The following is a 71,645-nucleotide window of genomic DNA, read 5'->3' as shown; positions in this document are numbered from 1 at the left end:
TAGGGGTACCAACCTGTGGTTGCCTATCCTTAGAGATTGGCAGCTGGCCAAAAGAACAAATATCACACTGAGATTCAGAAGATCTTCAATAAAGGAAAGATTAATATTCCACCCTTATATCATACAACAAGTTTATACATATGCAAAAAAATTTAAAGACTTGTGCACAGTGAAGAAGAAGTTGAATGTAAAAAAGAAAGTTTTCCCAACAGGGGAAGTTAGTGCATTGATATTAAGCGAGAATCCTCAGAAGTTCAGAGATCCCAGCTCTCTCAACATTTTCCATTATGATCGGTAAGTCACGCATTGGGAGAGTTTTACTTGATTTGGAAAGTAATGTGAACTTGCTACTGTTCTCAGTATATAAGCAGTTGTGATTAGGTGTGCTGAAAAAGACCTCCATAATGCTACAGTTGACTGACAGATCAGTTAAGATGCCGAGGGGTATTGTTGAGGATTTGCTGGTCTAGATGGACAAATTTTACTACCCAGTGAATTTTGTAGTTCTTGGTATGCAGCAACCAGGCTTGACTAGTTCTTGAAGACAATGCTAGACCGATTCGTGATGCTCAATGTAGGCTCAAACCTACCATGAAGGAAGTTGTCAAAGAGGAAGTGCTCAAGCTGCTCACAGTGGGTATCATTTACTCCATCTGAGACAGTAAGTGAGTAAGTCCAATTCATGTGGTACAAAAAAAACTAGTTCAACTGTTGTAAAAAATGAGAAAAATGAATAGGTTTCAACTAGGATGGCCACTGGCTGGAGGATGTGTATTGATTATAGAAAATTTAATTCAACAAGTAGGAATGATCATTTTCCTTTACCATTTTTTTATCAAATTTTAGAACGTGTGGCTGATAATGCATTTTACTGTTTCATGGATGGATTCTCTAGTTATTACAAAATTGTTGTAGCACCTGAAGACCAGGAGAAGACAACATTCACCTGTACTTTCGGCACTTTTGCTTTTACTAAAATGTCTTTTGGTTTGTGTAATGCTCCAGTTACTTTTCATAAATGCATGATGAATATTTTTTCTGACATGATTGATGATATTTGTGAAGTATTCATAGATGATTTCTCTATTTTTGAAAAATCTTTTGAAAGCTGTTTACATAATCTTACTTGTATTCTTCAAAGATGGGAAGAAAAAAAAATCTTTTGCTTCATTGGGAAAAGTGTCAATTTATGGTTACTCATGGCATTGTTTTAGGCCATATTGTTTCTTCTGAAAGTATAAAGGTCGATAAGGCAAAAATTGAATTAATATCTAAACTCCCTATCCCTAAGACAGTTAAAGATATTCATTCATTTCTTAACCATGATGTCTTTTATAGGCGATTTATTCAGGGATTTTGTTTTATTGCAAAACCTTTGTGCACTCTTTTATAAAATGATGTTGAATTTGTTTGGTCTAATGAGTGTCAAAAAGCTTTTGATACCCTAAAAGAATCACTTACCTCTGCCCCATTATGAAACCCCCACAATGGGACCTTCCATTTGAAATCATGACTGATGCAAATGATTATGCTTTAGGAGTTGTTTTGGGTCAACACGTGAATAACATACCTTTTGTGATTTACTATACTAGTAGGACTTTGAATAATGCCCAGAAAAATTATACAATTATTGAAAAAGAATTGATTGCAATGGTTTTTGCACTTGATAAATTATGGGCTTACATTCTTGTTCCCCTGTTATTATTTTCACTGACCACTCTGCTCTTAAGTATTTGTTGGCTAAGAAAGATGCAAAATCACACCTGATTTGCTAGATTTTACTACGTCAAGAGTTTAACATCATCATTAAGGACAAGAAATGAGTCGAAAATGAGGTGGCTGACCATCTTTACAGATTACCACCATCCTCCCCTTCAAATGTGATCCTTTCACTTGATGATAGTTTTCCGGATGAGCAGTATTTTTGGTTCATTAAGCTCCCTAGTTTGTTGATATAGTCAACTATTTGGTGACTGAGCAAATGCCTTCTGAATGGTCCATACAAGATAAGCGCCGATTTCTCTCTGAGGTATGACATTCTTTCATGACTTGGACTTTTTCAAATATTGTTCGGACCATTTGATTTGAAGATGCATTCCTGATGATGAGTTTTCTTCTGTGTTGAGATTTTGTCATATATGTGCATGTAGTGATCATTTTTCAGTAAAAAAAATAGTCACTAAAATTTTGCAAAGTAGTTTTTTTTGGCATTCCATGTTTAAATATGCTTAAAATTTTTGTAAGAGTTGTGAATCTTGTAAAAAATTAGGATCTATTAGCGAAAGAAACATGATGCCTCTTTTTTCTATTCTTACTTTAGAAATTTTTTATTGTTGGGGAATAGATTTCATAAGACCTTTTCTAACCTCCTTTGGAAACGCATATATTTTATTAGCTGTGAATTATGTTTCAAAATGGGTGGAGGTCGTCGCTTGCAAAACAAATGACCATCGTGTTATCATAAAATTTTTGCAATCTCTATTTGCTCACTTTGGCATGCCCAAAGTTATAATTAGTGATGATGGTTCTCATTATTGTAACAAACCATTTTCTACACTCATAAAGAAATATGGTATCACAACCGAGTTTCTATCCCTATCACCCTCAAACAAATGGGCAAGCAGAATTAGCAAACATAGATATTAAAATCATTTTGGAAAAAACTATCAATCTTAATAGGAAAGACTGGGCAGTGAAGCTTCTTGATGCTTTGTGGGCTTATAAGATAGCTTTTAAAACTAATCTAGGAATGTCCCCTTATCGATTAGTTTATGGTAAAACTTGTCATTTACGTATTGATATTCAACATTAAGTCATTTTGGGTATAAAACATGTTAACATGTCACTTGATGAAGCTTTAGGGTTGAGAAAGTTGCAGATAAATGAATTGGATGAAACTCGTCGAGATGCCTATGACAACGCTCAGCTGGCGAATGATCGCATAAAAATTCTACATGATCAAAAAATTCATCCCAAGCATTTCACACTTGGCCAGGAAGTTTTTTTCTTTGCAACTCTCGCTTACATATTTTTCTTGGTAAATTGAAATATCGATGGAGTGGACAGTACATTGCAAAGAAGATTCATACTCATAGGGCAGTAGACATTGTTAATCCGAAAAATGACAATAGCTTCACTGTCAATAGACAATGTTTAAAGCCCTTTATGACTACATTTGATCCAAACGAAGAGATCTTGCTTGCGCAAGACCCAAGGGAAGTATCTTGATTTTGATTTTGATTCTTTTTTCCTCTTCCCTTTACGGCTTTCTTTAATTGTTTTGCTTTGATTTTATATCACATGCTAGGTTTTCTATTTTGCTTACTTATTTCTATATATTTTGGTTTCTTTTGTTCGATCCATTTAGAACCATGTCTCTCACTAGTTGAGGGTAGTGTGTGTATACCGGATAACATTAATGTGATGTGCATTGATACACAAATGATTGACATACACTCTCTTTTGAGCATTTTGTAAAAATTGAGCACCTTGGTGGAGTGGTTGAGCATAATTTTTTTTGTGAAGATTTATTTTAAACTTTGAGCATAGAGCATGATTTTTGACACATCATATTTTGTTCATATGCAGCTTGAAACACCGAGATGTTATACTCATTGAGATGAGACTTTGTGAGATTTTTGTAAATCGAATGGTAAGTTTTGAAGGACATTTTATACATACTTATATTTGTAGTGTTCCTCAATCTAATGTTCTTTGATTTAACACAAGATAAGTAAATTGCAGGACTACCGAGCATTTTTTCAAAAAAAAAAACAAAGAAGAAGAAGAAAAAAGAAAGAAATATGAAAGCGATTTATGAAGCTTTCCTAAATTAATGGCTAGAAACAGTTACCTAAAACTCTGGGAGTTAAGTGTTCAACCTTTAAAACAGAGCTGACGTGAAAACTGCTAATCCCTTGAGCTTTGAGGTAGTTAGAATCAGCAATGATTAATCTTAAGGTTGAAAAATCCAATGACAAATCATGGCTAGTAATGAGGAACACAAAGCCAGTTTAGCTTCATACACACATTTGAGTTTTGAGACATTTGCCCCAATTCTATGTGCAAGACTGTTGAGATAGTTTTGGTGGGTATAGCCCCCGGGGGTTGAGTAGTAACGTGTCACTTTTGTAAGAATCAAAATTGTATTTGATTGCTTCTATTTGGATTTCGATCTTTATGCATTATTCATCTCAATTAATTTTTATTATTTTGCCCAAGAATTAGCATAAAGCTAGTTGGAATGTGTGATTGAGTTGTATTATTGCATATTTTATACATTTAGAACCCATATATTTAAATTATTTCATTACATTATTATTGATTTTAGATGAAAAAAGGGTTAAAATGCATAAATCGAAATTGTGATTTAAATTGATTTATAGCATAGCTTATGCTTTATTTTATAACTTGTGATTTAATTTGACAATATTTTATTCACATGCACAACGCATTTTTTATACTCTAATCTTCCTTTTTATTTTATTTTATTTTTTCTGATTTCTATTTTATTTTATTTATTTTTCTTTCCAACCCAAGAAATGCAAAGAAAAGTAAAAAAGGCACCAACAATCTCTTGGTGTTTGGATATTTGACGGAAGCAACAAAAAAAGCTCTTTTAGTTCTCTCTGAAAAAACGCTCGTTGGGCAACACAAACGAAAAAGAAAGAAGAAAGAAACTCATGCACGCCGCACGAAAAAAAAAAAGGCTTTACACTTTGGTAAAAAGGCGCAAAAAGACACGGGGGACCCGGCATAATTTTCTTCCTTATATTTTTTGGACGCCGCACGTAGAATAGCACCACACATTAAAAAACTTTAAGAAGTCCAACAACTAACACTGTCCAGCCGTCCTCCACTGCCTACCACCTCCATCTTCATCCATTTGGCTTGCTCTTTCTACTCCCTACTTTTTATTTAATTTGAATTTGAAGTTTATGGTATATTTTTGAGATTTTTGGATTAGAAGTTTGGGCATTTTATTTTAAGTATATTTTTCTTGATGTTAGTCATTTTTCTTGCTTCTTGAAGCTTCCATTAAATATACATTACAATTATTATGGATTGATTTTAAGAATTTATGATTTAAATGCAAGGATGAACCCTAGAATTTTAATTTTGGGGCTTTTCAATTTTCAGATTAGTTATTAGCTAATATAGCTTAGTTCTTAGTTTAATTTTGTTAATCTTTTAGTTCCATTACATATTAGGTTAATTAGGATGTAATTAATTTCGGTTTTATTAATTAATTTTATGATTAATTGAGATTGTTTAGCTTAATTAATTCCTTGATTGTTAATTTCAATTTGTTAGTTTCTTACATTTCATTTCAGCACTAAAAAAAATCTAAAAAAATATAAATATAGTCTATGACTAGTGCCATTTTCATTCCTGTTGCATTCTTCCACTCATTGCATATACTACCATTTTTTATTTTTTTTTTGTGAATATTTTCACCATTTTATACGAGTTTGATTTTAACTTTCTCTGAGAAGATGATTTAGGAATTTATTCCTAATTATTACACGACATCCTCCTGCATTTAGGATAGTCTTTGTGCTGCTCATTTTTTAGTGAGTCAGTGGTTGCCAAGAGAATTGTTTTAAAAGCAAACTCTTGTAATAGTTGACAATGTGACATGTGATCTTGATTTGGTTGGAAGAAACCGCTCCATCGACCATTGATTACCCTCAAAGAACAATGCGATAGTTGTAGCACAGTTTTGAGGTATCGATTCTACAGAGAGACAAATTAAAATAATTGTAGAAAGAACAAAGAAACTAAAGAAAAAAATTAGATTATTAATGGAAAAACAAAGATTAGTTTTAAATGTAAATTAAAGTGAAACAAAGTGACTAACGGAAAAAATACTTAAGTTTGACAAACAGTAAAGCGTCGGGAATCTCTTGCACAAATATGATATTTTAATTATTCTTAATTTATTGAATAACTCAATTGGGAACTCAATTCATAATATTCTCAATCGAAATGTATATATTTATAAACCAAGATCAAACCAAATGTAACCATTTGAAAAATCATTCACCACTTTTAAAATACGTAAATTATTATCACTATTGAGAAAATCCAACGACAACAATATACACATGAAACGATATTGCAGCAAAGAATTAAATCAATATAGAAAAATAATTGATTCAAACATAATCAAAGAGTCAATCCATTCAACAGAAAAAGCATAACTGAATCCATAAACAGAATAAATTCTATGATTATTTGGAGAAGAAAACATTAACGATGAATTGAGAATGATAAAACACAAGAGTTTTAGTAATTGAAAATCAAATAGATAAATCAAAAATAAATTAAAAATACCATATAATGTGCAAGTTCATCCCTAACCCTACTTGAGAATTTAGTTATCCATAAATATAATGGACAACAAAAATCTCAAGAGAAAAATAAAGCAAACAGTGGCCATGTAAATTAATTTTAGATTTTCCTCCTTCCAACTGAGCCGTCTCCCCTCTTCTGAACTTGGCAAATTTGTGTTAATGATGTGCTTAAATATGGTAGGAAAGAAACCCTAATGTCTTCATATTTCCTCACACAAAATTGCCTAAATTTTAGGACTCAACTTGGCAACCACGTACGCATTTGAGGAGTTCGAATTTGGAAATTCTTATTACAGACAACTTTGTAATCCTTTAAGATAACTTTCCAACACATCAAGAATAGCATCAATCTGATATCTGAACAAAAAGTTATGATTAAAATAATAAAATGTGTCAATTATGTCTCCTAACGCATTTTGGACTCTGATTCGAATTACTTTCAAACCCCATCATTATCCTTATTTGAAGAATCCTACACTTGTTGAAAGTTCATAGATATTCCAACGTCTTGCCCACTTGAAAGTCCTTTGAATTTGAATGGATTTGGACTTGCTCTTTAGTAGACTTTGAAATTAAATATAAAAATCTGCTTAGGAGTATGCCAAAGTAAATAGAAACTCAATTCAATAATACACATTAATTCCAATGATTTCTATTAACATTTTAGCATTTTAGTCCAGTAATAGGGTATTTAGAGTGCACTTTCATACACTAATCAACCATCGACATATCTATGGTGTTGTTCCTCCTATGTGAGTTAGTCACTTTATGAAAAAACTTAGTATATGTATCTCCTCCATTCAATCGAAGTGTTCTCTGTTGCCAAGATGACTAACCTAAGAGGGGTGAATTAAGTTGTTTTAAAAATTAACAATTGTGAATCAACTACATAATGTAAAATGTGAATAAAGTAATAAGTAGCAGCAAATAAAAAGAGTAAGGGTAAGAGAAAAGCAAATTCAGTATTTTAATGAGGTTCAGCCTCATTGCCTATGTCCTTGCCTTAAGCAACTATTTGAAGATTCTCAAATTCACTATTTAACCTCCTTCAAGAGGAGATAGAAATTATTACACCTTTTAGCAATGCCGCTTCAAAGAGACCATTTAAAACACCTTGTATACTTACAATCACCTTACTAGTGATTATTCAACTATTCTCCATGTAAAACTTTTACTACACTCACAAGGGTTACACACATCCTCTTATTATTTATATAAGAGCTGATAGTTGATAGGTTATCGGACTGCACTTCTTAATGAGTGAAATGAAAATAGTAGATCGTAAACTATATCTCTATTAAAATGAACAAGTGTTAAGGCTCAATACTTATAGAAGAGATTGAAAGCTTTTGATGAATGAATATTGTAAAACTTGTAGTTGATGTGTTGTATTGTGATTTTGAAAATTTAAAGTAAACTATTTATAGATATATGAGACTTCATTTTTAAATTTTAAAATATTCAAATGTTAAAAAGAATCATCACTCATTTTTCAAAGATTTCAAATAAAAGTTTTTGCAACTATCAAAGACAACATCATTCACTTTTCAAATTTTTCAAACCAAATCTTCTACTTTTTGCATATGTCAAAAAGAGCATCAATCAGTTTTCAAAATTTTTAAACAAAAACAACTACTTTTTGCATATGTCAAAAAAATCATCAATCACTTTTCAAAATTTTTGAATTTATCATGCACTTGTGAGAGTTGACAATCAATCATCTTTCAAGTTTTCAAAATTTAAATTTTCAATCATGTCATGTACATGTGAAAAATGAAACTTGATGCTTTATGAGAAATGATTCTTTATGTGGAAAATGATACTTGATGCTTTATGACAATCAATCATAATTTATGTGAAAAATGAAATATGAAGCTCTCCACATTATCTATAGCCTACCGAATATCAATGGTTGTTATCGGATGTTTTAACCAATTTTGAGTACAAATAAGTGCCTCAACAGTTCTTGGAGCCAACAAACTCCCAAAAGGATCAAGCACACAACCTCCCTTACTAAATGCTGACTCGAACGTAACCGTGGAAACAGACATGACCAATAAGTCTCGTGCAATCATTGCGAGTATAGGATAGCTAGGCTCATTAATTTTCCACCAAGTCAACAAGTCAAACGATGGGTTGAGTGCCTCACAACCATCTGATAAATATCGATCCACTTCTGTTTTGGAAATAGTGACAAAAGATGATGTATACCAATCGTAGAACCATTTGGTCTCTTGTTTGTCATCACCATCATTTATGGTTCTAGATGTAGGAGGGAGTTCATGTTCTTGGGTACTCGTGGTGGAACTGAATATAACATTATACTCTGCATAAAAATATACTAATACTTGTCTCACACTCAACACTAACTCCTCAGTACGAAACTTATCATGAACTTTCTTCATGTGGAAAGTAAGAAGCCCTAACTTGTTTCATGGATCAAGCACAACTGCAATTAACATGAACAAATTCATCCTATCTAATGACTCACAATAGTTATCATATTTTGTTCCCATGTTTATGGTCAGACAACTCAAATAACTATTAGTACTCTCGCTCAATATAATCAACTCATTTTGGACATCATAAATTTTTAGAAAATTGGTGTTGACTGTCACATATAACGACCCAAAAATCCTATTTGTGCCATCATAAAACATTCTAAAAACCTTAACAAACATCGGCACTGTCTCCCACTCCCTAACTTTAGGAGGCCCCATGTGTCCAGGCCCAGGTCCATCATCAAAGTAAGAGAGAAAATTATAATCCTTACTCTCCATCCGCCTGAAAGCCTTCTCAAACTTCTCAGCCGCTTCCAACATCATATAGGTTGAGTTCCATTATGTCTGTACATCAAGTACAACATTTTCTTACAATCAATTTTTTCTTTTTCTACACATCTCTTGAACTTGTCTAATCTTGTAAGGGATGAACGCACATTCCTAATTGCATTTCTAACCATTGTGATAACGTCATTACACTCATTCAAACCCTCATTCACAATAAGATTCAATATATGAGCACAATATCTTATATGCATATACTTACCCCAACAGATTCGTAGCTAAAAATTGTTTCAAATATGAAATTGCAGTATTATTTGAACTTGCTTTATCAATAGTTACAATAAATATTCTATAAATGCCACAATCAAGCAAGCACGACTCGACATATCTCCTAATAATATCCTCTCGATGATTAGGGATTAAACAAAAATTAATGATTTTTTTTTCAGCAAATTCTAATTCTTATCAATAAAGTGTGTAGTTAGACACATATAATTCAAATTCTGTACCAATGTCCATGTATCGGTCGTCAACAAAATTCTCATGCCACCATCTTTAAACACTTTTTAAAGTTTCCTCATTTCTAATTCATACAATTTCATACAATCTCTTGCGACTGTGATACGACATGTCACTTTAAACCGAGATTCAAGAGACCAATATACTTTTCTAAATCCATGTCATTCAACAACTCTAAATGACATATCATCAATAATTATCATCTCTGCAATCACCAACCTCACAACCTATTCACTATATTTGTAGGTTACAAGACTTCTTAATGTACTATCATCAGTCTCTACAGCCCTCCCCTCAAGTGTTGTCTCACTTGTCAATATTTTTTTGTACATATCCAAAGACCCACGTTTATGATGATTTTTAGGATATGAAGGCAAATGGTTTTGCATTGTTGAAGTTTCGTTCCTCTTTGAGTGGCAATCGTACGTCTTGCCACAATAATTATATTTAGCTTTCGAATCATTTACAAGACAACCCTTCACCTTTATAAAATGGTCTCATACAATGGATGGATCATTTTATTTCCGTTCCTTAGGTAATGGACAAGTACTACTAGTAGGGTCACTAGAGGGTTTTAATGTTTGAGTCTCCCCCAAATTATCTCCCAAATTAATGGTTGGTTCATTTGAATCAACATCAATTGGAGTCGACGAATAATCCATCTAATTTATAAAACAAAACATAAATGTTACATGTACACTTACATAGAACATAACACAAATTATAATTACACAGCAGCTAGTTTGCAACATGGCAAACATCACAAGTCTAAGACTCTAATCTAAGTTTAGTTCACTCATATTTTCTCAATTTATATCAAACTATTTTTACAACACAATTAGAATATCATAAATTAACAATAATAATTTTTTTCATGCAAAATGCCAAAATAAATATTAAATCGAACATATTAAGAACACACACAATGGGGATTCAGAATAGCTCTCAGATTATTATTCACAATCTCAAGAATTTGCTCCAAAAACTTTATAATGTATGTACATACACAAATAAATAATTTAAACAATATGATAAATTGTAAATTACAATGTCTGTACATATCAAAATATGATAAATTGTAAATTAGAATGAAAAAAAATTAACAAATAACAAAAATGCATGATAAAATACAGGGAAGAGGCCGTAAAAAATTAACAAATAACAAAAATATAGTGGTAAAATACAAAGAACACTCGCAATGAGGATTCGGGAACCAACGTTGCATGGCATCAGAAGCGAGGGAGAGGGAAAGAGATGAGAGTGAGAGACAGAGACGGAGACAGGAGAATTGGGAGTCTGAGAGAGGAGACAGGAGAGAGGGTCAAGAGGAGTTGGCCGTGACACGGCCGTCGTGGGGCATGGGGATTTGTCGGCGATGGATTTCTGGGAGGCTAAGAGAGGAGAGAGTCTGAGAGGAGAGGGAGATCGAACGTGAAAGTGTGAAACGATAGAAGTCTGGAGAAGAAGAAGAAGAAGAAGAAGAAGGAAAGGGGGGAGGATGTGATCCTTAATCCTAACCCAGAAACGACATTAAACGACGTCATTTCCTTTAATTTTTTTTTTCATACAGGCTAAATTAAAACGACATAATTTCAAATGAAACAGAATCGTTTTATATCATAAATATATAATAAATATATTATATCGGTGGATTTGGCGGTTCAAACCGGCCGACGTCAGTTCTAGTCATTTTCTATCGCCGACCGACTGGTTCTTCATTGGTTTTGACCGATTTCTAAATCTGGCAGCCAACCTCCGTCGACGACGGTTGGTCCAACCGTTTCCTGTTCACCCCTAATAGAAGGGAGCCACTAGATATACTACGGAACAAAAGGGAGCAAACGTGGAGCACGGAATCATTTACAAAACGAAGCAAACCTTAACCCATATGAATTATATGAGAAGTTACCCCTAAGAAGTACACCAAGTTGTCTTCCAAAAAAAAAGTACCAAGATGAATCTAATTATAAGGCTACGAGTTTGTACTTGTGAAATTGTAGGTGTGCAAGAATCCAACACCTTTGGATGCCCAGAAACGTGATTGGTCCTTGCCGTCTCTAAACTAGGGCCTAGGGGACCAAGCATGTTTTCAAGGCCCATATCATACCTACCTTTAATAATGAGGAGTTTGAACTAACAATGAAATGAAAAAGGAAATTAAAGTCAAAGCAGGTAATGATTGGACTTGAAGAATAACATGTCGGGGTTTCTGTGTAGGAAAATTGATAAGCTTTTAATTATTTAATAATTACTTATAAAAAAGTAAAATTAATATAATTATATGAATTAATTGTAAGAAAAAAGGTAAAACGTTATAAAAAAAAATTGTAAATATATAATTACCCATAAAATTATTTTAGAAATTTATGCTGTATTTTAGTTCAATTTAAACAAGTTGATTTTACTGTATTGGTAACGTATAAGAGTTAAATATGTGTTTGAATATTAAAGTGAGTTAAGTTAAAATGATAAAATATTGTTAGAATATTATTTTTTAATATTATTATTATTTTAAAATTAAAAAAAATTAAATTATTTATTATATTTTATATTAAAATTTAAAAAAATTATAACGAGTTAAGACGAATTTGAAATCCAATACCCTTTAAAAAGAAAAGGATGTGCGAGCCTCCGAGCCCATTTTGTGTTCTGGTCAGTCCTTCTACGAAGTACGACAACTTGACATTTGGCGGGAATAATATCGATTAAGAGCAAAAAATCATTCCTTTGCATATGCCGTATCCGTGCATATCTAATAATTTTACTTAAAAATCTTTACCCAACATATCTATAATTTAATTAGAAAAATAAATTTTAAATTTTAAATATTATAAATTAAATTATACCGTAAATAATATGTAATTTAAACAATTCAAAATAAAACTATCCTAGCTTAATTATCGTCACGACTCACAATACCGAATGGAAAATATCTCCCATGGCTAAAGATACGAGATTAATAATAATAATAATATAGACAAGTTTAAATGTAAAGTCTAGTGCCGATTTTTTGTAAAACAAATTGATCATGACAAGTACAAAAAAATTATTTTTTATTTTTTATGAAGTCTCCGTTCTTAACAAAAACAAATTATACAAAACTTGAGCATGTTTAAGATCTCGTTTTATTATACAGATAAGATAAGATGATAGTTAAAAGTTAAATAAAATATTATTAAAATATTATTATTATTTTAAAATTTAAAAAAATTAAATTATTTTTTATATTTTCTATAAGAATTTAAAAAATCTATAATGATGATATAAGATTAGATAAAATACTACTTATATTCAAACAGGACAATCTTTTAACACCTTGTTGATTGCTAATTATTTAAAGAAAATTGTAAATTTGAAAGAAAATAATGAAATAATTATAAAATAAACATAATATGTACTTTTTAGAAAAAATTAAATTGGTGCTTGAGAATAGAAAAATGAATTAGGTCTGTTTGCAACCCTCTCTTGTATCATTTTATCTTCTAAATACTATAAATATAATTTTTTAATTTTTTAACTTTTTCGTCTGATTATTATTTAATTATTATAATTTTTATATATTTTAAAATAAAACATAAAAATAATTTAATTTTTTAAAATTTTAAAATAAAAATAATATTAAAAAAATTATTTTAATAGTATTTTAAATTTGTAATATTTTTATTTGATTTTTTTTTTTAATTTTATAAAATATTTTATTATTATTTATGATCTCATTTGTCTCACTTTTCATACGAGTGCTAGGTGGTAGGTGCCATTGCAAGGAGAAGCATTGTGCCACACGTCTTCCGACTCCTACACCACGCAGTCAGTACAACTGTGACCCAAAAAATGAAAGGTACAAATTAGGGAACATCCAATTACTCCGTATTTTTGACTCTTGAGGCCACCGCCGCGAGACTTCGGAAGCGGTGGTGGAGCCATTGTGAGTCATGACACCTTGCTTCAATTTAATCCAACGTGTAAACCATGAGAGGCCATTCGACTGAAACAAAACTCATCCAGAAGATGAAGAGCTGCAATAAGTTTTGATTAAGATTAAATAAGATGTCGGCTAGTTTACGGTCTGTTTATCAGTTTGCGACGGACTTTGCCAGCGTGAGAAGATAAACATTTAATTATGTAGAGACTCAACTTTCAAATGAGAACAAAGTTACAAAAACTGGAAATCATACCTTAAAAAAAAATCGGCATGCGACAGACTCAGTGGGGGTTTATTTTAAGACACAGTAGACTCCGTGAGGGAGATGAAATTGGAATGGGATTATAAACATTGGGATTGTACCGTTTGATGGAGGTTGTTGCGAAGTGTGAAGTAAAGTCAAGAAGAAGAAGAGGGAAGCATGGAGTTGTTTAAATCCTAGGATGAAATGCTGTCGAACCAACCTACGTCGGTTTGGAAGAAATTGTACTGTCGGTTGGAAGAAATTGTACTGCTGGCCGATCAGTTCCCTATCGATTTTGGCCGGTTTCGTGCTTCGGCAGTTGGTTGGAGTTGGTGGCAGTTGGTTGGGTTGGTTTTTGTACAATTCTAATTTTATATAAAAATTTAAAAAAATTATAATGATAAAAATAAGGCAAGATAAATCGTTTCTATATTTTACAGTGTATGTTAACGGGATTTAAGATTACATTTGAATATTTGGGATGATTTTAAATATTCTGTAAATGGTAATAAAAAAATAATGTTAAAATATTAAATAATAATATATAATAAAAATATATTAATAAAAAATATATAAAAATACTAATAAAATAATAAATATGAGTGAAGTGAAAGTGAAACTAATCCTAAAGAAGTAAACATAAAATTTTGGAGTTATCATAGATGCTCGACCTTAGTAGGCAAAAGCACGTGCCAGAATCGTATCGGCCAAAACAGTTTGAAAAAAGAGTTAAAAAATTTGACTTTAGAGTTAAAACTTAAAAGCACCGGTGCCGCTCCCAGTTCTGTTTATGAACATTGTTATTAAGGACTGGTTTGAATTTAAAAATGAGTTGAAATGGATTGAAATGATTTGTAAATAATAAAATAAAAATAAATTATTTATTATATTTTATGTAGAAATTTAAAAAAATTATTTTAAAATTTGAACAAATTGAATTATTTATTATATTTTATGTAAAAATTTTAAAAAATTATAATGATGAGATGAGATAAGTTGAGATGAATTACGAATACAAACGAGACCTTATCACAATTCGCAGTCGAACACTTCGCTACACGACAAACACCGAACAGTGACAGCCAGTTGGATGAACTCCGGCAACGTGCCCAAGTACCGTGGCCTAGAAAATCGCATAGTTTAATCCTACCTTGGTCGAAGATTAGAAACTTGGTGGTCAAGATGTTACTGCTCCCAAGGCCTGCCAATCTTCTTTAAATACACATCATTTATATATATATAAAAGAAAAAAAGTGCTAAATCACAGGTATTGTAATAAATTCATAAATTAGTGTGGATATATCTTTTAATAAAAATGATCTTCGTTAAATTCTCGTGTTAAAAGCCACTTCCGTAGTTAATCATTTCTCCAGTCTGAAAAGTTTGAAAAAAGAGCACAGACCGAAGACTTTACCATCCCCTCTCTCTCTCTCACTTGCGTAGACTTGTACAAGATCTCTCATCCTTTGTAGTTTTCTCTGTCCTTCCTTAGCCGCCTTATAAAAAAACAGACCGTGTCTGATCCTTGTCTATTTTCTCTCAAATCTCGGATTGTTTATTGATTCATCCGAAAGGTTGCGAGCCCTGATACATATTCGCTGAAGTGCTTCCACTTTGTTTGTTTGCTAAGATCAGAAGAGTTGAAAATTTTATTCATTTTGTGACCGTTGGATCAGGCAGTTCAGTTGCCGGAGATCAATTTTCCGGTGTTGATTGTGTTTAGTCTGTGTTTCACTTACTTTGTTCTGGGCTGACAGAAAGCTCTTTGTTTCAGGCATTGGGTTTAATCATTGAGGTTCCTTCGGGTCCTGTTAATTTTGGTCAAACACCCGTCAGAGCCGGTAGGTGAGTAAAGGGGAAAAAAAGACGATTGACTGGTAGATGAGAAAGCAAACGACCAGAGAAGGAAGCCCTAAAACATTGTCTCCAAAACCTTCTTTCGAAATCTGAGATAAATACCTCGAGTGTTTTTTTCAATTTTGTCCTTTATCCCGTGGCTCAGTTCCAGAGAGAGAAAGAGAGAAAAAAAAAACAAGCAAAAAATTTCTCAGTATCCATGCAGGTCGACTTAGATAACTCCTCTATTGTTTCCGGAGAAGCCAGCGTGTCTTCATCTGGAAATCAGAGTACTCAACCTCCGAAGCCCAGTGCTAAGAAAAAGCGAAACCTTCCTGGAATGCCCGGTACTGATAAGAATTCCATCCGTATGAGTTTTTTGAAATTCTATTATTACGTAGTTTCTTTGTAATAATTTGCTTTAATTTGGGTGGGGCTTTACAGATCCAGACGCGGAGGTGATTGCTCTGTCTCCGAAGACCCTGTTGGCCACGAACCGATTTGTGTGCGAAATTTGCAACAAAGGGTTTCAGAGGGATCAAAATCTGCAGCTCCATCGGCGAGGACACAACCTTCCGTGGAAGCTCCGGCAGAGGTCGAGTAAGGAGGTGAAGAAGAGGGTTTATGTATGTCCCGAACCGTCGTGCGTGCATCACAACCCGTCGCGAGCTCTGGGCGATCTCACAGGGATTAAGAAGCATTTCTGTCGTAAACACGGTGAGAAGAAGTGGAAATGCGATAAGTGCTCGAAGAAATACGCGGTGCAGTCCGATTGGAAAGCCCATTCCAAGATTTGTGGCACTAGGGAGTACAAATGCGATTGCGGGACTTTGTTTTCAAGGTTTTTTTTTGGCTCAAGTGTTTGATTTTTGTTTGAACCCATTTGTTAGTGCAATTGTTGCGTTTATTTTGTTAAACTTGGTTTGGTTTTTTATTCTTTGAAGGAGGGATAGCTTTATCACCCATCGGGCGTTCTGCGATGCGTTGGCAGAGGAGAGCGCCAGAGCTCAGACTCAGACTCCGGCATTAGTGAATTCAAATTCGGAGCCAGACCCAAATACTCAGCCAGTTGATTCATGTCCGCCAGCGCCAGCTCCATCTCCATCTCCACCTCCACCTCCATCTCCATCTCCGCCAGCTCCGCCACGGACGACTGGTCTGATATCCCCTGTTTTATCGAACAAGAGTCCTGGTAAATATCACCTAAATTTGGAAATTTTTCAGTCTTTTCTGTTGGCTTTTGTCGGATGTGTGTATTTGGTCTTAATAAATGACAAATATAAGTCCCCCCCCCCTCCCCCCCAATGTTTCTCTCTGTTTAGATCTTGGACTTGGGAGTTTAGCTATTTTGTCTGTTACTAATCTTTGATGTCGTCTTGATTTGTATGACAGTTGACCAATTGAGTAGTCAATCTGATATTTGGAGAGCTGATAAAATACTTAATGAAAAGAACAAACTTATTTGATTTCCTCCGAACTATTGAGATTCAATTCGTGAAATATTTTATAAAGCAACCCAAGTGCTTCAAAGGTTGAAAAGAGGGGGTTGGGGGTTGAGGGAAGTGGATTTAGAGAGGGTTTAGAGAAAGGAAACCATTATTGATTCTCCCTTTTCTTCTAAAGTTCTTCATAAAGAAAACCTTTTAACTTTCCATGTCTATCTCGGTTTTTAATTAAACCCTTTTGCATTCTCTTTCATCTTTTGGCTTTTTTTTTTTATATAGAGTTGCCGGAAAAGCCCCCGCATATAGTAGAAGCACCGGTCACGACAGGCTTGAATGGGAACTGTAGCAGCACCACAAGCTCGAGCAGCAATGGCAATACAAGTTGTAGTGTATTCGCAAGCTTATTTGCTTCCTCAACTGCATCAGCAAGCTTGCAAAATCCTCAACCTCCTGTCTTTACAGACCTAATACGTGCTATGGCACGTCCTGATCCCCCAACAGACATTACACGGCCTTCCTCTACAGAAACCATTTCTCTCTGCCTCGCCACCAATCATGGGTCATCGTTGTTTGGGACTGCCGGGCAAGAGCTTCGGCAATATGCACCGCCACCACAACCAGCCATGTCTGCCACCGCACTCCTACAGAAAGCTGCACAAATGGGGGCTTCCGCAACAAATGCATCGTTGCTTCGTGGATTTGGTATAGTTTCTTCATCATCTTCATCTGGGCAGCAAGATGGTTTGCACTGGAGTCAGCGGCAAGTAGAGACGGAGAGTTCCTCAGTTCCTGCGGGACTTGGACTTGGGCATTGTGATGGTAGCTCAGGATTGAAAGAATTAATGATGGGAACTCCTTCAATGTTTGGTCCTAAGCAAACTACCCTCGATTTTCTGGGGTTGGGAATGGCCGCTGGTGGAGGCAGCCCCAGCAGTGGCCTGTCGGCTCTAATCACATCTATTGGCGATGGCCTCGATGTGGCCACAGCAACGGCAGCAGCAGCATCCTATGGAGGCGCAGAGTTCTCCGCCAAAGACGTTGGAAGGAGGAGCTCATGACCCATTTGAAAGGGAGTGTTACAATGTATTTCTCTGCTGATATGGAGAAAGGGTACTACATGTTAAGAGTGCCCATCCGGTCTTGGGCAATTTGATATTTTGCCCTTAGGAAGGCTCAAGCATTTAGGCCACCGGCAGTTGGGGTATTTTTTACTGTTCTGCTGCCTTTAGAGTGGAGGCTGCAGAGATTCGTGGATGAGCTAGACGATGGCCGGAGACCCTTTATTTCCTCGGATGCCGGGGTCGGTTTTTCGTAGTATACTATATACCGATGCTCTGAATTTGCAAGGTTTTTCGTAGCATATGCCATATCAGGAGAGGATGTGATGTGGGGCTCCCGTTACTGCAGTGCCTGAGGGTACTTGTGGGGGGTGACGGTAGCCATTTTGTAAAGGAAAAGGCTAGGGATGATCCCGTTGGGAGCTCCCGCTCCGATTTTCTTTTTCTTTTTTAGTTTTTTTTTTTAATTTAATGATAAGAAAGTGTTGGCTAATAATATTGTGAATTTATTTATCTTTTAAATATTTAAATCTTAAAACTAGCGGAGCCCTCAGCCGTGGGTTTAGACACCCCCGTTTGTAAATTCGGATTGTGTTCGATCACTTCTAATTTTATTTTGTTTAAACAACTTCTAATTTGTACTTTGTATAGAAATTGTTTTTTTTTTTTTTTGCCTAAACTTTTATTTTTAATTTATATTCTAAAGTCTTAATGAGAATCTTTGAAGTTTTTTTTTTATTATTAATTGGCATCGAGTATTAGGAACAGCTTCTCAATTAATTTTGGGATACAGAGGTCCTTTATAAGAAATTTTTCAAAATTTTTTTCCAGTTTGATGTCCCTAGAGATTGCACCAAGGAGATTGTTCGTGTTACATCGACTGCCATTTATTTCTTATAACAAGCAAAAAGGTGAAATAAACACGGCAAATTCACAAAATAGAGGAGGGAATTCTTTTTGGTTAAGTCACGTGGTTAGAATTGTAAATGAATCAATCTGTATAATAGTCCGTTTAATACTTGCTCGGTTAAACTCTAATCAAAATCGACTTGTGAAAAAAAAAAAAATTCGTTCGTGAAAATAGATATCAGTTCGATTTGTAAATGACACGTATCCGATAAAACTCGACTCGATTCGACTAAGCCTCGTTAAAGTCCGCTCGTTTATGCTCGAGTAGACTCAATTAAAATTCAATTCATATATTGATAAATATATACATACACTTATGTATATATACATATATATGCATTAGCTAATAATATAAGCATATAATTTTTATAATTAAATATGTATATATTATATGTAATCTAATTACTTATTTTTATATAGTGAATATACTTCATATGTATATTTTATAATTTGTATAATAATTAGTCGATAAAATTTATATTTTAAAGTTTTAATGAGTTTCTTCGATTTTTATTTTATTTTATTAGCATTGGGTGTTCAGAAATAATGTCCCAACTAATCATGAGATACACAGACCCTCGACAAGAAATTTTTTACAAGCACACTTCAAATAATTTAAGAAAAAAATCTTTCAATTCGATAGGTCCTAAAGATTATTTCTGGAACATTGACTGCCATTTATTTTTTATAAAAAGCAAAAAGGTAAAATAAACACGGGGCAGAATTCACAAAGCGAACGAGGGAGTTCTTTTTGGTTAAGCCACGGTGACGGGGCTTTTAAGTTTTTAATATCTAAATCCGAGTGTGGGTAATGGGTATAAATCAAGAAATTGAAACAATGAAGGTTCATTAGCTTGATTTTTATCATATTTTTAACATTTGTAAATATTGTTGGGTTTTAATGTAAAAGAATATGTTAGCATATTCTTACGTTAAAATTTAGTTCAATTGAGTTGTAGTTATGTTGGTTAGAATCTAAGTTGTAGTTATGTTGGTTAGAGCTGTTTACCCTTTATCCTCAAGAGAAAATCATTGTGAGTTACGGAGCTTGAAAGCCAAACATTTTTTTTTCTCCTCTAGACAGACCATCACCATGTTCATCTTTTGATCACTATGTTCTTGAATTGTATCCATTGAGTCCATTGGTGTGAACTTGTTGGCATCAAGGATTTTCGGATTTGTTGTTGATACAGAGATTGAGTTGGGGCTCATGATGAAATTATAAAAATATCGGAAGGATTTTCGTAATATCATTCTTGTAGAGATTGAGTAGGTGTGTTTGGTTACTAAACTCACCTCAACTCATCTCAACTTATCATTACAATTTTTTTAAATTCCAACACAAAATATAATAAATAATTCAATTTTTTTAAATTTTAAAATAATAATAATATTAAAAAATAATATTCTAATAATATTTTATCATCACAACTCAACTCAATTCAACTCACTTTAACATCCAAACACAACCTAAATCTTACAAGTTAGGTTGCTTTCTTAAAATTTGGCTTTGATATTTGTAATAATATCTGTGATTGCTTTGATATTTATTGAATATTGATCTATTTATTGAATATTGATCTATTCATAATGAAATGGAGAGAGGTAGAAAAAAATGAAATTCGATAGCAATAAGAGTTTCTCTTATGTATAGTATAGAAAGCAACATAAAAACTCCAGCTGCTGTAATGCCAAAACTCCAGGTACCTATCACACATCTCTCTCTCTCCCTCCCTCCAATGGTTCCTTTGCATTATATTCTAAGGTTCGGAACTATCACTGTTTGACGACGCAACAACTGTAAAGGAGGACGAAGACCATAAAAAAGTACTGAGAAATATAGCGTCTGAGAGAGAGAGAGAGCGCCTTAGCGCGTTGTCTGGACCCTGCATTAATAGCTTGGGCTCCTTTCCCTTCTTCATGTCATCTTTCGTCTTTTTTTTTTTTTTTTTTAAGTCATCTTTCAATTTGATCAAATTAATAAGAATACTCTAACGTGCCACGTCAGCCGATTACACTGTAATTATACATAAAAGAAAGAACTCGTATCGAAATTATGTGTACGAAGGGTTTTTTTTTTCTTTTAAATATTTGTGTGTTATTTTTAGTATTTTTTTAAAATATATGTGTAGGTAATTTAAAATTTACCTTAACTCATTTCATTTTATCATTATAATTTTTTTTAAATTTTTACATAAAATATAATAAACAATTTAATTTTTTCAAATCTCAAAATAATTTTTTTAAATTTCTACATAAAATATAATAAAAAATTTAATTTTTATTATACTATTCACCAATCATCTCAACTCATCTTTAAATTCAAACTACTCTTAAAAAAATATGAATAATGCTAAAGTCACTTACAAAATCTCCCGAGAGGGTTTACCAATTTGTTTTTTTTTTTTTTATTTAGTAATTAAGTAAACGTTTATATTATTATTTTTTTAATAATTAAAGAGATTAAAAAGTACATGAAAAAGAAAAATGATCTGAGATGTGTCGGGATCCAATCTCGGTAATCCTAATATTCCTGAAAAATATATACACAAATGCTTAACGTCTTGTTTAAATATAAAAAATATTTTATCTTATTATTATAATTTTTTAAAATTTTTATATAAAATATAATAAATAATTTAATTTTTTAAAATTTTAAAATAATAATAATATTAAAAATAATTTTTTAATTTATTTCAATTCATTTTAATTCATTATCTAAATTATAATTAAAAAAAAAACTATCAGTACACTTTTTCGATGTCGATGTACAGAACATTTAGCTTTAAAAAACTCTAGATTTGAGCACGTGTCTTGTACTGTATCCAAGCTTTAATACCAATTGATGAATATTCACAATTTCAATGTTTAATTGACAGTAGGGTGCCACTTGCTTTGACATTGATGTCATGTCTATCTACGTATTTAACGTTTTCAACTGATCCACAGTCCAAGAAGTTTTTTTATAATTCAAAACTGGAACTTAGGTCTCCAGAGCAATAATTGAACATGCATCACATTTTCTGGCATCTTTCACATAAATACCAGCCTTTGCTACGATCACTCAATTGTAGGAAAATAGATAATAATAATAATAATTCAAGAATTTTTACAGCTTTATTTTTTTCGGCTATTACTTCGGATCAAAATGTTAGATATTTGTTGATATAATCATATAACTGGGGGGTAAGTTTTTATGGCATCAGGACTCGTGGATGTAAGTTTTTATGCTCTGTTTTGATATTGAGTTGAAATGAATAAATTTTTTTTTATAAATAATAATAAATTAAAATAATAAAATGAGTTTTGTATGACGAGTAATGCTATTCTGCCACTCATAATACACTCATATATTTTATCTTTAGTTTAATTTTTTTTATATTTTTTTTTATCATTTTAAAATATTTTTAAAAAATATAAAAAAAATCAATACACTAATAATCATTTCTTTAACTATTAAGTAAAAAAAATTAAAATACGTGAAGTGTCAAAATCAGAAGGTAAATGAAGTAGATAAAGTAGCATTTTTTTTTTGTATGATTCACCTTAAATGAATTTATATGTGTTTGAATATTAAGATGAATTTAGATATATTTATGAAAAGTTGAAAAAGATTATGGATTAAGCGTGTAAAAATGTATTAAATTGAAAAAGATTATCGGTCTCAGACTCTCACGTGTAAAGATATTTTAAATTGAGATCAATTTAATAATTTAAAATTTTAATTCAATCAAAATTTTTAAAAGGGACCTTAATGTCAACCACGGAGATATTTATTTATTTATTTTTCAATCATTTATCGTCAAGAAAGTCGTGAAGGAGCGTTCCAAAAATACTACCATGAAGAGCCGCTGCGTGAGAGGAGACGGTCACTCGACCATATTGTTAACATCCATCCTTAAACGAAAAATGCACCAATAATTATGAAGACAGAGAGGAAATCTTACAATATCGTATGGAAGTGTCAATCTAATATTTGCTTGCAGCATCGTCTTTTCTGTTGTGCCAATTGAAACTCATAGAAACCTTCCTTTGCCATTCTTAGTACTTGACTTGGGCTTTTGAAAGATCCTTTATAAATGTATTCATTTCTTCTCTGTCATAAACACCTCATTAGAAATGCCATCTCTTCCATCTCAGTTTTATCCACCTTTCCCAGTAACTTCTCCCACAAAGACAGCAGATCTTCTTCATTCTTGCTTCACTTCTGTACTACATTGACCATACATAACTTGCATCTGGGCACTACCATAAAACGTGCATAACAGTTTCCTCCTCCTCTTTGCAAATAGGGCATTTTGAATTATCAGTAATTTTCCTGAGCAGTAGATTCCTTCTAGTAGTTAGGATCTTATTTCCTGCTCTCCACATAAAAAGCTTGTCCTTCCCTGAAACCTTCAGTTCCCATATACCTCTCCATCTTCTATCCACTTCTCTTCCCCCTGTGGCTTTACCTGATATTGTTATTTTTCTGTCAAACTCTAACATGTAAGCACTCTTCACATAAAATTGTCATTTTTCAACATAACTCTATATCAGCTTATCTTCAACATTCATTTTACTTAAAGGAATGCTGCAAATTAGCTCAGCTTCTTCCTTGTTGATTATTTCAATTAACTGCTTGTTCCACTCTCCACAACCCTTCATATGATCACATACTTTTGCCTCTTTGTCCAATATTGAAATTTGGGATTGAATGCTGAAAGTAAAAGGAATAGTAGGTAACCATTTATACCCCCAAATCTTGATATCATTTCCATTGCCCACCCTCCATCCCAATCCCTCTCTCAACAAATCCATTGCATTCCAAACACTTCGCCATATGAGAGATTGACTATAACCCAGTTTAACTTCTAAAAGGGAAGAAGATCTGAAATACTTATCTCTAAAAATCTTGGCTACCATGCTACTTGGGTTTTGGATAAACCTCCGCCCATGTTTGGCAAGTAAAACCAAATTAAAGCAATCTAGATCCCTGAAACTAAGACTCCCTCTATCTTTCTGCTTTCCCAATTTCTCCCAGCAGCACCAATGTACATTGTTAGGTTTCTGGTTTTTCCCCTCCAAAACTTAGCAAGCATCTTGTTTAGCTCGTTACACAGACTTTTTGGAAGTTCAAAAACACTTATCGTGTAGGTTGGGATGGCTTGAAACACTGTCTTAGTCAGAATTTATTTCCCAGTTGTAGACAAAAAAGTGTTTTTCCAATTGTTGATTTTCTTCCAAACCCCCAGTTTAATGTTTCTAAATGTATTATACCTAGACATTCTCACAATATGAGGTAACCCTAAGTACTTTTCATAGCTTCCTCTCATTATTGCACCCCCCCAATTCCTTTATCCTTCATTTGAATTCCTCTCTCAAATTTGAGTTAAAAAATGCTAATGTTTTGTCTTTCCAATGCCAGTGGCTAGGGAAAGAATTCGAGTGAATCTCTTATTGTTTGTTGATGATTGTCTTTAGTTTGGGAGGATAAGAGAGGAGGAGTGGGTTAGAACTTAAACTTTCAGCACAGAGGATGAATAGATAAGGAGATAAAGAGTCTCATTGTCTCAAATCTCTTTGAGAAAATATTCTTTTTCCTGATTTCCCATTGATGAATACAGAATAACTCACTGTTTTCACATAATTTTTAACCAAATCAATCCACTCCTTACACAGTCCCAACTTCATCATAACTTTCGCCAAATAAACTTGCAGCATCATCTAATGTCCTAAAGTTTTGGCAACTCTGTGAATCATAATCCATTACTTTTATGGTAAACTCTATGATTTATTTTTCCAAAAACTTATTTAAATAGCATCTTTATTTAATTACAATTTATTAAATTATTAGGGACTTTAATTGACGTACTGGTTTGTAAAATTTACTCCTCATAATTTTAGAAAAGTTAATACTTTACTGTTTCTGTTATATAATATTCAAGATAAGAATGAATTTATTGCGGTCAGTCTTTTGGAAGCCAAGTCGTACCACAGCTGGAGTGGACCACAAAAACAAGAATCGCCATTTATTGAATTTAGACTTTTGATGTCTAAAAAGTCATCATATTTCCAGTATGCGTGACAAAAGATGCATACTTGGACGGTTCTCCATTTTATTCACGACAAAGCGAACATATAATGCCTTTGAAAATGACAGTTATATACGTAAAATAAAATAAATAATTGAATTTTTTAAATTTTTTTAAAAAATATTTTAATAATATTTTATTTAATTTTTAATTTTAATCTTAACTCGTTTTGTAAAAATAATCTAGACTTAATTCACTTGAGATCCTAAATTCGGATACACATCTATTGCTCTGTAGACTGTAACAGTGTTGTGTAAATTGCTTTGTTGGAGGTGAGATGTGGTAAAAATTAAAAGTTAAATAAAATATTATTAAAATATAATTTTTTAATATAATTTTTTTTATAGAATATAATATTTTTATTTTATAATTAAAAAAAATTAATTAATTTATTATATTTTATGTAAAAGTTTAAAAAAATTATAATTATTATATAAAATGAAGTGATATGAGATTGTTTAATTTGTGTATCTAATGCATTTTCTACGTGAAATGATATATAGAATCTTGTATGGTTGGCAGATTGTATTGATTGCGTAATGATAAAAATAAAATATAAAAGTAATAACAGGTAAAGTTTTAGAATATATAAATTTTAAATATTTTTATAAAAAAATAAGATTTATTTTTAAAAAAATAATTTTTTACAAGAGTATAAGATATTCTTATTTAAAATAAAAAAAACAAATGTTTAGAGCTTGAACACCTTAATACTGTAAATATTATTTTTCTTACTTAGATATAATAGTAAGATTTGCAAAACCGGCACATTTTTTTTGAAGTGGATTTTATTGAAAATTTTTTTTTTCATGTGAATCATATATTTTTTTTTATAAAGAATACGTAGAGCTGGTAAATAATTATATAAATCATTTTCTAAAATTAAAATTAAAAAAGAAAAATCAATCTGATGTTCTCCGTATCCTTACAATTTATTCAGATCTGAAGTTACAGTACCGATCACTAAATTCAACCAAAACGAAACAGTGAACCTTTCGAATACAATGCATGTGAAATTATTATTGTGATGTGTTGTTCTCCTCTCGCCTTCAGTTTCTTGTAGCTAGCTCGATTATTTTTTTTTAAACTACCTTAGTTACATACATATAACATAATAACAGATGGGTTTTTACTTAAAAAAATAAAAAAGAACTGGTGGGTCTTTCCTATTATAAAAATCCAAATGATTGGAGGTATATTAATAATGAATATGCTTCTAAATAGACATTTTGAAACAGTCCATTGCGCTATTTAGTTAGCTGCCCTTTCAGTAGTTGTAGGAATTTTATATAAGGAAAATGTTTAGGTGTGATTTTGATAGTGAGTTGAGATAAGATGAATTGAGATAAAAATTAAAAATTAAATAAAATATTGGTAGAAAATTATTTTTTAATATTATTATTATTTTAAGATTTTAAAAAGTTAGATTATTTATTATATTTTATGTGAAAATTTAAAAAATTTGTAATGATAAGATTAGATGAAATATTTTTACTATCCAGACGGAACTTAGTCTACCGAGACTCGAGAAAAATATCTATTTTTTTATTTATTTAATAATTAAAGAAATATTTTTTAATACTATTGTGGATTTTTTTTTAAATATTTAAGAATATAAAAAAATGTATGAAACTAAATCGATAAAAAAAAAGGTCATTTGGCAATCCTTTATATAAATAAATTTGAGTAAAAGAGTACATGGCAAAGAAATAAAAAATCAAATTATTTTTCGGTAAGAAGTCTATTCAACCTAAAATGATTGGGCCTCTCACTAACTAATAAGAAAACAAGCAATTTGTTCTTCGACTTCGAATATGGCCGAAAGCCCAAGTTCCCGCAGCAGGCTTTAGCTCTTTCTATTCCAAACCCAAAGGGTCAAACAATATGAACTTATATTCTCTTTTCCGAAAGACTGGTCCGTCCGGTGTGAATAGGTGAATACAAAAGGGTGGATTAAGGCCTGATTTTGAAACAATCTTAACTAATTTCATTATTACTATTTTTTTTAAATTTTAGAAAAATATATAATAAAAAAATTAACCTTTTTAAATATCAAAATAAAAATAATATTTTATTCAACTTTCATTTCATCTTATCTCCACTCACTATCTAAACCACACATAAGCAAAGTACAATCATGCTTCTAGTAATATTTTAAAGAGTAGTACTATATAACATTTACTGTAGTGGTGCATACAATGCACACATTACAATCCACTAATTTTTTCTCTCTAGATGGATGGTTAGGATGATGCCACATAGAATGTGCAAAGTAGCTGCTCCCAAACAATAGCTTCTCTCAAGATTAGTTCTACTTTAAAATGAATAATTCTATTTGTAGGCGAGTGTGGAGGATACATACTTTACGTAACTTTTAATATATGATATAATTTGTAAGATTTAAATTTTTTAATTTCAAATTTAAATAAATTATATCATATGTATGTTCTCTGCGCCTAGATACAAACATAATTATTCTTTCCGAATATAACATTAGTGTAGCATTATCAGTTAAGGGCTTGTTTGGATTCGCAAGTCATCTCAGCTCATCTCAGCTCATCTCAACTCATCTCACTATTATTCATTACTATTCAGTAACTTTAACTCACAAATCTTATTACTATTCACAACTCATCTCATTACTATTCACAATCCATCTCAACTCATCTCATTATTATTCACAATCTATCTCAACTCATCTCAGCTCATCTCAAGTCATCTCAAGTCATCTTCGAATCCAAACATCTCCTAAGAGTGTTACAATGTTTCGTGAGCATAATTTCCCGACATTATGATATGAGTTCAACTCTTGCGTGTCAAAGCTAGAGTTGAAATAAAAAACTGTATTATAACACATGGAGGACAGGATTACTCATAACAAAATATAATATTTGAGATAATACTATATATCATATTTTTATAATACTGTTACAATCTTAAATAGATTATATAAAAGTAATCTCATAAATTAACGTGATTTTATGTAATCTATTAGATCTATTTTATAGTAAAAATAAATTTATAATTTAACGAATCATATCACGTTACATCATTTTATGAGATTATTTTTATCTAATTCATATATAGCTAGGATATTTTTCTATTTTATATCAATTTAATTTTTATTTTGTAATACAATATTATTCATTATTTTTTAAATTTTATTTTAAGAAAATAAATCCAGAATTTAATAGATAACTGCAAAACAAAAAGACAGGCAGAACCTGGATTCTACTAAAATAGGTGAAGCCACATGCCTCTTATCACGTGCCAGGATTCAACGTTTTCGCGCTTAAAAATGTTAAATTACCATATACCTAGAAATGATTTCGATTTTAATTGTTACTATGTTCCTGTTTCTGCGCGCGCTCATGGGGACTTTTATGTCCAACAAATTATCGGAGAAAAGTACAAAACCGATGACCCTCTGGTCCCACGCGGCTCTTTTTAGGTTGTTGTGGACCTTACGCAGAATCGGAAGGGAAGAGGAGCTTCTCTATGCAGCCAGCTGAGTGTTTCTCTGGATAGATCACATTCGGAGCTATCTTCTACGGAGGGCTCAAATATCGTATTCGGTCAGAACGAGGTGAGATTTTTTCAAAAATTCTGATAATCATGTGTCAGACTTCAATCTTTTTATACCGGTTCGATTTTGAAAGCGGTTTATTTTTCGATTACTTAGGGCTAGAAATGCATAAATTGTGAGGTTTTGTTTTGGTATACTTAAGCAATTTTTTTTTTTAATGGGCATGCTGTTTCTGCTTCTGGGAATCGGTATTGTTTAAGCTAACAAATGTAAAAATGGGTTCGGTTGTTTCTATGTAAATAATTATTTCCATGTAATTCGGTTATGTTTAAGTAATGTTGTAGAGTTCCATTTTTTTTTTTCTCGAGTTTGAGTTTAAGTTCACTATCTGTTGTTTTCTGAGTTTAATTTTAATTCCGAGAAAGGAAAGCAAAGTCCCAGCTAGCTTTTGGCCACTAGATTTTTTCAAAGCCAGAGGATTTGTTTTGGGTTAAATAACTAGGTGGAACTGGCCATATTAGGCTCGTTTGAATACAGAAACGGTTTCATCTCCTCTCATCTCATCATTACGACTTTTTCAAATTTATGCACAAAATATAATAAACAATTTAATTTTTTTAAATCTCAAAACAATAATAATATTATATTATATTTATAATACTCTCCCTTACGTGTGGGCCAGATTCCCCCTCAATGATTGATCTCAACACGTAAAATATTTAGTTAAATAGGATAGAGTGTAGAGCAGCCAAATATTATATAAAATCATCATTTGTCTCAAAGTTTAAGCTTATGGAGAGGTAAATTTAATTATTTGTACTGTATTCTTAACAATCTCTGCCTTTATGTGTGTTTCTGCATCTTTTTAGCCGTTCACGCCTTGTAATACCCCGTTTTCTCTTTTCATAGTAGGCTTCATAAATTGCGAAGGCTTTGCATAAATTGCATATATGTTAATTGGTGAGGGGATAATGATATCTTATGTTCTAGATGATATCCAAGGTTGGATTTTCTTGGAGAGAGTAATTGATTTAAGGGCATTCTATCTACAAGGCTAAGATGCAATCTGGCATTTTCTCAAAGCTGAATACTACTATCTATTCTGCTTTCCCTCGGGCAACAGTTCAGCAACGAGGTGGGTGGCGTTATTCAATAAATTTGCTACTTGGACCTGGGGATTTGTTGTTTGGGAATTCAGTGCTGTTGCATTCCTTGCCATATTCAGCTTCTTTGATCTCTGGCACTTCTCGGTTTCCTCTTGGCTGTGACCGCAAGAGAAAATCTATGGCTGCTTCTACTTCCAAAGCTTTGTTGGGAGATGTTTATGTCGATGAATTGATCACAAGTTGCGGAAATGCATTAGAATTCTCAAAACCTACTGGTGTTTTTTACAACAATGGAAGCCATAGCAGATGCCGCAAAGCTACCTTGAGTTTCAGAAGGCAAAAACAGCCCAGCAGTCATCTTATCTGTGGGAATTTTAGTTTTGATGGTTTGCGGTGGAATAGTGACCCCAGTTTACTTGTTGAGCCACATTCAAAGAATGTCCATACTTCATCCTCTGCATGCTATTCTACAGGGGCTGATGTTTCTTTTGAAAGCAATTCTCGTGATGAACAGCTTGCGGATTCCACCATTTTGTCTGGCCAGTATGCGCTCTCATATTCTTCAATCTTTGTTTTTCCTAGTCATCTTAATTGATTGATTAATGATCTCCATTGTCTATCATTTGCTTTGTGCTTAATTGGGCAGTTTAGTTGATTTATGGATGCTACCATTTAAGGTTGCCCTCTATAGCATGTAATCACTATTTTCTATTGAGAAACAGAATTGGTGGGTCTGGAACAAACTATGTCTATGAAATGAATATTATCATTCACCTTTTGTAGTCTGGACTGTGTGTGGGTCCCCCTTCTCCTAATACCAAAAGGGAAAACAAAATTAGCTGGGAGAGAGTTCGAACTTTGCCAATTGGGCTTAGCAGTCTGAAAGAGGAGGGTTTCTGTAGCTTTACAACGGAGTTTGCTTTTTGCTGTTTCTCACTGTTTTTACATGGATATCTTGTTTGGTTGTTCAGAATTATTATGGGGGACAGGACCCTGAAGCTAATATCAGGATCATGTTACCTGCCACATCCTGATAAGGAAGAGAAAGGTGGAGAGGATGCTCATTTTATTTGCATAGATGAGCAAGCAATTGGTGTTGCAGATGGTGTAGGCGGCTGGGCGGATGTTGGTGTTGATGCAGGACTATTTGCCCGTGAACTTATGTCTCATTCGGTGGCTGCAATTCAGGAGGAGCCCAAGGGTTCTATTGACCCGGCCAGGGTGTTAGAGAAGGCCCACTCAAGCACAAAGGCCAAAGGTTCCTCAACAGCATGTATCATTGCTCTCACAGATGAGGTTTTCTCCCTCCTCATATTCACTAGCCACCATCTTTTAAGCAGAGGATGGTACTCCAGTTTAAGTTCCCTATACCTGTCACTTTTATTGGGTTTTGATACCTATGGAAGTTGGAATGTTTTATAAATATTGTTGTTTGGGGATATGCTTTTGATTATAAAAGATATGACTTTCTCAGGCCTTTTTCTGACATTTAGGACATATATTTTTTGTTTATGCTTGTATACATGCACATATATCTCTCCACCTCATTGCGAGTCTTGTCTTGATACCTACATGTACGCTTAAATTTATAAACTTAACTGAAGTTTTAGCAGTTGTGGCGGAACAGAGGCTCTTCCCTCCTTTTTCTATACTTTCTAGATTAGCAGATTTCATGCCTTTGAATTTCTGGAGGGTTACTCCTGGTTATGTCTTCAACCAAGTGACATTTTTGAAAAAATGGCAGCCCTTTCTCTTGGTTGTATCATGTATGAGAAATTTAATCATTGTTTACTACAAATAACTTTCTTACTTCGTACACCTGGGATCATTGCAAACTCCCAACTGTTCTTTTTTTTCCCTGTTAATTGGAAGCCTCTTAAGGCAAAAAGGCTGCCTAGTTGCAACTTTTAGCAGTATGAAATCACTGTGACTGGTGTGGTAGACTGCAGGCATTGGCACAATTAAAATCTGAATGGAATATGTGATGGAGTTGCGGGTCACAGAAACCTTTAGCAAACTCTTGCCGTCCATGTTTGATTATCTTTATGTGCCTTTTGATAAATTTACGCTAGAGATTAAAAAGAAATTTTTCATTACGTGCGATATGGTTTAATCTGTTTGATTCTTTTGGCAGGGACTGCATGCTATTAATCTAGGAGACAGTGGATTTGTAGTGGTTAGAGATGGATGCATTGTCTTCCAATCCCCAGTGCAGCAGCATGGCTTCAATTTTACATATCAGCTGGAGAGTGGCAGTGGGGGTGATCTACCCAGCTCTGGTCAGGTCAGCTAACTCTTCTATACCTTGCAAGCATGCATTCTGTGCTAGTGTCTGACATATTGCTCCGGATATATTCGAGAAAAAAGAGTTTCAGCTTACTTCTGTCACGTAAGAACTTATACATGCCATAGTGACACAGACAACAGTACCCTATAAAGCTTCTGTCATGGTCATTGTTGGAGAATATTTGGTGCCTTCTCTCTCTCTCTCTCTCAGAGACACAACATTAAATTCTAGACGAGGTTAACTGGTTAAGGAAGTAAATTGGATCATGAGTTCTGAAAATCTGCATAGCATTAGGCTTCCATAATTCTGGAACCCATGAATAAAGAGATTGTTAACTAAATCAGCTTGGGTTACTGATATGACAAGAAAATATCGTTTTTCCTGAAGTAAAGCTAAGAAAGGTATGTCTTGAATATACTTATAAAAAAAAGAAGTTATGTCTTGAATATTTTCCCACCGATATTATTCATCAATTAAACCAGCAGCTTAATCAGTACACTCAAGTGTCACAGACTTGACCATCTTTCTGGGATCGATGTATCCAGGTATTTACAATTCCCGTCACCGCTGGGGATGTCATTATTGCTGGAACAGATGGATTATTCGATAACCTGTATAATAACGAGGTTACAGCTGTTGTTGTTCATGCGGTGAGAGCTGGCTTGGAACCTCAAGTAACTGCTCAGAAGATAGCAGCTTTGGCGCGCCAGCGAGCTGTCGATAGAAATCGGCCAACACCATTTTCTACGGCCGCTCAAGTGGCCGGGTTCCGCTATTACGGAGGCAAGCTTGACGACATCACAGTTGTTGTGTCATATGTAACTAGTTCTGTAGGTGTGTGAGTTTCTCATCTCCAACTCCAAGCCCATTACTTAAAAATTTTGGCCGTGAAACTCCCGGGAACTTGTATTTGATATCTTGCTTATATTCGTTCCTCTGAAGAGCTGAACTGTTTTGAACTATATTAGCAACGCATATTTATTTTTATTTTTATTTTCTGTCCTAGTCCAACGTGTGACCTACTGTATGCAATATGAACTGGGAAACTTTTTACTGGTTAACAATAACTCTGTGGAGGATAGGACTGGTCAATCTTAAGATACGATCCACACGCTGTAGTTTAACTGGCTGGGGGGCAAAAGTCAATTGTGTCGATCTAATTACACCAAAGCTTTGGAGGACAAAATAGCTATGTGCTTCTTGCCATATCATAGGAAACTACACCGAGGAAACATCGAGCAATCCCTGTTGAAAAATGTTATTTTGTTGACTCAATTTACCTCTTTATTTTATCACTTCATGTATTAAATTCTACTTAATAATTAAGAAAATAATTATTAATGTATTAATATTTTTTTTTATAAAATATTTTAAAATAATATAAAAAAATTGAAAAAAAATAAAATGATCAATTTGACTTAATGGTCACTTAGAGTGGGTTATTCTAAGCGGTAAAATAATACTACTCATTTATATTTGGATTGGTTTGGATGGTAAAATGAGATGAGATAATTTTAAATAAATTAAATAAAATATTATTAAAATATTATTTTTAATATTATTATTATTTTAAAATTAAAAAAAATTAAATTATTTATTATATTTTCTATACAAATTTATAAAAATTTTGACTATGAGATAAACCGTCCGAATCCAAACAGGGCGTAGGACTGAAAAAGAACTACAATTAGCCTCTAGCCATGTTTATTTTCAATTACCGATGCAGAATTTCGTACCCATTTATCTGAAGAGTCTCATCACACCTACTGAAGTAGAACTTATTGAACTATCAAACAGTACAGACATGGGTCAGAAAGCTTATTCTACCAAAAAGACGTCATAAGATAAAGACATCCGACATGCATGCTAGATTTGATGAAAAATACCCAATTCAATTGGGTATCCAGTTCTCAAATCCACCGCATCCTCGGAGCTCTTCTACCACCTTCCCTACTGTCTTCCTCCTCTTGCTCTTCGCTTGTAGCTTTCTCATTCTGTCTCCTTTGTTCTTCTCTTTCTTCAGGTTGTCTTCCAGCAGGTTCTTGTATTTCCCTCTCTCTTCTTGCTTCTTCCCACCGTCTCCGTTCCTTTTCTCTTTCCCTCTCTCTTCTTGCTTCTTCTTCTTCTTCCTGTCTCCTTCTCCTCCTTTCTTCTTCTCTCCTGGCCTCTTCCTCCTCCCATTCTGCTTCTTCTTGTCTCCTTTTCTCTTCCTCTTTCTGCCTCTCTTCTTGTTCTTGTTCTTCTCGTTCTCTCTCCCTCCTTTCACTTTCCCTTTCTTCTCTCTCTCTTCTCCCTTCTTCTTCTTGTCTTTGTTCCTTTTCCTCTTCTCGTCGCCTTCTTTCTTCTTCTTGTTTGCTTTCTGCTTCTTTTTTCTCCCTCCTCTCCTCCTCTTCCTCTCTCTTTCTGGCCTCCTCTTCTTCCTGTCTCTTCCTAGCCTCCTCTTCTCTCTTTCTAGCTTCCTTTTCCTCTCGCTCTTCTCTCTCTTTCTCTTCCCTTTCCTCTCTCTTCCTAGCCTCCTCTTCTCTCTTCCTCGCTTCCTCTTCCTCCCTTTCTCTCTCTTCTCTCTCTCTCTCTTCTCTCTCTCTCTTCCTAGCTTTCTCTTCCTCCCTTTCTCGCTCAATTTCTTCCTCCAATATAATTTTCTCTTCCTCAGCACAAGAAGTACACTCCAGTATGAATGAATCAGCCTGCCCAGACAAAAGCTGATCAATCGTACTGTTGGTGACATTGAAGGATACAGCCAAGGCTTGCTTGTCCAAAGTTTGAAGAACTGAGCTCTTTCCTGCCAGAAATTGAGGGTGATTTCTCCTTCTTGTTGTGCTGAATCCCATGAAAACAAACGAGTCATTGTTGAAAGACATCTGAGCCATGGGATGGAACCTAGGTACAGCAAAAACATCTCCTTCTTTGACCATCAACCTCATATTTTTGCACTCTGGTTTTTTAGCACTGCTTGAACAAATCACCCTTACCATCCCTTGCCCTTGTAAGACAATTGCAATCTCGGTTGCCATTGGATTCCAATGGGGCCCCATCATTGAGCCCTTCCAAAGAAAAACAAATGTTAGAATTACGAGTTGAGTTTCCAATTACGAACAAAGCAAAGGTGTTAATTGCCACAACTCATGACTAACCTTTGTCAAGTTCACCATGAAAAGACCAATATTGGAACCCTTCAATAAATTTGCATTTCTTCTGGTCACTGTTAGGCTCCACCCGTTACAGTTCTCGAAATCTGGGTCCGCATCAAGAATATTATAGGCTCTTATTTTCTTCTTCTTGTTGAATGTCATGCCGCCTTTGCCTCCAAGGAAGACTTTCAGGAACCGAGCCTCCAATTCCCAGAAGTTTTCTTCTTTTGTTTGCACCGCATGCACTATGGCTGGTGCTGGGGTTCCTTGTGTTATGTCGTCTATGACATCTTCAGGGACCTTGAGAAAAAATAAATAAAACATCATCGTTTATAGTAAATCTTACATTATTACACATTAAAAAACATCTCACGGTTCCGCTTCTGAAAAAAAAAAGAAAATAAAAATGATTAAGTGGTTCAGAGGATATTCCTAGTAATTGGGATACGTACCATAAAAGATAAAAAAAAAACAGATAATGTCGTGTCAAACGCGACTCGTAAAATTGGTTAACCTTATCATGAGCATTGTGCACACAAAATTTGGCCGTTTGATAAGATAGAATATCTCATAATACGTGCGAAAATAGTTTGAGTTAAGATTATAATATCTTAAAATATGAAATAGTTTGAATTAGGATATTTTATTAAATTTTAAAAAAATGAGAGAAAAAAATTTAAATAGAATTTTTATTTTGAAATTTGAAATAATTGTATTATTATTTTTTATTTTCTTTAGAAATTTGAAAAAAATGTAATAATTAAGTAATGATTAAATGAAAAAAATTAGATTTAAAATTAAAAATGTTTTATGTTTAAGTATTGAAAAGAAAAATATCTGATAGTTTAGCACCTTAATTGTCCGGGATTGGTTAACCTTAAAAGCATGGCATGGCAAAAATGTCAGGATAAAACTTATACCTTAAAAGCAGCCCGTAGGACTCTCTTATCAAAGCCTCGGACAAGGTTCCTAATGCTCGAGTATGCTCCAATTAACGGATCCTGTAATATTGGTTTTAGAAATTAACATAATTTCAATATATAGCAATTAGACAATAATTAATAGCTAGCTAGGCAACTAATTCATTCAGATCTGCTGGAAAATGACAAGAAAAATGAGAAATTAATGAAGATATGTAACAAGAAGCTAGTAGACTCATACATAGGAGTCATCAGGTGTGTTGGAAAACATTGCATGTATCCTAAGCTTCTTGCGCTCCGGTTCTAAGCTGCTCTTCACATAGAAGATAGAACCTGCCTGGAGCATGTAGATATCTCCTCGACGTAAATTCACCCTCTTCATTTGATTATCATCATCTTCAGCCCATCTCAACCTTCCACTTCCTACACATACAAAAAAAAAAAAAAAAAAAACTTTTAATGAAAATCAAACTTACCGGCCGCCATAGGTGCTGAGGCAATTATACATAATAATCTATATATAGAGAACAATCTTTTAAGAAACATTGCACCTGTGTGGACATAGAAGACCATGTCTGCATGGAGGAGTACTGGGAGAAAGAGAGAGTTTGGCTCCAAAGTGATGAACTGAAGGTGGTAGAGCCCTCTGATTCCATCACTGATATCAGTGGCTGTGACCTCTCCGTACTCGGTCGCAACAAGGGACCTCCTTTCATCTTTCTTCACCAGAGGCCCCACATCTGAGACATTAAAAGCCTCTGCTGCGTGCAAATTAAAGAAAGAGTACTGACAGAGAATTAACAAAAGAAAGAGGAATGAAAATGGTGAAATTAAAGCTATGTTCCGCATTGTTTTTTCTTGCAGATGATCTAGAGACGAAAGTTGTTGAGATGAAATGATCATGGGTTCATGGCGTTGGAGTTTGAGGGTCTATATAGAAGGAGGTGACGAGAAGCAAAAGAGCTACGTGTCTTTCTTCATGGACACGTGCATGTTCATGCACACGTGGCAGGTGATTTGGTCCAAGTCTTTCCCGCAAAATTCCAATCAGATGAGATTCTTTCTCATCGGGAATGGAGGGGTTTGTAATTAATGGCGTATATAGTATATATATACTAGTAAGGGTGCTATGTGCACGTACGTATGCCCCTGCACGTAGCGACCGGTTGGAAGAATAAATAATATTTTATAAAAAATATGTTTTATGAAGTTGATAGAAAAGTTTATCAGGCTTTCGTTGATTGCGGAAAGAAACTTCTTTATTGTTGCGACATGAGTGATATATAGGAATCTAAATTTGCAGAATCGGTAATGTTATGAACTTCTAGCAGAAAATTTCACTACTAGGAATCTGAGTGTTACAAATTTGCCGCTAAAAGTTCAAAAAACGCTGCAAAACATTATTTGTAGATCGGATGCCATATTTTTTTTACCAGCGATTTATAAAAAACGTTAGATATAAACATATTTCCGGCGAAATAAAATCACTGTAAATAGTGAATACAATCGCCACAAAAAATCCCCCAGTTGCTCATATCATCGTTGCAAAAACATTATTTCTGGCGATTATGGTTCGTCGAAAAAAATCATAATTCGTCGCAAAAGTCTGTTAATAAACCACGGTTAAGGGTTGCTGCAAGTATTTTTTGTGACGGTATGTGTAGCGGAAACAACTTTTTGCAGCGAGATACATTGCTGGCAAATTTAGGACTGTTCACCTGACCCGATCCGAAACTCACTGTTCCGACTTGAACTTGATTTTGGAATACCCGATTACCAGAATTTTTTTTTTTTAAAATTTAAATAAATTCTTTATGATCTAGAAAAATATAAAGTTATTTTGATTTGAATCACTAGAAGGAAGATCTTTACATGCTTTTAAGTTTTCTGGCCATTTTGATTTTGAACGGTATCATGAACATAGAATTGGTCAGGAGGTATATCTTGATCATTTTTTTTTTTTTTGAGTGTTTCGAGATCGTGTAAGAATTCTGGGAAGGGCTTGTTAGTGACGGAGGTGAAAAACCCTTATGGGACAGCTTGCATGTACAGTAATGTTGCTTGTTTTTCATGGCAGCTATATATTGATGGTGCTTAGTTAATTGCCATATATACATAGATATGCTAGTCTCTTATAAGACTCTTAAGCCCAAGAATTTTCCGGTTTGCATCTATGATATATCCACTACATTTCAATGAGAAAAAATCCATTTACAAAAAATCTGTTTGTTAAAGCATTTAACACACAATTAACAACTGTTTACATCAAAAAGAAAAATCCAACCAAAGGTAACTTCCTGATTATACCAAAAGGCAAAAAGAGCAATATCTTAGTTACATCAATCCTGAAAGATCCACAAGGAAAATTCATAACTAAGCCCTCTCCAATTGGAGCAGCAATCAATAGAAATCCAAAGGAGTTGTAAACTTTGCAGTAGATGGAAACCTCTAACAGATACAGAAACTCATAGAGTACCCTTAACTCAATGCACTCAATTTTTATAAATCCAAGAGCTTAATTTCGAGTTCAAGTACCAGTTGCAGAATTCACATTCTATTGACATATCATGCATATTGTAAACTTTGCAATAGATGGTAGCCGTTAATGATCTGATAGGGGAATTTCCATTTACTGCTTCTCTTGAACTTGCTTGATTTTCCTTTGTTGCACTGCATTATTTGCTTCTGCAATTGCTGCTGTGGAGGAGGCTGTTGCTGCTGCTTCCCCTTCATGGCTTCTTCTACTTTGGACACCATCTCTTATTATTTTTCCTGGGATTTTTTTTTATTAAAAATGGGGTTCTTGATGTGCAGGTATTAATCTAAAGGAATTTGCATCATATATATATATATAGATCATGATCAGAATAACTAGTAGATCAACTTGTCAGAACAATAAACAATTGATTTATGCCAAACTACACTCATAATGACTAATTACTAATTAGAATCATTTATGGCATTCTGACTGTATATTAATGTTATTTTCTCTCTGCAAGAAGTGTTGAACTCAAAGCAATAATAATGAATAATAGCTGGAGTACTAAACAACTCCCTGACTGAAATACAAGTTCAAATGATTCAACTGTGTTTCTCTTGTTCAATTGGAGTCTGACCTTATGGAATCTCAAATTAAAATGTCTAATCCGTGAGAGTCATGAGAGTGATGCCAAGTACTCTAGTTGACATTTTTTTAATTAAAGATAAACTTCATGAGTAACTTGGGCAAGGGATAAAACAGGAATAACAATCAAAATCAAAGGTGTGACTATTCAGTTACATATTGATACAGCATATGTACTTCAAGCAATACAGCAGTTACATTAGAAATCAATGACTTAACCAATCAACAAGCAAAAATGGTCTTACTCTTGGATTAACCAATCAACAAGTAAAAGTACTTCAAGTAATCTTCAATCGACCCCATTTAAAATATTCTTCAAAGTTATCTCTACATGAAAAAAAAATTATGTTAAACATATAATTAATTGAAAATAATATATGAAAATAATTTTCAAATGTGAATCTTACCGGTTTCTAACTTGTAGCTTTCAGCATCTTCCATTACATCTTGGGAGTCATAATTAATGGAGGGAGCCATTAACCAGTCATACAATCTCGCATAACAGTAATGCGAGAGAGGATTGGAAATCTAGGCTCAACTACGGCCATAAAGTCTTTAGGAAGCACAGAAGCTACATATAATTGCTTTGTTGTACCAATACTTAGGAGGAAAATCTAATATTGACAGACAATCGTGGGCCAATTACAGGAAAGAAAGAGTTAAAAGTAGATGTCTTTATCATGAAAACGAAGTAAAATAAATGAATGAAGAGAATGAGTGTTTCTCATGCCTACTGATGCAACTTTCTGGGTTCTCAAGTATCAATGTGTCCACCAAATAAGTGGATCTGAAGTGAAGGTACTGAAATGAAAAAATTAAAAGGAAAGAAAACATGAGTAAACTGAATGTGAATTTTTTTTTTGAGTTACAGTCCATTTGCAGCCTCATTGACTGAATTGCTAGTTTTTAACAATGCTAAATTGAATGTGAATAAATTCCTGGCCCCTTGATCATATAGTTTCTGAAAAACAAGCCAATGAATTGAAGGGAACTGTGAGAATTCAATGTTCCTTGATTTTGAATCATGTTTGGTCAAACTTTCAATAAATAAAAATAATCATTTGTTTAGTAAGTAATTGATGAACCTGACCTTTCTTCCATTTTCAAACTAAATTAAAATGGTCGAAATTAAAGCAAGAATTTCATCCAATGACTTGGAATAAAAAGCACCAGCAATATCGTATAGTGTTTGAATGTGATTTTAACTTGTGGCTCTTTGAAACCTTTCATCGAACACCTTTCATGTGTCTCTCATTTCCATTCTTGTAGCTGCCATTCATAACTCCACCGAATCCTTATTACATCACAATACTCACAGCATCAATTAAAACATGTTTCTATCAATATCATAATCAGAAAATTCAAACAAACAAGACCAAATTATTGAACTGGAAATTAGTTTTTTAAACACAATTTCAAAAATGAAGATCACTCTTTGAACTGGAAATTCAAGACCCGCAACTATGGTGACTTACGGTGGAGAGGAGAGAGAGAGAGAGAGAGAGAGAGAGAGAGAGCTGCTATTCGATGTCGTTGAGAGAGAGAGGGATCGCGTGGACGGGAATTCGAGAATGGGAGTGGGTTTCGGTCAATTTCCACCCCTACTCCTCGAAGGTTTTTCGACGGTAGGGCCCTGCTCTTCGATGGGTATCCGACGGTGGCCTCTGCTCCTCGCTTTTTTTTTTTTTTTTGAGTAATGTTACGCGTAAGTGTGGAGTATATAAGTATTATGTACGTTTTAAAAAAGTGTGAAATTTATTATTAAAAAATTAATTTTTTTATATAAATTTTATATTTATTTTTTTAAAAATAATTGTATAATATTTATACACTCACAGTTATAAATATTATTTCTCTTATTTTTGACGGTGTACATTGCTCGAATGTTTTATTGTAAAGGCAATTCAAAGAGAGAGAGGGGGAGGAAGGAGGACGCATGTCGCACAAAATTTTTTCTTGCTCTGAATCGTGGTTTACCAGTAGGTTGACGTGGAGTCTACGTGGCAAGATACTATTTGACGCGGTTGAGAGAAGAGTATCGACCGTATAAATTCTTAATAATAATATTAAAAAATAATATTTTATTTAAATTTCAAATATCTAACTATCCTAACCTCTCAGCCAGATTACTTGCAAATTGGAAATTGGGTTTTGACTTTTGAGTTCTACTTCAGGTAGATTGATAAAAGGGCTTTTGCTTAGTAGGTTTTTATATGGGCTTTCCCATAGTTTTATGAGTGGGAGCTCAGGCTGAGATTTGATCGAGCCCTTTTTGGACTTGAAGTTCTGATCTTTTGGGCTAAAATCTGCAACAGTGTATTGGAGGTGCCTGATTGATTTGATGGAAGCCTAAATCACGGGTTCAGGACAAAAATCAAGGCTGCTTTAGGGATTTGCTTTTCCAGGTACCGACTATTTAACTTGCAAAAGTTGCTTATCGGTAGCCATTTCAAGGAATCCATTCAGAAAGTTGGCTTGGGCTGTTTGTATTTGAAAGCCAACGAAGAAAAATTTTCTATTGCCTAAATAACTTTAAGAAAAAAGTTGTTCATTAAATTTTATCATCACGCAAGGCGATGTACTATGTTTTAAGTAAGTAATTACTTTTTAATCTTGTTTAGATTCAGAAAATGTTTCATCTCATTTATCATCTCATCATTATAACTTTTTTAAATTTTTACACAAAATATAATAAACAATTTAATTTTTTCAAATCTCAAAATAATAATAATATTAAAAAAATAATTCTAACAATATTTGTTTTCAACTTTAATATTTCATCTAAAACTATCTCATCTCATCTCTGAATCCAAACCAGCCCTTTATTTATATGATTGAATTTATAAATCATTTAAAATGCACCATGTTACAATCTAAGATGAGGGCTGGTTTAGACACTTAGAATATCTCAATTTTTTTTGAATAGTAATGAAATAATTTAAGTTAAGATATTTTATTGAGTTTTAAAAAATTAGAGAAAATATTGAATAAAAATATTATAAAGTTAAAAAACTGTTTGAATATAATTTTTAAATATAATTTTTGTTTTAAAATTTGTAAAAGTTGTGTTGATTTTTATATTTTGATAATGATAAGGTAATAATTAGATTAAAAAGTTTATATTTAAAATTAAAAATTATTTTATATTTAAGTGATGTTTGAAAATGAAATTATAAAAAATTTTAAAAATTCTGTATCTATCTCTGTGTCCCAAACGTCCCCAGTGTAAGTAGTACTGCTCAAAATCCATATGATCTAACATGATGAGTTTGAAATTCAGTGTCTCGTTTCTGTACTCAACCGCCCCCAAAGTGTAAGTAGTACTACTACTCATCAAAATCCACCTCTGGCCTGAAGACTTTGACCGGCCTGAAAAATTCCTAATCATCAAGTGGAAAATCCGTGTTGGACATGGACTCATGTTAGTTCAGGTGGGCACGAAAGACACCACATAAATATGGAATTGGGTAGTGCTAGTGTGCGGCTCAATTTTGACCTTCTAGTATAAATTTTATTTTTTATTTTATTATATTATACTTTTTTAACATATTTAATTATTTTTAAAAAATAAAAAATATATTAATATACTAACAGTCACTCACTTAATTAGTAAGTAAAAAAAAAACAAATTAAATATATAAATTAATTAAACGGTAAAAATGAAAGAGCAAAATGAGACTGTATTATAACATTATTCATACGAGATTATTATGGACCACTATGTACTTAATTTAACTGGTAATGAGATCAGTATCAAAGAGTGGGGACACGTACAAAGTGCCTGTAGATCAAGGAATCACACAAAAAAGAAATAACTGGTGGTGATAAATAAACTAATAATTGAATCAAGGGGTGTTTTTTTTTTTTTTTTTTTTTTCTCCAAAGCAAAACCAACATATCCTAAAGATCCCCTTCATGTCAAGGAAGGATTTCACAGTACAATAAATAGACGATAGAAGATCCGCCAGCATTATATATATATACGTACCCATGAGATCATGATATTTCCACAGCTAGCTCCACTGGCTTTTCCTTTTGAGAAGTGGGGGTGAGACCATTCATCTTTTATTTGAATGCATGATATAAAGTCGATGATGATCAGTACTAGCTAGAATCTCAACCCCTATTCATCATCTTTTGTATTCAACAAGCTTCCTCCCTCCCTCTATCCCCGCGTGCATTCAGTGTTTTCAGAGCCTTGCTTGCTAAGTATTTGACGAATAATTTATAATTTATAAGTATAATTCTCAGAGAATACTTCATCATGTCATGTCATGTCCTTGTCTTTGTACATTAAACACGAGTTTGATTAGTGATTAAGAAAAATGTGTTCCAAAATATATATATATATATTGTTGTTTAATTTGAAGATTCTTATAATTAGAATGCATGAATCCTTTGAAATTCTTATTCCAGTGTTTGGTTTTTTTTTTTGTTTTTCATCGTATTATTATATAGTTCTAATTCATGGTCTCCAAGTATGAACCATGCATGCAGAAACTTCTAATTAGGAACCCTAGCTACCGACATGACGCTGATGATCTATATTCTTTTTCTAATGTTTACATTTGATTAATATGTAACATTTTTTTTAAAGATGCTTGCTTAAATGCTGTGACACAATATACTAAGATGATGAAATTAATTGAAAGTTGAATAAAATATATTTTTTTTAAATTTGAAAAAATTGAATTGTTTATTATATTTTGTGTGAAAGTTTGAAAAAATTGTAATGATTAGATGAGATAAGTTGAGATACTCTCTCAATCCAAACAAGTAAAGAGTTGTGCTAGGCTGTCGTCCAGTATTGACCGCTGGGCGTGCCACCTAGCTAGCACAAATTTATCTTCTCATTTTATTTTCAAATTTTTATTCATATATTTTTTTATCATTTTAAAAAATATAAAAAAATATCAATACACAAATAGTTACTTCCTTAACTATTAACTAAAGAAAAAAAAATAATATGAGGTGTCAAAGTAGCATTTTCCACAAGTAAATGATTCCAATTCCACCGGTTCTAATAGTTACTTATTAATCAATCATGTTATTCTTTTGCCTTTTGTTGAATCCTTGAATTTCATGCATGTAGCTAGCTAACTATATCCTATTTGCTTAAGTATGTGATCGATATTACCAAACTCATTATATATATAGAAAGTCCTCTTGTAAGCGAGTTCACGCATCAAACTGCGCACCAATACTGACATATAAGGTATCTATTTAATGAAACGGTACGAATTGAATACATAAATGATTTTCATGAGACAGATGATTTTTTATTCTCTTAAAATTTTTATTTTTTTATTTTTTTTAATAAAAAAAATCATGTTAACGTCGATACGCTGTTTGATGAGCTAAACTGCTCATACCTAACAAGACTTTGTACCTAACAAGGCTCATATATATATATATATATATATATATAATTTTTTAGCTGGAGTTAAATATTTGATGGGTGTTTTTTCCCCCTTCAATTTTATCCTATTAACAATCTGTTTCATCTGATCTACTCGCATTATCAAATTCGATGCAGCTCTAATTTTAAAGAAAGTATTAATTAGACATATTATCATGTACTACAGTACCCGACATCATTTAATGCTGTTCGTGTAGAATTTTCGAGCAATATTGATCCTATACAAGCATCCTCTCTGCATCGGATGATCCAATTCGGTCAAACAATAGAAAAACGATTTCAATTATCCATTCTCATTTAAGCTATAAACTGCATGATAAGCTCTCTACTTTAATTTATTTCATCAAAATTCCTTAGCTAGCTTCAATATTAAATGATTAAAGGCTGCCAAACGTAGTCGCATTGGATACCTCATAAAGAACTAGTATAAAGAATGAATCATTTATAAACCCATTTATATAACTATATATATAAAAAAGAAGGTAAAAGAGAATAGAAAAAGGAATTAAATTGGTGATGAAACACATCATTCAGCTTGCTTTGATTGAGACATGAGTGCTACTCGTCCATAAGAGGACCCAAAACATCTTTTTGCAGGTGCTCAAACTTTCCCAGCCCCTTGTTAAAGGCATCACACTGAACATTAACACATCTCAGCCATGGAGTACTTTACCCCTGCTCTTTCACTATCACCACTGTAGATCGAACGTCAGGCAACGAGAAATAGGATAATACTTTAAGAAGATAAATGATTTGTACAAATTCTAAACAGACAAGTCTCATACAAGCCCTTGTAAAAAAGTAGATTTTAGTTTAAAAAAGTATAAAAAAAAATATTATTTATTAGTGGAATTTTCTATTTTAAAAAGAGAAATTGTGATTTTCGAATACTGAAAAAAAAAAAGAAGGAAAAGAAGAAGAAGAAGAAGAAGAAGAAGAAGAAAGCAGTACTCATCTTCTTTTTCTATATATCTAATAAAGAGTTCATTATTGGCTATGCGCGCTTTTGGTACCGTCGGAAATGGCAAAAAGGCTCTAAGCCTTTCCATTCCTTCGCACCACATGCATGCAAGATTTTTTTTTTGTTGTTGTAATCATGTTAGTAATATTCTTAGAGAGAGAAAATAATTACAATCATGTAGGGGTCAAGAGTATTTCTAAAGGTTTCTCAAACTAGTTTTTAAAAATGCTACAAAATGAATTTTTTTTTTTTTTCAAAATAAACTACAATAAGTTACTTGAAAATCATGAACTACTTAAAAAGAGTGGCAATGAACTATGAGTAATGTTAGATATTACCGTTATGAGTTGTGTAAGTACTGTGTATTCTTTTTGAAAAAAAATAGGGTCCATTATATATTAAGAAATTAATTTTTTAATATAGATCCCATATCTACTTACTTATTCCAAAAGGAGTGTCCGATACTTGCGTACTCTATAACTGTACATATAATTTCTCATGAACTATATAGTGATCATGTATTGCATTGGTTGCATGGTAGCTAGGGTGCATGATAGCAACAAATATGGTGTTACATTGATGTAGCGGTGTGATTTTTGGTTGGAAACGGATTGTTGTAGTAGTTTTCCATTCTTAGGATGTAGGAGATTGGGAGCATGAGATCAGCTCTTGATTTTAAGAAAAGCACAAACATATATAGATAGATACAATAAATTAGATAAATTATAATTTTGTTAATTTTTAAGATATGCAAATTCAAACGGTAACAAACATATACGATTGATTAAATCTTAAAGATCGATGATGATCATATCGATTTAAGTGGTGTGTGTATATAGCTTAAGCATGGTGGCCGCGAGACTCGAGCAATAAGCATTTGGTTTCAAAGCATTGCTTCAAAGCAACAAACATTGCTTTGAAAAGTACTTTTGGGTGTGATGTATGGATCAAAGAGAAGAGCAAAAGACAATAGATCAAGCGTTTTAACATAACCAACCTTGATATATATATATTTCATGATGAGAAGTTGAATTTTTTCTTGAATTTTTTTTAACAAAATTATAAAACCAAATATATATCTGAATTGATATGGAATTATTGGAAGCACCAAGAAAAAAAACAGAGTAAGTACAGCTTGGAGCTGGCAGCTTTGAACGAAATCATGTACACGTGGATTCTTATAGACACGCAAAGGTGGGGTTGGGGATTAGCAAAGAGTGCCGGAGCCAACGGTGGGATGTGTGGTTTCTTTACTGTACGTAAAACAGAACGGACGGACAGATGGCTTTGTGAGTGAGTGATAACAATAATAATGCTCCATCACCGGATTGGAACATATTCTCTCCCTTTTTTTTCCACAGTCTCCCGTCGCCGCCAAAGGGCGAAGGCCAAAAAAAAAAAAAAAAAGAAGAAAAAAAGCCATATCCTACGTGGGCGTGTTTTGTACGCGCTGACGCTAACTACCCTACTTTTGTGATCATGTGGAGGAAAGGAATTGGTGTCGCTGCATGCAATCCATACCCGACAAAAGTAGCCACCAATGGGTCCTACAGAAGGTCATCCTATTGGCCAATCAGGCCACACAACCTTCTCAATTTTGTAGGGCCTACGTGCTTTGAGGGGTCACTTGTCTCGTGCCAACAGGTCGATTTGTGCTTTCTTGCTTTCTTTTCTTTTCTTTTATTTTTTCCAGTGTGAACGTACGTTGGAGGATTCTTTAGCAACACGTACATGGCTACTTTCTCTAACTCGTCAATTTCTCTAATTTCTGTGAAACTCTATATATGTTTATTTCTCTGCTAAATCCGGTTCAAACTTGCTAATATTGGATCAAAAGATGGAAATATTATTCACAATCTTTTTAATCGATCTTTATTTTTTCTTCAGATATCATGATATCATATAATTGAAAATTATTTATAATCATTTTTTATTTACTTGTTAATTAATAATATTTGATACCACGATGATAAATTGATAATAGTTTAAAAGATGATGCATAGTATGATTAAAGTCTCGTTTAGATTCAGAAAGTGTTTCATCTCATCATTACAATTTTTTTAAATTTCTTCACAAAATATTATAATAAACAATTAAACTTTTTCAAATTTTAAAATAAGAATAATATTAAATAATAATATTATAATAATATTTTTTTCTCAACTTTCATATTTCATCTAAAACCATCTCATCTCATATCTGAATCCAAACCAACCTAAGTTAATTCTCATTTTCATTACTGCTAGCTTGCTAATTGCATGCTATATTGGAATTCTTGACACTAGTACTAGCTCTCATGTTCCTGTTTTTTTCCATTAAAGTTCGCGTGGCGAAAGTTATTAGTTGAGGAAGAGTAGTTACTAAACTGGCATGGCTTTTACCTAGCTACCATGTGAATTGTCAAGCTAGAGAGGCCGATATATACAACGATATTTGCCATTAATAATATTTCTTTGGTGAAGATGACCCTAGCTAGTTAATTAAAGTAAGTTTAAAGTAGTGTCCTCTCAAAGCATGCACTTCATTATGGCACTTTCTCTAATCTTTTTTTTTAAAGGGAATAAGTAAAGGTGGGGGGGTGGTGGAGTTTTGTCTTTGGGTCTGTACAACTTTAGACACAAGTGGGAAGCGACAAAACAAACATAACTTTAACGCCACCAATTTGACTTGTTTGATCTCATAATATTATTTCGGTTAAGATCTATCAAAACATTGATTTGAACCTATAAGCGTTTGTCATGTAATGCCAGCTGATCTTTAAATAATAGCCTTTCTTGGTTTAAAATAGGGTTTTTTTTTTTTTTTTTTGTTTTATAAACTAGGGTTCAACACTACATACAATATACATACAAATATATATGAAAAGAGAGAAAGAAAGAAGGAAGACTACTGATCACTCTCACAAACGCATACACGACATGATATTTATAAGATTATTGTTAAAATCGACAAATAATTTGGATTGTTTAAGAGTAACTACCAAATTTTAAAAGGGTGCTGATCAACTGATCTGTATGGTTGTAATGCTTGCATAAAAGCAAGCCCAGTTGGGAGAGCAACTCTGTGATTGCATGGGCAGGTCGCAAGCTCAGCAAATAAAGGGAGAGAATCACAAAAAGCAAAGGAAAAAGCATGATTAGTGACTTGAATTAGAAGCTTCAAAGAGATAAAAAAGAAAGAAAGAAAGAAAGAAAGAAAGAAAGTCGTCCTCTGACGCGTGTCGAGCATGTCATGCATGTGTGAAATTCCCATGTATATACATGATCCCCCTCCCATACATACACACACGCAAAGATAAAAGGCAGCCATCATAACCTCTAAAAGTCCCTCTCCCATTTCTCACCTTGAAAAGGAAGCTCAGAGCGCAAGAAGTAGATACATTTACGTACCTACAGCTCTCTCTGAGCTCCGTTTCTCACTTTTCGATATCCCTAGCGATGAGAGTTACCGTCAATCCTCCACAAACCAGCCAATCTCCAAACCCTAAACCGGTTCCTTGCAACAACAACACTGTCCGAAATATCGGCTCCCACGGCTCTGTCAATACTCCCAACCAGCTTTCCTACGAACCCACCTCGGTTCTTGACATACGTCGGAGCCCTAGCCCAGTCATCGAAAGACCAGCCTCTACTACCGAAAGCTCTGCCCTTACAGACGTGTTGTCACGGCCAGAGGACCCGACAATTGATCAGTGGGAAGATCATGTTTTGCATAGTACTCTGGATTGGGATTCGATCATTAAGGAGTTGGGTTTACAAGACGATCCTGCCCCTGCTTTGAAGAGTGTTCTTCAGTTCAACCCATGTGAGCCTCATGTTCCTCAACTCCCGGAGCTCCCACAATCTCACCCGTTTGATCCCATTCACTTTGTTCAATCTGATTTCAATCTCTCTGAAGTTTATTCCACTCACAATCTGGCCCACAGTCTAAATTCTGTTAATTTGGCACAAGATTTTCATCATTTCGGCCTCAACGGGTTTGAGATTGTAGAAGACTTACTTCGCGCTGCTGATTGCTTTGACACCAACCAGTTGCAGCTCGCCCAAGCGATATTGGAGCGGCTCAATCCACGACTCCGATCACCAGTCGGAAAACCGCTCCAAAGAGCCGCGTTTTACTTCAAAGAAGCTTTCCAGACTCTCCTAACCACTGCAGGTTCGAACCGGACGCCTCGCCTTTCGTCTTGGTCCGAAATCGTCCAGACCATCAGGACGTACAAGGCCTTCTCTAGTATCTCCCCCATCCCCCTGTTCTCTCACTTCACCACCAACCAAGCTCTCCTCGAAGCTCTTCATGGCTCAAACTTCATCCATGTCGTTGACTTCGACATTGGTTTTGGAGGTCAATACGCTTCCTTCATGAAGGAAATATCCGAGAGATCAGCCGAGCCTTGCAAAGCCAATAACTCTCCGGTTCTTCGAATCACCGCTGTCGTGCCTGAAGAATATGCTGTCGAAAGTAGACTGATCAAAGAAAACCTCACCCAATTCGCTCATGAACTCAAAATCAGACTCCAGGTCGAATTCGTGCTCCTTCGCACCTTTGAAATGCTATCTTTCAAAGCCATCAAATTCATGGAAGGCGAGAAAACCGCTCTTCTGTTATCTCCAACCATCTTTCGCCGTCTCGGATCGACCAACAGCATCGCCGCTTTTCTCAGTGACCTACGCCGAGTCTCGCCTAGCGTCGTCATATTTTCAGACAACGAGGGGTGGATGGAAGGCCCTGGAGTGTCGTCATTCCGACGGAACTTTGTGAACAGCCTTGAGTTCTACTCCTTGATGTTTGAGTCTCTGGATGCAACCGTCGGCAGCGGAGGCTGTGGCGGTGATTGGGTCAAGAAAGTAGAGACGGTGTTGTTGCGACCAAGAATCGTTGCGGCGGTAGAGGCAGCCGGTAGGCGGGTGCCGCCATGGAGGGAGGTTTTCTGTGGGGCGGGAATGAGGGCGGTGCAACTAAGCCAGTTTGCTGATTTTCAAGCCGAGTATCTGTTGGGAAAGGTACAGGTCAGAGGCTTCCACGTGGCTAAACGACAGGCCGAGTTGGTGCTTTGGTGGCACGACAGGCCCATGGTTGCCACTTCAGCCTGGAGGTGTTAGGCAGCAAAGCTAGGTTTAGGGAGGGGGGGTAATTAGTAGGAGGAATATGGATTAAACCGTAATTAGCCCCGACCATTATAGTGCATATGTTTGTATTGTTGTTTGTGTTAGTGTCCTGTTGGAGAGAAGCAGGCAGCTTATATAAGTAGAAGTGTCTGGCTCTCTGTCTTTGTATTTCCTTAAGAATAGAAGCGCCCAACCAAAGAAATGGGTATCCGTTCAGGAAATCATGGAGGTATCATATATTAGGCAACCTATATTAATTTGGAATTATGTTACGTTCTGATCTTCTCATTTTAACCTTTCTATGTTCTTTTCTTTTCTGATCTTCATTTTAACCTTTTTATGTTCTTTCTCTGCATTTTTTTTAAATTTTTATACGTCGCAGAATTGCCAATATCTTTGACCCATTACTATTGTTGGTTGAGCACAAAATTAATCTTTTCATGCACGCTGACATATATATATATAAATGTAGTTGTAGTCGTGAGTGCGTACATAAGCATAGGGTAATTATTTTAAAAAAATAAATATATACGGGACACACATAAAAAAAATTAATTTTTTAACAATAGACTCCACTCTTTTTTAAAGTGACTGTACGACTCTTGCGCACTTTACGACTGTATGTAGCATTACTCATATATATAAGCAGGTTATTCCTAGAGATTGGATGTGTTTCCACACTGAGTTTTTTTACACGTAGGCTGGTTTGGGGAGTGAGATGAGATGAGAATTTTGTAAATAGTAATGAGATAATTTAAGTTGAGTATTTTTTGGATTTTGAAAAAGTGGAGAAAAAAATTGAATAAAAAATATTATAAAATTAAAATATTGTAAAAATATAGTTTTATAATATTATTTTTGTTTGAGAATTTAAAAAACTTGAAATTGTTTTTTTATTTTTTATTTAAAAGTTTGAAAAAGTTATAATGATTAGTTTAAAAATCTTGTATTTAAATAATTTTTAAAAATAAGATGACATGAAAATTTTTTGTCTCATTTGAAGCACCAAACAAGCATTGTGTCAAAAGATGACTTTGATTCCAGTTTTTATTTTAATTATAAAGGGAATCTTGTGCCAAACTCTATATAGTAAATAATATATTAATGTTGCGTACTGATGTCTGCAGTCATTCAAAGAAAAAAATAAAATAAAAAGTGGGTATGATTAAAGATGATGCATTCAACGCCAAGAAAAACATTTCTGGTATATTTATTATCAAGATACTCTCCTGTAAAGATATATATGATTTAGTAGAATATTGTGTTTGGTCTTAACATCCTCCCTCCCCCCAATCCACCAGCTTATTGCATCATGTCACCACTCCCAATCCAGTTCTGCATCATCATCCTGTTTATATTCATTGACTTATTAGCAATGAAACGAGCAATGATCTTGGTGATCTTGACTAGTTATGAAGTTTTGGGCTATAAACTTCTTTCAAATATTCACTCCAATTTAACTTTTGACTTTTTTTTGAAGTTTTCCTTCAATGTGATTTTTTTATAGTCCCACATTGGAAAGACAATTTAAGTGATTTATAAGTGAATGGGCTTTACAATACACAAATTGGAATATAAAAGTAGACACACAATAATAGTGTTACCCAGTGCGAAACACTGATCACACATGCGCACGCGCGTGAGCACTGACTGTTAGAACCCCTAGGAAAGTGGCCTCGGGACAAGCCTCAACATTGATCTTGGAGGGCAAGGACAACACCTCGGCAAGCCTATATGCATGCCTTGGCCCGTGCCGTGTCACGCCCTGGGTGCCCAGCATGCATGCATGTCTTGGCTTGCGTGCTGACACGCATGGGGCGCCCAGCATGCGGGCCAGCGAGGTTAAGGGGCGCACGCCCCTGTTCGCGCGGCCCTTGCGCATGACTATGCGTGCGCGGCCCTTGCGCACACCCCTGCGTGCGCGCCTGCACATACCTATGCGCGTGAGGCTCTTGCACCCCCCCAAGCGCACACCCATGCGCGCGCCAGCTTTCACACGCCCCATTGTGCGGCCCATGCCGCACACCAGCGAGGTTAGTGGCATGCCATCCAGCGCACGGCTCCAGCCTGTGCCTTGCAGAGCAGGCCAGTGGCATGCCCACCAGGCGTGCCATCCAACGCACGGCTCCAGCCAGTGCCTTGCAGAGCAGGCTAGTGGCATCAGGGGCGGCTCAATATATTTTGTGGCCTAAGGCGACTATTAAATACATGACGCTTTAATTCAAAAATAATAATAATATTTAAATATTAAATAATAAAATTTTATTAAAAATTTATGATATGCAAAAAAAATATTAATATTATTTTGATTAATAATATCTATAAGTACTATAACAATTTGAAAGAAAATCTAATTTTTCTGTAAATAGAATATTATCCCTTATTTATATATATACTTCTTTTAATACTTCATTTTAAAAATAAATAAGGCTATCGATATCAAAATAAAAATTATATTTTATAAAATATTCAAGAGTAATATATCATCATTTTGTTACTTCTATTTCAATTTCACTATTATCTGGAAATTTTGTACATTTTGAGTAAGATGTATTTTAGTAAAACTTCTATATTCTGTTTTTTTTTTTTTTTACCAAATTTTACAATTTAAGATTGATTTTATTTTAGACAAAAATATTTCCATCTTTTATGCTAATTAATATTTTTTCTATAGTTTATTTTTCAAAGTCATAATATATATATTTTTTTTCTTTTGGGGGCCTTCTCAAGGTGAGGGGCCTTAGGCGGTGGCCTTAGTTGCCTACCCCTTGAGCCGGCCCTGAGTGGCATGCCCACCAGGCATGCCATCCAGCGCATGGCTCCAGCGCATGGCTCCAGCACATGCCTTGCAGCCAGCGCCTAGGCCACCAGCCTAGGCTATGCAGTGCACCCACATGGCTCACCATTAGCAAGCCATACCGCACCACCTAGCCATGGATTAGCCTGAAGACCACCATGCAACCACTTAACCCACCATGGGCCCATGCATGGCACGGCCATGAGTGGTCCATGCCACTATCTAATTGTTTTTTATTTATTTCATTATTATTTATTTACAAGGGACCTAATGGAAGTTTCCAAGTTTTAACTCTTATTATTTATTTAGTCTTTTCCTTTACATCTTTTGACAATTTCCTTTTGGACAACATTGCTCTTGAAATCATTTGTTCGGTGCTTAGCACTTGGACTATTTGGGGTACAATTTGTGAATCCCTAAGGAGAGAATCACACTTTTCAATTCGTGAATAAGTGTGATTCAGTTTATCAATCTATGAGTATTATTCATCTATTTCTATTTCCTTGTTCTCTATTTTCTCTACATTGATCTTATTATTAGTGTGGAGTGTTCTTGAATTATTCTTGAGTTGTTATTGAGAATACATTGTGTTCATCAATTGGCCCTTGTTCGAACCATTACAAGTGCATCATTCGATCTATTCATCTACCCAAACACTTAGTGCCGTCCACTATAGTGTTTGCCCTAGCCTAGCTTCCATAAATAGCCTTGCCGCCCACTTCATCAAACCCTAGCCAACTTCCCTTGTTCGGCCAACACTTGCCTAACTTGGGATTTCCCTAGCCGCCCACCTTACTTTCCATATTGGGATTCCTACAAGTTAGGAATCCTAATGATCATCCCACCAACCCTAACCAGCCACCTCTTTCCTTATTGGAGTTCCAAGATTTTAGGAATCCCTAGCCGCCCATCATTTTGCCCTAGCTTCATCTTCCTTCATCCAACCCTAACCCTAATCACTAAGTGGCGCCAACCCTACTTGCATCCATTGCCGTGCCCCCATCATCCCTAGCCACTTCACTCGCCTAAACAAGCCTAAACACCTAACCTCACCCAACTACCATTGCCACTTTGGCAACCATTGCACTTGAACCAAGCAAGAGAGGAACGTGTCTTGGTCATCACAAGGAGATTCCAAGCAAGGAGGTCGTAGTGTTTAGGAACTTGACCGGGATCCCTAACATTGACGCTTTAGACGCACTTAACATTTAACACTTACGCATTGTTGTAAGTGACGAAATTATTTTAATTCAAACGAAATGACATGTTTTTTCATCATTTTTTTTTACAGTTATTATTAACTGTCAATGACAGGTTTAATTCAAACGAAATGACATGTTTAAATTCAAATGAAACAACACAACTGCTACTATTACATATGTTAGTTCTAAAATTAGTGTTCAGAATTTACAATCTACACACTATATAAACAATGTTGTACCCTAAGGACAACCTTGCCAAATTATCTTTTGCAGAACTCAATTTCGTGAGTAGAGGCAATATTTGTCTAAGAGACAGATTAACAATCGCCTAATTGTTTTGCCATTTTCAATCTCTGTTTGCTATTCGTTTTCCAACAATTCTTAGAAAAATATTATGGCTTCTTCTTCTTCAAACTCTGCGATCACTTCTTGGAGTATTGTACCATAAGATCTTTCAAAGTTGGATCGGTTTGATGGAAACAACTACAGACGTTGGAAGGAGAAAGTTGAATTATTACTTACTACTTTGAAAGTACAGTATGTGCTGGATACCCCTTGTCCAGTTCTTTCTACAACTCAAGCTCAGCAGGAAAATGAAATTGTAGTGAAGAAAAAATGGGATGATGACAACTATACATGCTGTGGGAATATTCTCAAGAATCTCAACACTCTTGCTGATCCTTTGTTCGATATGTGCGCACCAAAGAAAGATGCAAAGGACATATGGGATGCTCTGGAGAATAAATACAAAACCGAGGATTCTGGTAACAAATGCTATCTCGTTAGTAATTATTTCGATTTTAAAATGGTAGATAATAAGCCTATACTTGATCAAGTGCATGATTTGCAACTTATTGTTCAACAAATTATTTATGTTTTTTTCCTATTGATAAGAAACTTCAAGTTGGTTCTATTATTGCCAAATTACCTCTAACTTTGAAGGATTACTGTAAGTCTTTGAAGAGAAAGGGAGATGATTTTACTCTTGAGGGTCTTCAAAGACAACTTCAAATTGAAGATGAGTCAAGGTCCCGGGATAAAATTCAAGAAAGTACTGAAATGAATAAGTCAATTCATGTTGTTGAAACAGACAACAAGAAATGGAAGAAGCCTAGAATTGATACTCATATTTTTAACAAACAGAGTGTGAGTAATTTCAAAAAGAAAGGAGCTTGTCATTTCTGCAAAAATAAAGGACACTACATCAAGGAATGTAGACTTCAAAAGAAGTAAGAGCAAATGAACAATATTAAAGAGAATCTCATTGCTGTAGTGTTTGAAGTTAATATGGTATTAAATACTTCTGGTTGATGGGTCGATACCGGTGCAACTCGTCATATTTGTGGAGATAAAAATCTCTTCGAGAAATATGAGAAGATTGGTGATGAGATTAAACTGTACATGGGAAATTCTTTTATCAACAAATTCACTACAAAAAAAGATAGAATTAACGACTTTTGATAAACGCTGACAACTGTCCAAAAAAAGACCGCTACCTAATTAGTGGCGGTTTTTTGCTAGCGTAACCATCCGTCGGTAGTGGGTGGTCGTGATTTTCACATACCGGCATCTTTGGTTCAATCTAGAATATATGGTAACAACGTGCGCATTTCTCTTATAGACTTAAAAAGTCAAATAGAGAATGAAGATGAAGAGAAAGATGAAGAAGAGGGGAATGATAAGTGAAGAATCTCAAATTATATTAATATTTTAGTTTAATGGTATTTGCAACTTTCCTTAATTGAGATAATATTTATGGTTATGTCATATATCGACGTTTGATCCGATTTGCTAAGTTGGAATTGGAACGGATTATAAAAGTTTTGAAATAAAGTGTTAGGTGAAGTGGTGGATTATGCATTAGTTTTACTACTCTTTTTGGAAGTTGTGAATCTCAATAAGATGCCCTTTACTAGTTGGGTTCATGACCCATTCTTTGAATGATCTCTCAAATTCGGTATAACATTTCATATACTCAAGATTCAAAGGTGAAAGCTGAATAGTTACTCAAAGAATGATGTATGAAGACAACTATGATTTTATAGGTATTAGCTTGTATAATATTAAGACAGTTTTGACACTTCGGTAACTTTGTACAATATATTTGTAGTGCTTTTTGTTTGTGTATGTTCAATTGGTTTAGCAACTAGGAAGCTCTCTCATGAACAAAAGCAGATGGGTGGCATTCAAGACTAGATTTTTTAAGTTCTTTTCCAATCATACAACAACAATGTGGTATTAGAGCATTGACATTGGTTTCATCAGAGTTATCTCCAAAATTTAGCTAAAGTATATGTTTTACATAAAACCAAAATCATTCAAGATATAACTCAACATTGAATTTGCCAAACTAATAATATAATATTATTTTTTAATAATAATATTTTTTAATTTCTTTTCATATTTTGCAACTACACTAACCATATATTAATTAATAATTTAATAATTTAACAATTTAATAACCCAATATTTTATCCAGCATACCAATGTGAAAGGCCCAACCGAGCAGCAAGAAAATGAGCAACGTCCCAATGTGTAATTGGTGTAAATTTTTAGAATAAAATAATTCTTTTGAAGATGAATAGTGTATCTCCAAATTTGAATGAAACTTTGTGGTACTATAGCTCATATTAGAGCTTCCTCATTTTGACTACTCCAATGCAGACTAGCCAAACTTTGGAGATGCACTTGAATTTGGCAATGCTCTTAGATGGATCAACTAAATTGCATATTGAGATTTTTTAAAATTTTTTTCCAGAATTTATAGAGTGATATATGTAAAATGCACACATCATGTTTATGTCTCTCTAAGTTTCGTAAAAGAATTAGTTGTCTACCACACTTATATTGCTTATGTTGATATTCCCCTCAACCATTATATATAGTTTTGTTTTTGGGTAATAGTATATACAGTCTTGGAGTGTGTAGTTCCAATATACTGCATTTAAAAAAAAGTAGATAGCAGCCACTATTAAAAAATAATTTTTTTCATATGAATCTCAAATTTATTTATTTTTTTAAAAGAAGAACGTGAAGACTACACACTTTAAAATTATAAATATTAAGTCTCTTTATTTTTTAACTAAAAATAATAGTTACAGTCGTGAGTGTGCAAGCGTTGATAAGAGATAAAGAAAACTAGGGCACAAAATAGAAGAATCTGGAATACTTGTGCGTATTTCATCAGTTAGTAAAGAAAACAATATATAGTAAAAGTGAGTAACACACTAACTACGCTGCACGTGCATACATGTAATTAAAAATAAATTTAATACACTAATAGGCCCCCTCAAGCTGGAGTGTGTAAATTAAGAACACCCAACTTGGATAGAAGACTGTGAAATCTAAGTTCTTTTCTACTTTGAAACAACATCATTTTCTGGATTGGATGATATGGATGAAATATTAGATGAGGTGAGAGTATATGATTGAGAATGAGATTGCGATTGAGAGGGATTTTGAACAGTGTCTGATAAAGGGACTGGTAAAATAGGATCATGAATGGAAACATAATCTAATGGAGTTATAGAATCAGATTTTAAATGAAAAATAGTCTCATGAAAGACAACATCTCTTGAAATTAAGAACTTGTGAGTATGGATGTTATACAGTTTATACCCTTTTATGCCAGCTGAATATCCAAGGAATATACAAAAGCTTGAGCTCGAGGAGAAAATTTGGTTGAAGAACCACCAAGAATGTATGTATAACAAAGGCAACCAAAAACTTTAGATAATTATATTGGGGTTTAACAGAAAATAACACCTGATATGGTGATTTATTAGAAAGAATAGGAGTTGGAATTCTGTTTATGAGATAAACAACAGTTAAAACACAATCACTCCAAAAATTTAAAGGTATATGAGATTGAAATCTGATGGCTCAAGCAATATTTAATATATGTTGATGTTTTCTTTCAACAATAGCATTATGTTGATGAGTATATACACAACTAAGTTGATGTATAACCCCTTTATAAGCAAAAATGGATTTCATATCAAACTCCAAAGCATTATCAATACGAACAGTTTTGATTTTTGAATTAAACTGAGTCTCAGCCTTGTATATAAGATCGAGTTTTAGATTTTGATTGAAATAAGTATATCCAAAGTACACATACTAAAATTATCTACAATGGTTAACAAATATTTGAAGTCATTATAAGAGGGTATAGAAAAAAGTCTCCATACATCACAATGAATGATTTCAAACACAGATGTTATATGAGATGTACTCAAAGGAAAAAACAGTCGTTTTTGTTTGGCAAGAGGACATATAGCACAATGATTAATATGCTGAGATGTAAGGTTGGAAAGATCAGAAGCAATGTCATGTAATCGAGAATTAGAAATATGTCAAAGTCGACAATGCCATATGTAAGAATTATTTTTAGCATAATTACAATAAGGTGAAGTATCATTATCATCAGAATTACAAGAAATAGAAGTAATGCCCGGTACTTGCATTAAATGATATAGTCCTTGTGATTGCTTAACTACTCCAATCGTCCTCCAATTGGAGAGGTCCTGAATATAACAAAAATCATGTAAGAATAAAAGAAAACATGATAACTGTGAAATTAACTTGTTTATTGAAATAAGATTGAAAGTAAATGTTGGAACATACAAAACATCAGTTAGAACAAAGGAATCAGAAAGTCTAACTGTGCCCTTATGTGTGACTTGAGTATATGACCCATTAGGTAATTTGACAGAAATATTGACAATGGAATTTATGGAAGAAAAAAAGGATAAGTGACCAATCATATGATCGGTTGCACCCGAATCAAGAATCCAAAATTGAGATGGACTGGAATTATGAGTATTATTAGCAAGAACAATGGAAGTACCTGAAAAACAAGGATCAGGTGTGGAGAGTACATAAGAATTAGAGGGTGCAAAAATTGTTCTTGCTTGATGTACAGAGGGAAAATTAGACTGAGTTTGCAGAAATGTAATGAGTTGTTTACATTGCTCTTGAGAAAAAGGAAATGATTGGGTTAAAACTGAATTAGCAATATTAGGTTGGCTAGCAGATACTTGATTGACATTAGGGTTTTGAGATTTCAGTTTGTATCTAGGAGGATACCCATGAATCTTGTAACACTTATCAATAGTGTGCCCTGATAAACCACAATGTGTACAGTATGGTTGATCCTTCTGAGAAACAAAAACCTTGCCATGTTTGGATTCATTAGATCCAGTAGATCCACGATTAAAATCTTGAGTAGAATCTCGATTAAAAAATATAACAACAGATTCAATAGAAGTTAGAGAATCAGATACCATTTCTCTCTATTTCTCTTCTTGTAAAACAAGAGAGAAAACCTTATTAATTGGGGGAAATGGATCAGAAAGTAAAATCTAACTACGCAGAAAAGCATAAGACTCATTGAGGCCCATCAAGAAATGTAGAACATAATCTTCTTGTTAAAAATCAACGATTTTCTTTATAGCTCCACAAGAACATGGAGGCAGAGGGCGAAAATGAACAATTTCTTCCCAGAAACTTTTTAAATGGGTAAAATAAGAACTTACAGATGAAACTTCTTGAGTTAAAGAAGCAATGTTCTTTTGGATCTAAAAAATACGAGGGTGATTGCTTTGAGCAAACATTTCCTTTAGATCGTTCCACATCTCCTTAGCAGAATCAATATAGATGACAAAGGATGCTATCTCCTTCGACATAGCATTGAGAAGCCATGATAGAACCACTGTATTACACCGGATCCATGCATTATGCATCGGATTAGAGGTAGGAGGTGGTGGCAGAGCACCATTCACAAAACAAAGCTTATTCTTGGAAATAAGGGCCATGGACATAAATTGGTTCCAAGTAAGGTAGTTATTGCCATTGAGCTGCTAAGAGACGAGAACAGCGCCGGGATGGTCACACTGTTGAAGATAGAAAGGATTAGAGTAATCCTCATGGTGATTAGAAGGAGCAATGGGAGAAGGGGGAGGTAAATAGTTATAAGCCATCTTCGAAATGAGACGAAACGACGCTAGGGTTTGTTTACATCCAGTACCATGATGAGAGATAGAGAAAACTAAGGCACAAAATAAAAGAATCTAGAATACTTCCGTGTATTTCATCAATTAGTAAATAAAATAATATATAGTAAAAGTGAGTAACACACTGAGGTACACGTGCATACATGTGATTAAAAATAAATTTAATACATTAATAAGTGTCGTGCAATTACTTTAAAAAAAATGAATAAATACAATATTTATATGAAAAAAAATTAATTTTTTAATAGTGAATCCTACTTTTTTTCAAAGTGACTACATGATATTTATATATTCTACAACTGTATGTAATATTATTCTTTTTAACACAATATTACTTGAATGAAAATGTAACATTTTATTTTAAAACTGAAAAATCCAAACATGCTTTATGAAATGGGCTCATTAGGTTGGTCAATGAAACATTAATGGCCCAAAAGAATACTACGAGAAAAGCCCAGACAAACTTGTTCGACTATTACTTTCCAAAATCCAAATGGAGTCTGACCGACACCGTTTCTTCTCAGATCCATTTTGCTAGGTTGAATTAGTTTTGCGTATTCTTTATGATTTTATATTAAATAAAAAATGTGGCCAATCACATAGAGCAGCGTAAAGATTACGTAGCATTGAAATTTTGTATTAGGATTATTATTTAAAGGAATTGCACAAAACAATGTTTAGGAAATCGGAGCGGCAGAAATGGCACTTCTGGGACCCAGCGTAAGCGAGGTAGGAATCATCTTTCTCCGTCTGTTTCGATGCGTGTTCTTCTTCGCCCCTTCCGGCTAAGGTTTTGTGATCTTTCTTTGCTAGAGTGTGGGCCCAATTTGGGACTGGAGTGTTTACTTGTTTCGATCCTGCAAATCTCCATGATCGCCACTCTTAGAAACATGCAAAATTCGGTAGGAGTTCATGTTATTGAGGTTTAACACTGTGGAAAGAATATTTACAAAATGGCAAGTGAGGGCTTAGAGACTCGAATTATTTTTTTGGATTTTTGATAGTCTTTCTGCTTGGTTTTGATACATGAAGTTATTCCTAGAAATTCATATTATTGAATTGGCTACATACGTTTACGGAGTGAAGTACAATACATGAGACGTGGAGGTGGATGTATTAGTGAGACGACAAGAGAGTTGCATTTAGATCAGGGCTGTGTTTTGTAGTGAACGGAAGAATATTGCAGAAAGTACCAGCAGATCAAGAGTTTTGTATCAGATATAGGAAGAAACATGTAATTATCTGATACAAAGAGAAGCAATAAAATTATTATGAGAGATTGTAATGATCTTTTGTATAACTAGTATCATCTCTTTGTTATCTAAAGCTGGCGTATGAGATGTATTACTGAGTTATATAAATAAGGTCTTGTTTTATTTTATTTCATTTCAGAGTAACATGATGTTCACTGGCACTTTCGGACGTGGTGGTCTTAGTTTGGATACGGAACTATATAAATGTTTGATGATCTTCTAAGTGTGAGAAAATAGTTTTTCCCGGATGGGTGTTTGTAGTGTAAGAGGGATGATTCAGTTGATTTTTGTTACACTATTTATGTATTGGCTTGGAATCTATAGGTGTTTGTTATTTTTGCTTTACATATTGGGGATGAGTTGGGTAATGTCACTCCTTTTGTGTGGGTGAACTGGTGTGTTTTGAAAGATAGAGTAGAAGAAACTTTGAGGGTATGAAGTGTTTTGCTTTGGGTTAAAGCATATATATATTTTTTTGATCGGTAAACAAATTTTTATTGATCAAAAGGGAGACATAGAGTGTCCAAGTACACGGGACATATACATGAACACGTTCACAATGTCTAGCTTAGAGATACAAGAAACTCATGAAAAGACCTGCCATGAAAATCAATTACAATCGACCAATGGAGTAAAGTATTGAAAAACAAAATTCTAAGCTCTTCCATTGATCTTTCTTGATCTTCAAAGCATCTTGCATTCCGCTCCCTCCAAATGCACCACCATAGACAAATAGGTAGCATCTTCCATATGGATGCAATTTGAGTATTGCCCCTAATACCTCCCCAAGAGGCTAAAAAATCAGACACCCTTTCCGGCATCACCCACGCTAACCCCACCCGTGCTAAGACATCTGTCCATAAAGACATGGCAACCTCACAATGTAGTAATAGATGGTCAACGGACTCACCACTCTTCTTACACATGTAACACCAATTTATAGCGATAATGCCACGTTTCCTTAGGTTATCTATGGTAAGAATCTTCCCCAAAGATGCTGTCCATACAAAAAAAGCTGCCTTTAGAGGTGCCTTTGTCTTCCAAATGCTTTTCCATGAGAACGGGACTGAGTTGTGCAAGTTTAAGGAATGGTAGAAAGAGCGAGCCGTGAACACTCCCTTCTTAGATGGACGCCAACATAACTTGTCTTCTCCTTCCCCCGACACACTAGTGGAATACACAAAATCAAAAAAGGCCAAAAGGTCGTCCATCTCCCAATCTTGTGCATCTCTATGAAAAGTGAGGTTCCATTGGAAAGAGCCATGGGAAGAGATAATCAGATCTGCGATAGAAGCTTCTTTCCTTCTTGCTAGGCTATAAACTTGTGGATAAACATCCTTGAGTGCCCGATCACCACACCATAAGTCATGCCAAAACTTTACCTTAGATCCGTTGCCGACTTTGAAGCAAGTAAGCGTTGCATATGTGTCCCACCCTCTTCTAATGTGTTTCCAAAGCCCAACTCCATGAGGTCCACTCACTGCATTAGAACACCACCCTCCCCAAGATTCCCCGTGCTTCAACGCAATAACGGTTCGCCACAAGGCATCCCGTTCTTGGTGATATCTCCATAACCATTTGCCAAGCAAGGCTTGATTGAAAGTTCTCAAATTCCGTATACCCAAACCTCCTTCTTTGATAGGGGAACAAATTGTGGCCCATTTCACCAAGTGAAATTTAAACTCATCTTTGATCCCTCCCCATAGGAAATCACGTTGAATTTTCTCCATGCGATGAGCCACCTTAGCAGGGAGCGGAAATAAGGAAAGGAAATATGTTGGTAAGTTAGACAGAGTGCTTTTTATGAGAGTCACCCGGCCCCCTTTAGATAAGTACATCCTCTTCTAACCAGCTAGTTTCCTCTCCATTTTTTCTATTACAACATCCCAAATAGATTTCGATTTGAACGCCGCGCCTAATGGAAGACCAAGATATTTCATGGGCAGCTGAGTTATCTTACCCTCCAAGATGGATGCCAGACTCTCCACATTGGGTACATGTCCCACTGGCACTACCTCTGATTTAGCCAAATTCACCTTCAAGCCTGACACGGCTTCAAAGCATAATAAAAGAGCTCTCAAAGCTCGGATTTGCTCCTGTCTGGCCTCACAAAAGATTAGTGTATCATCGGCAAACAAAAGGTGAGTGATGTTAAGCAATCCTGAACTTGCCTCTCCCACTGAGAATCCTGATATGAATCCTCCCTCTACCGCCCCTGAAATCATCTTGCTGAAAGCTTCCATCACAAAAACAAAGAGAAGAGGAGAAAGAGGGTCTCCTTGTCGCAAACCTCGAGAGCTCTTAAAAAAACTTTTGGATGTGCCATTCACCAAAACAGAGAAACAAGGCGTGGAAATACAATGAAGGATCCAGGAACACCATTTAGAGCCAAAGCCGCATCTTTCCAACATATAAATTAAGAAACTCCAGTTGACGTGATCGTAAGCTTTCTCCATGTCTAACTTACAAAGGAGTCCCGGCTCTCCTGATTTAATACGACTCTCCAGACATTCGTTGGCTATAAGCATCGAGTCAAGGATTTGCCTACCTTGAACAAATGCATTTTGAGGCTTCGAAATCAAGCCTTCCATCACCTTACTCAGTCTGTTCGCCAATACTTTGGATAAAATTTTGTATAGCCCACCCACCAAACTAATGGGACGAAAATCTTTCACTTCTACAGCACCGGGCTTTTTAGGAATGAGTGCTAAGAATGTACTATTAAGGCTTCTCTCAAACCGCCCGCTTCTATGAAATTCATGAAAAACCTCCATAATATCATCTTTAAGCACATCCCAACATGTCTGGAAGAAAGCCATGGAGAAGCCATCGGGACCTGGGGCTTTATCACCCGCCATACCTTTAATCACCGACCTGACCTCTACCTCATCAAATGGCCTCTCGAGTCGTTCCGCAACCTGCGGGTCAAGAACATCAAACACCAACCCGTCAAGTCTCGGTCTCCACTCAAATTGTTCCGAAAACAACTTATCATAGTAATTGACAATGTGGTCTGAAATCTCGGTATGGTTGGAAGAGACCGCCCCATCTATCAACAAAGTATCTATAGCATTGTACCGCCCATGTGAGTTGGCCACTTGGTGAAAAAACTTGGTGCATCTATCCCCTTCCTTTAACCATAAAGCTCGTGATTTTTGACACCACGATATTTCTTCCAAAAGAGACAACCGTTCAATTTCCGCAATCACTTGGGATTTGCGGGCCCGCTCGGATTCAGTGCAAACCCTCTCCTCTTCCACACCCTCCATATTCTTAAGCTCCTCCATTAGAACAGATTTCTGACTGTCTACATTACCAAACTCTTGTATATTCCACTCCTTCAGGTCCTTTTTCAAAGACTTTAACTTGTAAGCCATTTTATAGCTAGCGTTACCATTAAAATGATAAGAAGACCACCATTGTCTTATTCTGTCCAGAAAACCCTCCGACTTCAACCACATGTTCTCGAATTTGAAATGCCTTGGGCCTCTTCTGATGCCCCCACAATTCACAAGAATGGGGAAATGATCTGAATACAACCTGGGAAGTCTCTTCTGAATGAGATCTGGATATTGTGCCTCCCATTCCGGAGAGATTAAAAATCTATCTATCCTCGACCAAGATGGAAGTTCTCGATTGCTAGACCAAGTGAAGGAACCACCTGCAAGAGGAATATCTAGTAAATTCTGTTCGGAAATGAAGTTAGAAAAATCTACCATTGATGAGTTGAAACCCGAGCCACCTGATCTCTCTCTCGGGAAATGGGTGACGTTAAAATCACCTCCAATACACCAAGGTAAGTCCCATAAACTGTTAATACCGGCCAACTCATCCCATAGTAGCCTTCGAGACCGGTCAAGATTAGGACCATAGATGCCTGCAAAAGCCCACTGATAACCATCCCTTATGTTCTTAAACGAGCATGCCACCACATAATCCCCCATGCAATCTTCTATTTTTTCCACCACTCTTTTGTCCCACATAACTAGTATGCCCCCGGAAGCTCCATTGGACGGTAAATACAGCCATCCCACATGCAAACCGCCCCACAAACTCCTAATAGTACGAAGAGAAATAAGTGCTAGTTTAGTTTCTTGTAGGCAAACAACGTCTACTTTCCAACTACGGAGAAGGGACCTAATAAGTAGTCGTTTATTCATGTCATTGATCCCTCTCACGTTCCAAGATAAGATTTTAGGCTTCATTAACAATAGAGACGTCCCTCCCTTTTGCTCTATCTCTTCCCGAGGTACCCTCCTTATTATCATAGTTAATGGAGCATTGCAATCTTTTCAATTCTCTCTCCTTTTTAGCAGCCGACTTCAGTACCGTAGAGCGACCAGCTTCCATGGCTACTAGGAGAGCCATGAATTGGTCTTCGTACCCTTCACATGAAATCCCCACCCAACCATGAAGCTCCTCTACTTTTTTTAGTACCCAATTTGATGCTCGAGGTACGATATGAGGTGGGAGCATCTGTAAGGGTGACGGGCTACCCATCTCCTCCTCTTCTCTGCCCACAGAGTCCCCATAAATGCTCAACTGACTGGTACCCATCTCCTTTCCAGCGACAGAATCTGCTCCCGCCAAGATAGTGAGTCTTGACCCACCCATAGCTGCGTCTGATTCAACCACTTCATCGGGGCTACCTGTGTCTGGTTCAGCAAGCTCCAACCACGTCATCGGGACTGTCTGTGTCTGGTTCGAAGACATAGGCTCGAATACAGTAGCCAGAGCAACATCACGTATAAGTCCCGAACCTTCTATGGTCTTGTCGCTGCTCGCAGACGGCTCCTTTGACGTCGTCGACGTAGTCTGTGCGCCGATACCCTTCATCGTGACAGTCTGTGCAGTATTCGGGCCATCGTAAGCACAGAGGCCGTCGTACATCTCTTCTACTTGCTCTGGTTCTGTACCCGCCGGCGATGCAACGTCCAACGTGGCCTCTACAACCTTCGACGGAGTCGACTGCGTCGTTTCCGGCGACGGTGGCTCAGGCCCACTCGTCGACGGGCCACCTGCGGCCTGCATCTTCTTCCTCCAGAAAGGGCCTCCCTGCCGTGCCCTCTTGGGCTGGGTTTCAGTAAACAACACTTGGCCCTTCCCCTTAGGCCCACCATCCGTGTCCCCAAGGCCCAAATGGCAACCCGAGCCCACTCCTTCCAATCCATAACCCTCAACGCACCGTATCAACTCCCCAACTCTATTAGTTAGCTCCCCCAACGATTCCTGCACTTCACTTAACTCCTTTAGAATTTTTCCTTCTTTCAGTCCCATCACCCCTCTGCCAACACCTACTCCACATTGTGTTTCTGCCGAAAAGGGAGTTAATCCCTTTTGCAAGTCTCCCATCACATTGCGCTGCACAGCTCGAGGCACCTCCAGTGCCTCCTTGTACGACTTGGATGGCCAAGTTTTCACCATCTCAGGCGATGGGTTTCTTCCCTGGACACCTACTCTGCCCATGTCCTTCAACACTGCCACCATCTTCCTCCACCCCATTCCTGCCTTGTCTTCAGGTATGAGAATGTAGCTCCTGCGTCCTCCCCCCCCATACACAGCCAAAGCCATATATGAGCCACGAGAGTTAGAGCAACGCTGGGCTGTAAGGCCTCTGTCGCCTTCCCGTCGAGCTGAGTAGTAGCCTTTGTTCTCAGCCTTCAAACAAGCCTCCGGTGAATTAGCCAACCAACTGATAGTCTCTAAACCCAACCATATGCAACTCACACCTTTCCATCCTTTCTCAGTAATGGACACCCTACCCCCAAGTCTTCTCACCTCAAAAACCTTTGACTCTATAGCTAAACAACTAAAAGAGTTCATTTTGCTAATAGATAAATCCCCGTCAACAACCACCAACCACCATTGACAACAAGAAAAGTCTAAAGCGTACGGAGAGAAAAAACTAACCACCTAACCACCTTGGCTTGGTGACAAAGCAACAAACTTAAGCATATAAGCAAGCATCTTCTTGAGATTTTTCTAGAATTGATTTAAGTTGTGAGAGGACTTTGTTTTTTGGAACTTTTCTTTATATGCCATGTCCATTTTCATTTATGTCTATTCTCATTAAATTATTAATTCCTAGTGAAGTAACTGGTACTATCATTAAACTTGTTATTACGTATCATAGAGTATTAGAACTACTTTTCTTTTCTAACAGATACAGGATTAAAATGACGTTAAATAATATTTCATGCAGGTTGGTTTGCGGTTGCTTCTTTGCCCTCTTGGTTCTAACATTGTAATACGGACAGCTTGGTGAGCTTTGATCAATGTTGCTTTGCTTATTATTATTGAATGCCTTTGTTGCATCTCCTTGCTTGATTTATTTTTCATTTTTAAGCTAGACTCTTTGGCATGCAATAGCACCTTGAAGATTCTTTTGGAGATCTTTTTGGACTTTAATTATGTATTCACCTGGCAAAAGTCTGGCCTAAAAAGGCCATGCTTCATCATCCAAGCTCTGATCTTACTCTTTAACAACTCAGTGCTGATATGTGCTCTTTCCTCTACAAAAGAAAAGCAAAATACTCTTTTTTGGCATGTAATTGGAATTTAGTCTTCTGCTTGTGCAGCTGTTCTGTTGGGATTGCTTTACCTGTGTACTCTACGTTCAAGGCAATTGAAAGGAAAGATCAAAATGAGCAACAAAGGTTGCTTTTATATTGGGCAGGTTGAGTTTTCTGATTTTGTCAATGTTTTGATTGTATTCCATCTGTGTTATAAAGTTTGAATATTATGTTTGTATTGCACTTTTTCTCTTAAACTTGATTCTTAGTTATTGTGTCCTATAGTGGCTAATTTTCATGGTCGGACTGCTGGCCATTTTCTTAATGTCTTAAGTTAGCTTGATGGCCCAGAATGTTTCTAGTTTAGATGCTGTGCGAGTAGGCTCAAAGGCTTTTAGAGGTTTGGGAAAGCCAAATGGGGTAAGGGTCAACTCTAATTTATAAAACACCCCTTTTCATTGTAGGCCCGATGTTATTGTTTTGGGAACCAATGAAATTCTTTTTTTCCCCTCCAATTTTCAGTTTTTTAAGGCAGGAGATGGAAGGAGTAGATTGAATTTCCTAAAAGGCTAGGGTTAAACTTTGTCACGTTCCTGAATACGAGTTATGAAAATCTACATATATGAACCCTGATTAGGTTGAATGGACAAAAGAAAGCTTTTTAGTAGCTAGCTCCATGCCGCATGGTTTGAGCTGTATAATGGATAAGGACGTAAATCATCAAGGTTTTTTTGTGACAAGAATTGAAATTGAAGAGTCAACCAAGGAGCCATTATTTCATACATAGTTTTTGTGGTACTCTTGAGTTGATGGAAAGGAGCCACACAACAATAACCACTCTTGGTGACTTAAATATGCATTTTATCTTTTCTGGTATGGGACGGGTACAAGTTACCTAGATGATATTATTTGTCGTGGTGTGCATCAAATCAAAGAGATTTGGAAGATGATTCCTATTTGTATCATGTGGTGCCTGTGGCAAGAGCGAAATGAGAGGACGTTTGAAGACAAGGAGAGATCGATGGAAGAACTAAAAATTTTCTTTTTTAGGACTCTTTGTACTTGGGCCATTGCTGTGGACTTTAATGGCATGGAACTTCATGATTTCCTAGTCTCTAACGTGCCTTTGTAAATAGGGCATACATTTTTGTAACTGGCAGTTGTTGCCTTTTTGTTAATAATACTTGTCTTACTTATCAAAAAAATATTATTTGTCATGGTTCCTTAAATTTTTGAAGTACATGACCTCTAGCCTCTACATGCAACTACTCTGATCCAGTTCATGTCTGATTTGAATGATTTCAGCTTATGGATCTTTCAGCATCGTGGAAGTCTTTTCTGACAAGCTTCTTTCTTGGTATATTATGAACCCCATTTTATCTGATTATAACTGAAATTGGTTATATTAGACATGCTGTTCCCTTAAGAGACCCTGTATGAGAGGTCTAGGTGTTGGTTGGTATAATCAATGTGATAATTACTTGATGGTATCTTATTTACATTCCTCCCATGTTTACCCAGCTTTTAAGTACTTGTAGATTCAAGCAATTTCTTTCTCTCTCTTTTGATTTTGGCGATTATATTGGTTTGGTTACAAGTTATGAGTAACATCAGTTATCTAAGTTAATAAAAAAACATTTTGAAAAGTTAAAATATTGTCTCGTGCGTGAGCTCTAGCTCAAATTGCACTTCCTTCCCAATAAGAATGGGCTGGAGGGTAAGTTCAAGATCTACTTGATGGGTGTGTTCGTTCCCAATGTGGAGACAATTTATCTCCAGAATGCTTTGTACTCTGGTCAGCTTTTTATACAAGTGAGCATTACAAAATCTGTATGGCAAATGGTGATAGCTCACAAATATGTTAAATCTCTGTTCCCTTCTACTGCACCTCTTTGCTTGCATGCTTTATATGTTGGGCAGCCCTTTCTTCAATTACCTGTGAATCTCTTTTGTTGATAGGTAGCAAATGGAAATTAAATAATCATGTACCCTCCCTAACGTTACTACATGAAAACCAGACCATTTCACAAGGAAGATGTCCTGAAGGGAACTCGAGAAATATTACTATAGTCATCTTCCGACACAAAATTGGCATGTAGTCACCATGCTTGTGAATCTTATGATAAGAAAGCAGTTGGACACTACCAATCAATTGTTTATGAAACTCAGGCTGGTGGATTGAAAAATTCTTGTTGGCAAAATTGATGACAGAAAATGTGTTCTCAAACTCTATCGACTATTTCATGCGATTCATAGTGGACAAAGTGATTCAAATCTTATCCAAAGCTCGAGGAAAGATGACTACTCGTATGAGTTTCTTTTTTTTGATCGGTACTACTTGTATGAGTTTCTTGAAAGACACGTTTATTTGTATGGATGCATGTGAACTCGATAAGTTTCCTTATATTGTTCAAATGAATTTAGCTCAAATGGCACTTTATTGCCTTGTAAGAGAACAAGGTGAATGGTGACGTTGAGGGTTCAAAACTCACTAGGTGCTCGTAACCAGTCAAAGAGAGAAAAAACTTCCTTACATTTTTCATTCCGTGCAGGTTTCCTTTGTACTACCATGTGAAGTTTGCATTTCTTGTTTGGCTTCAACTTCCATCCACTGATGTGAGTTTAATTAAGCTCATACTTCTTTTCGAGTATGTGTCAAGTTCTGACGAGAAGAAGTTGTGTTTTGCTTCTAACAATTATTTTGTACCCCTTGACTGTAGCTTGCTAAGTTTTTGACACGTATAAACTCTAGTTTGAATTGACTGCTTGCTTTCACCAGGGGGCCAAGCAATTATACACGAACCATTTACGTCCATTCTTCTTGCGGCATCAAGTTAGAATTGATCAAATTATGGGTATTGCATATGGTGAAATGGTATGTCTTTGAAGTCTCTGTATATTTTGGTATATATTGTGTGAATGTGTAAATGTAAGGTATTTATGTAACTTTGCAAATTAGAAATTAGTGTTAAGATTGAGTACCACGAATATCGGAATATGCTTTTTTTCTTAGCTAAAACATAGAAGAAATTCTACTCCACCAATTCCCTTCACCTGTAATTGGTTGAACACTAGACCTCTATCTTAGAAAGGCTAAGAAGGCAAGTGTACTACGAAGCTGGTAGTAGTACTTGATTGT

At 34.9% G+C, this 71,645-nt stretch overlaps 5 protein-coding genes and 1 long non-coding RNA gene across 12 annotated transcripts in view; 4 read left to right on the top strand and 2 right to left on the bottom strand.

Annotated features, from left to right (window-relative positions):
- Positions 1-15,198: 15,198 nt before the first annotated feature.
- Positions 15,199-18,662, top strand: LOC108995332 (zinc finger protein GAI-ASSOCIATED FACTOR 1-like). The gene is made up of 4 exons (XM_018970876.2): positions 15,199-16,010; positions 16,108-16,504; positions 16,608-16,855; positions 17,388-18,662. The coding sequence occupies exons 1-4, from the start codon at positions 15,884-15,886 to the stop codon at positions 18,164-18,166; spliced, it is 1,551 nt and encodes a 516-aa protein (XP_018826421.1). The 5' UTR covers positions 15,199-15,883; the 3' UTR covers positions 18,167-18,662.
- A 9,941-nt stretch (positions 18,663-28,603) lies between these two features.
- LOC108995333 (probable protein phosphatase 2C 80) lies at positions 28,604-33,066 on the top strand. 5 transcript variants are annotated; one of them, XM_018970882.2, is made up of 6 exons: positions 28,606-28,735; positions 29,588-29,810; positions 29,901-30,324; positions 30,753-31,077; positions 31,916-32,065; positions 32,614-33,066. In XM_018970882.2, the coding sequence occupies exons 2-6, from the start codon at positions 29,735-29,737 to the stop codon at positions 32,908-32,910; spliced, it is 1,272 nt and encodes a 423-aa protein (XP_018826427.1). In that variant the 5' UTR covers positions 28,606-28,735; positions 29,588-29,734; the 3' UTR covers positions 32,911-33,066. The 5 variants fall into 5 exon arrangements, with proteins under 5 accessions (XP_018826424.1, XP_018826422.1, XP_018826427.1 ...); XM_018970879.2 differs by having other exon boundaries at positions 28,604-28,735; positions 29,666-30,324; XM_018970877.2 differs by having other exon boundaries at positions 28,604-28,735; positions 29,588-30,324.
- Positions 33,067-33,733: 667 nt separating this feature from the next.
- On the bottom strand, positions 33,734-37,020 carry LOC108995264 (vicilin-like seed storage protein At2g18540). The gene is made up of 5 exons (XM_018970795.2): positions 36,671-37,020; positions 36,361-36,542; positions 36,120-36,200; positions 35,203-35,499; positions 33,734-35,112 (listed from the first exon to the last, which is right to left on the bottom strand). Exons 1-5 carry the CDS (start codon positions 36,966-36,968, stop codon positions 33,979-33,981), a joined length of 1,992 nt encoding a protein of 663 aa, XP_018826340.2. The 5' UTR covers positions 36,969-37,020; the 3' UTR covers positions 33,734-33,978.
- A 1,372-nt stretch (positions 37,021-38,392) lies between these two features.
- LOC108995259 lies at positions 38,393-40,919 on the bottom strand. Its single transcript, XR_001996832.2, has 3 exons — positions 39,651-40,919; positions 39,489-39,570; positions 38,393-38,891 (listed from the first exon to the last, which is right to left on the bottom strand). It is a non-coding gene; the product is annotated as an uncharacterized LOC108995259 (long non-coding RNA).
- A 7,993-nt stretch (positions 40,920-48,912) lies between these two features.
- Positions 48,913-51,022, top strand: LOC108995362 (scarecrow-like protein 15). Its single transcript, XM_018970925.2, has one exon. It carries the CDS (start codon positions 49,061-49,063, stop codon positions 50,720-50,722), a length of 1,662 nt encoding a protein of 553 aa, XP_018826470.1. The 5' UTR covers positions 48,913-49,060; the 3' UTR covers positions 50,723-51,022.
- A 10,355-nt stretch (positions 51,023-61,377) lies between these two features.
- Positions 61,378-71,645, top strand: part of LOC108995309 (HVA22-like protein k) — a 10,994-nt gene continuing 726 nt past the window's right edge. Inside the window, exons 1-7 of one of the 3 annotated variants that reach the window (XM_018970845.2) lie at positions 61,411-61,470; positions 61,555-61,643; positions 68,197-68,255; positions 68,573-68,670; positions 69,812-69,863; positions 71,059-71,122; positions 71,286-71,381. In XM_018970845.2, the coding sequence (XP_018826390.1) occupies positions 61,611-61,643; positions 68,197-68,255; positions 68,573-68,670; positions 69,812-69,863; positions 71,059-71,122; positions 71,286-71,381 (402 nt within the window). In that variant the 5' untranslated portion in view covers positions 61,411-61,470; positions 61,555-61,610. Of the gene's footprint in view, positions 61,471-61,554; positions 61,698-68,196; positions 68,256-68,572; positions 68,671-69,811; positions 69,864-71,058; positions 71,123-71,285; positions 71,382-71,645 lie in introns of those variants that run through there. The other 2 variants (XM_018970846.2, XM_018970847.2) reach the window with 2 other exon arrangements.

Source organism: Juglans regia, chromosome 7 (genome assembly GCF_001411555.2).
Source record: "Juglans regia cultivar Chandler chromosome 7, Walnut 2.0, whole genome shotgun sequence".
In the NCBI taxonomy this organism is placed as follows: domain Eukaryota; kingdom Viridiplantae; phylum Streptophyta; class Magnoliopsida; order Fagales; family Juglandaceae; genus Juglans; species Juglans regia.
This window is presented reverse-complemented; position numbering and strand designations above follow the sequence as displayed.

What these genes read in the sequence shown, in the direction of transcription:
- LOC108995332 (XM_018970876.2), top strand. Translation starts at nt 15,884, where the DNA reads ATGCAGGTCGACTTAGATAACTCCTCTATTGTTTCCGGAGAAGCCAGC. An exon ending in AAACCTTCCTGGAATGCCCG is followed by an intron (nt 16,011 to 16,107) that starts GTACTGATAAGA and finishes GGGGCTTTACAG; the next exon opens with ATCCAGACGCGGAGGTGATT. An exon ending in TGCGGGACTTTGTTTTCAAG is followed by an intron (nt 16,505 to 16,607) that starts GTTTTTTTTTGG and finishes TATTCTTTGAAG; the next exon opens with GAGGGATAGCTTTATCACCC.
- LOC108995333 (XM_018970879.2), top strand. Translation starts at nt 29,735, where the DNA reads ATGCAATCTGGCATTTTCTCAAAGCTGAATACTACTATCTATTCTGCT. An exon ending in TCATTGCTCTCACAGATGAG is followed by an intron (nt 31,078 to 31,915) that starts GTTTTCTCCCTC and finishes TTCTTTTGGCAG; the next exon opens with GGACTGCATGCTATTAATCT. An exon ending in ATCTACCCAGCTCTGGTCAG is followed by an intron (nt 32,066 to 32,613) that starts GTCAGCTAACTC and finishes CGATGTATCCAG; the next exon opens with GTATTTACAATTCCCGTCAC.
- LOC108995264 (XM_018970795.2), bottom strand. Translation starts at nt 36,968, where the DNA reads ATGCGGAACATAGCTTTAATTTCACCATTTTCATTCCTCTTTCTTTTG. An exon ending in ACACACCTGATGACTCCTAT is followed by an intron (nt 36,201 to 36,360) that starts GTATGAGTCTAC and finishes CCAATATTACAG; the next exon opens with GATCCGTTAATTGGAGCATA. An exon ending in TCCTACGGGCTGCTTTTAAG is followed by an intron (nt 35,500 to 36,119) that starts GTATAAGTTTTA and finishes TTTTTTCTCAAG; the next exon opens with GTCCCTGAAGATGTCATAGA.
- LOC108995362 (XM_018970925.2), top strand. Translation starts at nt 49,061, where the DNA reads ATGAGAGTTACCGTCAATCCTCCACAAACCAGCCAATCTCCAAACCCT.